Genomic DNA, 72,089 nt, shown 5'->3' on the forward strand with positions numbered 1-72,089 from the left:
TCTTTTCCCCCCCAAATGGGTGACCATGCTATCTCTGAAAATATATGTTGCACAAAGTGTACATTGTTCTTATCGGGCTTTGAGTTAAGAAGACAGGGTAGAAATTTGGAAAGAATTATATGCTCTGCATTATCCCTACACTGTCCTGCATCTAAATGGCATAGGCTTCAGGAGAAACAGTAAATTGTTTTGTGTGGCCACTGGCTGAATAACCTCAATGGTTTTCTCAGCTGAGACATAAAGATGGGTGATTTTGATTATGCAGAACCCATGTATTAATTTTGCACATTTATATTTTCTGTATACCTATGCTGTTCACTAATATTTACTCAGGAATAGGGGTGCCAACTGAATTGACCCAATGTGGTCCAACACGTCAACCACAATGCTGCAGTAATGCAGGCAAAAATACCAATAATGGATATGCTCTAATAAGATTACTATTAGCTTAGCAACTTTCGGAAGCCACACACCATAGCAAAGCATTCCAGTCTTATGTTGGGGCCATTATATAGACTACATGTCCTTGAGATCAACTTGCCCACAGGCTTGCCATATTACAATCCCTTTCATCCTTGCTTGTTGGAATGTCTAGCAATTGTAATCCAAAAATATTTGGAAACTGGGGTGGAAAGCTGGCATAAGGGATTATAGATACTCAGTTAAGATTGCAGATGTCTCAATAAATTTAGGAAAATCCAAATCAGCTGCAGAAAAGTATGTACATGAGAAGCAATGAGTTCTGAAAGCATTTCATTCATGAAATTCAGGTTTTGAAAGCAACTTCCTATATTATTCTCAATTTTCAGTTTTTTATAGCCAGTTCCCAATGTTCAACAGCAGTTGGTAGCACACTAAAATGACATTTTCTTTTTTCTTTTTTTTAAAAACTGCTTTAATTCAATGCTAGGTTGATGAATCATGCTAAGCCAGGATTTTTAAATTACAGTTGGTTGAATCTGCCACAGTGGCCTTTTTCATACATGATGTTTAGCCATAATAAGTAAATTCACACATCATACTAAGCCTCCACCCCAAACGAACCCCGGAATAAAACCAGTCGCATTATGGTATAGTGCACTGTGTGAACCTGGTCAGAGGAGAGAAGGAACAGATTGCTTTCTTAGATGATGATTAGAATACCACAGAGGAGCACAGTAATAATCTGATTAGGAAAAAAACCATCCACAGTGCAGAGAGCCTTCAATTTCATCAATTTCTTTAAAAAGGTGAAAGAGATGTTTCTGACCCAGAACAAGATACCGAGTCTTGTTTTACAGTGTGCAGATTGTAGCTTCCCTAAACATATGCATAAATCTATAGTCATAGATGATCAAAGCTGTATCTGTTTCTGCGGGGAATATTGGTGAAATTGGAATGGATGGGACAAGAGTTTGCCTTTTAATAAGATTTTAATTCCTGGCTTTTAATAAGATTTAGTTCTGCCCCTTGTCTGTTGGAGTACATTATCAGCAAGTTAGCCAAGAGGACTGTAAGGTGTTTGTATTCAGGAGGCAGTGGTGAGCAAAGGCAGCCCCTCTTTATTTCACTTTTACTGCTGCTTTGTTCATTAAGCTAATTATAGCCTCCTGCATGACTCCTTTTCATTTGCCTTGTTTCTCCAGCTTGATCCTTTCCCCAACCCTACAATCGACTGTTACTGAACAGTTGAAGCTGAACAGGAAGGAATTGCAGGTGTCAACTCACAGTTTACAAATATGACATCTCCTCTGGCATAGCTGGAAATATGAAATATTGATTTATGTGCAGTAAAAGGTCTTATAAAAATGATCACATACACATGAGAGATTAATGCGCTGGAGATCAATAGAAATTTCATTCTTGACGCTAGACTGTCACCTATGGTGAAATGCTAAAATACAGAAATCAATATTATCTATGAAATGTCAAATTTATTATAATTATGAGGATGAAAGCTGGCCAAGTGGCTCCCAAGAGAGAAAGAAGGATAGGTTACTGTGCTGAAGCATCCTTCATGTCCCTTGTTCACTTGCTGCCAATTTGAGAACAATATTGGTGCTGGGGGTTTTCAGGCATTATGTATCACCATGTAGTAACAAATTCCTCCTGGAATATTTAACTCTTGAAACTGACAATAACACCAGTGTTTTCATAGCCAAAAGGTTCAGAACTTTGGAATAGTGGGGGCAGGGTGGGGGACGGCAAAGCCAGAGAAAGAAAAAGAACAGAAAAACACATTCCTAGAACAAGTAAACACATGCACACGTTACCTTATGCTGGCTGGGAAACAGTACCATTTTGTAAGCGTTTACGTAGCACAAAATTCTATGGCTTGTGCTAAGCTTATTTTAACAATGAACCGGTAGAGTCGTCGCTGGATCTGAGAAGAAGTAAAAGAAATGACATCTTGATGCTCTGTTGTCTCCCACTGAGAAGCTTGATTCTTAAAAATGGCCCTTCGTACCCACTGCTGTACCCAGCTGTTTCTTCAGAAGCATTTGTTACCTGGTGGCCGGCTTGCTTCGTGTATCATATTTAGTGGAGTCTTCTGAAAAGCACCACAAAGCTAAAATGTTATGGGCCAGTAAGAAAACAATAAAGCTGTATCTTCCTTGTGGCTTTTAAGCTTTTTTAAAAAATGCTTTTGTTTTATGAAAAAAATATACACTCATTTTCTCACATACCTACGCATGTAAATGTTCGGCATTTGAAGCCCTTTTAGCGATATGTTAATACTGTAGCTAATTGTCAAGTGTGATTCTGTGTCATTTCAGAGTCACTACCACCCAGGTGTAATTTGTCACTCCTTTCCCTTATTTTCTAGATTCAACAAAGCGACAAACCACTGCAGGAGAATTCAGTTCCCACTGATTTAATCTTGTGACTTAAATGCCCAATCATCTAACTGAAGTGGTACTGGAGGTGTGTTTTGGTGGAGCATCTTGGGTGCACAGAAATGGTGTCTTAGCATTTCTTGCAAAGGAAGTAAAAGATAATCTTAGCATTTTGGCTACTAGCTTTCCAGCAATAATATCTCCTGCTTTCATTTATGCGGGTATGTGTGTTTATGTGTGTGTATCATCCCAACAAATTTGTAAATATTAAAGTGCAAACCTAAGCAGGTTTATTTAGAAGTGTTTCCCATTGAATGTTTCAGGGTATACTTGTCTTATAAGAGCATTTAAAACTTCAGGATAAAGCGAAGTGTCTTCAAATATTTGCAGTATCATCTTCTTTTGAACAGCTGTGATGTTCTTGAGTGTAACTCTCTCTCCTTGCTTTCTGTTCTGTGTTCTTATATATGAAATAACCTTTGGGTGATGATATGGCCAGAGTTAGATTAAGTTGCTGTAATGCAGATTTATCATATCTAATATCTAATAACTCTTTACTTAGTCTTTAACTTCACTTCCTTACCATTTCTATTAAGGTGTTTTTGACAGTGATGATCCTCAAGTTTTATTGGAGAGATTTTGCCTCCATAATTCATTTATACCGGATTCATTTGGTCTTTCTCAATTCATGTATGAGCTGCCTGGAGTCTTCGATTGGGATGGCATATAAATTTTGATAATAAATATACTATTTTTATATTACTGATAATGCTTTCAATTAGATAGGTTGTTATTTCTCTGTTCCCTTCCACTAAGCACCACACAGCTAGGTTTCAAGGTACCATATAATAAAACCACAATTACAATTAATTTAAACTTGATTAAATAAACCAATACACAAATAGTGAATTAAAAACAGCAATTGGCAGAAAGAGATATCACAAGAGAATGGAAAGTTAGTTGTGGGGTCCACTTGGTTTACACTGGTTTACCTAATTCCTACAGCAGTGCTTATCAATGCATGATGTAATGAAGGGGGTGTAATGGTTGCCTATTCTAAAACACTCTCAGACTCATGAGCAGGAATTCAAAGATATCTGATTTATTAAAGAATGGTATGCAGGATCACAAAGAAAGCTGAGAATGATAAAAGTGCGCCAAATGCAAACTAAAAACCCTCGGTGCAAATGAGATCCCTTCCCCCGTAGAATCTTCCCAAGCTCACAATCCCAGGTGCTCCTAACGGCTTCTGATGGTCTGCGGGAAAAGTCCTTGAACGGAGAACATAACCCAAACACATTCCATTGTAATGAACACAGATACAGAGCTTGGCACAAGGTTTCACAGCAGCTCCCTCCCAACAGAAACGCGCGTCAGCACCATGGCATGTGAAACGTTACGATGTACAGTGCACATTGAAACAGTGAACATGACAGGGGGTTGTTTTCCAACAGGTTTGTCACAGAGGCTGATGCTGATTTGGGCTGGGAGTGAATGACTGGCCAACATCATGTTCATGCTCTCTCTCTTTAATCACCATCAACCCAGTATGAAGGCCTCTGCACTGAAGGTTATGGACTATGCTGGTTTGATAGATAGGTATTTCTCAACTTCTCAGTCTAGGGCTGAGAGAGAGTGATTGGCCCAAAGTCATCTAGTTGGCTTCTATGCCTAAGGGAGGACTAGAACCTGGGTATCCAGCACTTAACTACACTACTACATGACATTGGTTCTCCTCTCTCCCCCCCCTCTCCCTTCCTTTTTAGAAAATATTTTGTAAAATATTACAGCAGTAAATTGTAGGGTTTGTGGTTTAATGCATGAATTTGTAAATCTGATTGGCAAGAGTCTGCCCTGGATATATATGTAGGTATTTATTTCATAAATTTATTTTCCACCATCTTATTTTTTTAAAAATAGTGGTTTTAACAACATGACATACAGTAAATACCATAATAATATAAATAAAATCAAGGAGCAGCAATTGAAAATGAACTAAGATAAACAGTCCTACTTAAAATGCCTAGGAAAAGTAATGTTTGTTCCCCTTGTGGTAAAATGCCAGTAAATTACTCTCTAGGTCATAGAGTAGAGTAAAAAATATAGCTTGCATTATAAATGTATATAGATAGTCCTGGCTCCTATTTCAGATCTGTTTCAATTGGCAATGATGGCCTACAGTGAGAATGGGAAGTCTAAGAATTGCCTTTCTTATCCTTAACAGCTTCCCATTGGGTGATGATCCTTGTAGAGAGAAGGGCTTCCAGATGCTGCTGAACTACAACTTGTAATGTTCCCAGCAAGCAAAGCCATTGATAAGGAATATTGGAAACTCCAATTCAGTATATCTTGGGGGGGGCAGGGAGTATAGGTTTCCCAAATGTGTGCAGCAGAGGTTCTCCAACTAAAGGTTGGGGAAGGTCATTTAAAAAAAAAGCCTGTTCAAGTGTGCATAAGGAAAATGGGTACACTGCCAAACATGCTTTACTCCCTCCTTGAACTGTGCAAGCTGGCTGTGGGTTTGCTCAAGCAAAATGGGAATGAGTTTGTATAGCCCTCCTACTTTGCCTGCAACAGATATATAGTTTCCTATGACACCTAGATTAAAATGTAATGAATAAAAGTAAATGGTATATTTATTTCTTGCCCAATCCTAACACCAACCAAGTCATTCATATTATTCAAGGGAGGGGGGAATGTCACACAAATTCACTTAACATTTTATTGGGTTACAGTACTGCAGAGTTTGAGAACTTCTGCTGTAACGTATCAGCAGTATTAAATAACAATATGAAAAGGATAATAATTGCCAATAAATTTAGAGATATTTACAGACTTTCAGGCTTATGATCCTTTCATTTAGATCCTTTGAATAACAAATGTTTTGCTTCAACAGTCATTAGGATGTGACAAGCTGAATGTTAAGGAAGCAAATAAACTAATGGCATACAGGTTGTATTCTGCAAAGACCCTTTTGTAGTTTGACATCTGCGTGGGATGGTTGGTTTAGCAGAAATGCCCTGTGTTTTGAGTAAAACACAAACAAGTGAAAAGGGCTGGATCATTCTGTGCTGAATATTTCTTTTTATATATATTATTTGTTTTTTGAAATAGTCCATGTTGGATAATACTAGGATAAAAAAAAAAAATAGGATAACACATAAACATAGATTAGGATGATTAGAACCAGGGATTGTGCAGGACTCTAATGGACTCTTTCCATAGGGCTGATAATGCCAATTTGCCAGCATTTTCTTCTGCTGACATAGTGAGACAGCTACCCATTACAGTCAATCAGCTTTAGCAAAGTACTAATAAGCAGCAGTGTTTTTATGTTGGCTACCTTCTAGGTTTCTGGGTATGCAGATTCCTATATAGTGTTGCCTTCTGACATTGAATTTTAGGTAACCTAGCTGGATCAGTTTGACTTCCATTTAAGAAACCCTACTGGACATTCCTTGGGGAGTCTGTCAGAAGTGAGATGGTACTGACAGCAGTAATAGCAAGTTGCAATGGTGGTGGCAGCATCATTGGTAGTTTCAGGGAAGGTCCTTTGGCAGTTTCCCAGCCTTGCTAACTCTTGAAACTAGGCCTGCTGAGAATCCATTTTGTGGTAATTCAGTCCTCTTATCAATATTGCTTTAGCCTTAGCAAGCCATCTGTGAGAGAGATTAATTTTCAATATTCTGCAGAGGAGACATGGAAACACACTACGATATGGTGGTCTGGTGTCACAGAAAGCTGAGAAAACAGGAGTCGGTATACTAGAGGAGTCATTGTCATCTCTTCCAAAGAAGAATAGCAAGTAATAGAAAACTGACTCCTTCCAGATGAAACTAAATGTAACCATGACACTATCCAAACATTTGGAATGCTATTCGCAGCTGTAGCTGTGGTAGATAGGAAGAACAAGGAAAATCAGGTGGGGGGAAGATATCTTTCAGAATCTAATGATTCCTTTCCTCCTTATTTCACTTCGCTTCTCTTACAATGGAAAGGAAAACAATCCTTTGGATTGGCCATTCTTACTCTGGTACTTTACTATCCCCCCTTGAGTTTATTTCATAAACTGAGATGATAATATTTCCATTAAATTATTATGATTTTCTTCATGTGCTGAGAAGAAGTAACTCCTCAGCCCCTGCATTCAAACTATAAAACTTCAAAGATCTTTAGTTCTGAACAGATAACGGTATCCTCTACACAAAGAAGAAAAACAACTAAGTCTGAAAAGCTTACTCTACTCCTAAAGTTAGTCTTTATTTTAATTATGGATGCATACATGCACAGTCATATAATAGAGTATTGTTTTAATATGTTGGAGTTAATCTTGGGGTTAATATTTGTTTGCTGGTTGTGCTATTATCAACTACTTTTACTGGATGGAATTTTGTAATTACTGTTTTTTTAAAAATTTGGTAAAGGCATGCAATACATTATTATTAGCAGTATTGTTAGTATTTAATGTAGCTTTGGAATAAGGTGTAATAATTATATTTTGGATGTATACGAATGTGGCTGGAAATGCTCATGTATGATAACCCGGCTTAATGATCATAATAGGCTAAATATGCTGACAAAGAGGTTTCTCTAAATATCTCCACTGAAGAAGGAGAGTTCAATTTAATTTGGTCAATAGCACTTTTGCATGATTAATTCTTAAATCTAGTCTTATCTGGTTTATCCATTTTTTCCTCTGGTTATATACTGAAAAGCATAAAAATGCACATTTGGATAATATTAAAAATGTACTTCAAAATGTATTTCTTCACAAAATGCACATTTCTGACTGTATATGATTTCAACATATGTACACATTTTGCCATTACTCTAAAGCTAAATTTGCAGAGGTGTGAAATCTAAGGATAGCAATATATCAACCTATATTTCGGCCTCAGAGTTTTGGACCTAGTCGGTTCTTCTCAGAGTTCTCAAAACTGTAAGTGGTCAACCTTCTCCAAACTCTAGGATTACTTCTCAACATGGTTATTCTTTGTTTAAAAGTATTAATACCATGGCTATGTAGTGCGAATTGCATTGATTATTCTTGCAATGACTTTCGTACTGCACTGCATGCAAAACATTAACTGTTTTTGTTCTGTGCTGGAGATATTATTGCCTAACTTCATTATAATCCCATTGTGGCTGATGATGATTTTTCCTTCCACATTTTTGTAGCACCTTAAATTTCAACATTTGATGTGCTGCCAGGGAATTATGGGATTTGAAGTCCAAAATGTTGGGTGGACATCTGGTGTGGAAACTACGAACTATGTCTTCAACAATCAGTTCATCTCCTTGCTAGTATAAGAGAGGTCAGGTCAAGTAGGAATGGTCATTTACTTATTTATTTAGTTTTTATCCGACCACTCTGTCAAAAAGAATGCTTAAAAAAAGATAACAGTAAAATGCAAATAAAATACAAACGTTTTTAAAAAAATCATTAAAACTCAGCTATTGAAAAACCACAAACAAAATCTCACAATAAATGCAATCCTTGGTGGGGGGTTGTGTGTGTGTGTGTGCACATGCGTGTGTGTGGGGGGATTAAGAGACAATTCATATATTTTAAAAACAAATTGGCAGACAAATAAATAAATATTAGCACCAATCCCCCTTGCCTACTTCTGTCCCCTCCTGTTCTGCTTTCTATAATATCAGAATAATTAATGGAATTAGGGGTCTTTTCTCTCTTTTTGCCATAAAAAATAAAACAGCTACAGAATAAATCTATTTATAAGCAGCATTCACAAAATTGTGTTTACATATGAACTAACGGACCATTGCTACAAAATAAATGAGGAATTCTCTATCACCTTTAATTGCAAAATAATTTCCTTGCTTGCGCTCTGTTGATTTCCTAATAACGCATCTCTTTTATTTTCCTAAAGTCATTGTATAGCAATTTATTGTCAGGAAGTTTTTACTCTGTTTTTAACTGTCTTTTTGGATTGCTTGTGGAAAAAAAAGAGGGACACTTTTTTATTACATTGCAGCATTTACACATTTCCTCCCTCCCTTTTCTAAATAAAGATTGAGAAAGATTTTCCACCTCTCTCCAGCAGCCTTTCTTAAGGCTTTCTGTCCCTCAAGTAGCCTTAAAGTTAATACGTAATGCAACACACTTTAAGAGATAGGCTTTTCTTGCAGTCAGGTCTCAATTAAGAGATAAAAGACAAAAAAGTGCAAAGCACTTGATAAAGCTAAGAATACAAGGACTGGCATGGAAGTGCTTGAAGCTGTCCATTGCGATAACTGGATAGTCAGCTGGAATCTTCTTGAAATAAAGTGGGCGCTCTAACTTATCAAAATCCACATATGGGAAATTATTGGTGCCTACAGGGGTGATTAACACTAACTCAGTGGGTCAGAAACAAGCTGGGATAAAGGTGAAAGCTGTATCTGACTATCAACACTATATACATCCATTTAGAGAAAGATAGCAGCATTTCCCCTCCTTTCACCTACCCCTTCTGTCTATATCTTCAGATTTGCAGGTTGTTGCACAGTAGAAGCTGCATGTCTTGTATACAGTTTATGCTATAATGTGCAAATTGCATTGCCCATTTATAATGTAATCTGTTTTTAATAAGTCACATTAAGATTACATTTTAGATAATTGTGTGCTTCTCTTTTACAATAAACATTTGCTCAGCTGTATATCTATCAGTCTGTATCTAGTCTGAGGCAGTCTTCAAAATTACAAGTACAATCAATCAACTTTGCATATCTGTTATTTATGTTAGTGCCATATTTTACCTGGAAATTTAACTTAATGGACATCTAATAGTATGTTCTTGAATCCATTACTTAGAAGTAAAGTGAAGATGATTGACCATGTATGTCCAGTGCTGTTTATTTCAATTTGGTGATATCAATGTCAGCTTCTGAGGTTCAAGGAAGTGGATGGGAGACTTGGTTGTGTGTCATACTACTTGTTCCCTCAACTCTTACCCTTCAAGGCTAACCCTTTAAGGCCAGGATATAGTCAACACATTTGCTTGGAAAGGGATGTCAGATGTCTTTAAAAAGGTGGTAAAGCTCCTGTTTCCCAAGAAACCTAATGAATCCTGTAATTCTTACTAACTGGCCACTAATGCAGAATCTCCAGAAGACAATACTGTAATTGCCAAGAGTCAGCACTGTTTTGTCAAATATAGCTCATGTGAGACAAATCTTGTGTTCTTTGACCAAGTAACTACTTTAGTGATCAAGTGGATATAATCTACTTTGATTTGTGTGTTTAGACGGCACTAAAATAAGGTGGGTCCACAACTGGTTGACTAACTGTACTCAGAGAGTATTAATGGCTCTCTTCATCAGCTGAATAACAGTAACCAGTGGGGTCCCAAGGGACAGTATTTTTCAACATTTTTATTAATTACCTTGATATTGGTATTGATGGGCTGTTAATCAGATTTGTGGATGATACAAAATTGGGAGATCTGGACAGCATTCAGGATGACAGAACAAGTCTGCAATCTGGACATTGGAAGACTGGACTGAGAGGAACAATATGTCTTTCAACAAGAAGAATGTAAAGTATTGCATGATGGTGGGGAGATGGGGGATTCATGGCTTGGAAGAGGTGCATTGGAGAAGGATTTGGGTGTGGTCATTGATAACAAGCTGCTGAACATTTGCCAGCAGTGTGAACCCGCTTCTAGAAGGGCTAATACAGTTCTGGATTGCATTAGAAGTCTTAATTACCCTCTGTACTAACGATAGCACAGCTGGAATACTGTGTGTGATTCTGGGCACCACGTTTCCAGAAGGATATCAACAAGTTCAGAGTAGGGCAGCCTTTCTCAACATTTTGACCCTGGAGGAACCCTTGAAATATTTTTAAACCTGCACATTCAGGCTCAAATATAGGCCACAAGTTACAAAATTATTATATTTGTTTCATGTGTAGGCCTGCATATATGCATTAATAGTGTTCTTAAACTAAAAATAAATAATGAAACTTACCTCTTTAATGTGAAGTTGCCTGAATTTGAAATATTTTAAAAAATAAATTGTGATCTCCCAGGGAACCCCTAGTGACCTCTCACAGAACCCTAGGGTTCCAAGGAACTCTGGTTGAGAAACCCTGGAGTAGGGCAACAAAGCTGATACAAGGACTTGATGGTATGCCCTGTGAGGATAGCCTGAAGGAATGTTTATTTATTTATGTCTCAAATTTGTACTACCGCCCATCTCCCCCCAAGGAGGGACTCTGAGTGGTTTACAATAAGTTAATCAATTAAAACATTAAAACAATAATCATAATAAAACATGAAATATGATACAATATAATATAAGCTTAAAAAATAAAATAGAAATCCAGATGGCTATAAAAGATCATAAATATGAGGGGAACACTCTAAGGTGCCAGCCATCCCCCAAATGTTCAGTCTGGAGAAAAGAAAACAGAGGAAACATGATATCAATGTTCAAGTCCATAAAAAGGAAGATAGTCAGGAACTATTTCCCACTGCCACAGAAACTAGGATCAGAAATAATGGATATAAGTTGCAGCTATCTAGATTTTGTTTAAATATAAAGAAAAACTTCCCGGCAGTAAGGTTTGTAATAACAATGGAAAAGTCTACTTAAAGAGATTATGGCTTCTCCATCTCTGGAGGTTTTTAGGAAGATGCTGGACAGCCACCTCTCAAGGATGGTTTAATTGGTTTCCCTACACATTACAGAGGGTTGCACTAGGTGATTTTTATGGTTCCTTCCAACTTCACAGTTCTATGGTTCTTAGCGAAGACAGTGGCCATTTGGCTTTAGACGTTCCTGGAAAAAAACAGATTACCTTGATTTATTTCAATCTGCATCATATCTGATTCAGGTATGATCTTAATTACAAAATCCTGTTGGAAAGGCATTATGGGTTGGGTGTTTAATGCACAGTGATACAGTACATTAGCCACTACTTGCAATGCCAACTTCAGAGGGCAGCACTGGGTGACCTCAGTACTTCAACCTCACTTTTAATTAATGGTGGGGTCTTCAGAGATCCATTCTGTGCCAATGGTGTTAACATCTGTCTCAGGGGTGCAACATTTTGGGGCCAGAGCTGCTGTGGCCATTGAATGATATATCAGTGTTCTACTAAGTCTCCAAGAACAGAGTATGGGATCAGCAGATTTAATATTAATTAAATATTATATTAATTAAAATACATGATTTCCTCTCCTCACCAATGTTTAATTGTTGATTAGGTTGATTTTAATTAAATATGAAATACACAATAATTGCACAATTAATTGTTCCATTAAATATGCTTAGCTCTTCCTTTATGTGGTGTCTTCCTCCACACATATACACTTCCACTCTTTTGCATGCTCACACACATGCACACATAGATACAGATTCTTACATTTATATCCTGCAGCTTCCCCACACAAAATTAGAAATGGTAATTTTAGGGAGGTAGGGGAGCCATTTTTTACAACCAATATTACCCAAACCTTTGCTTTTTTTCTTCTTGCAAGCTCAGGGTTCATGGGCAAGCGATGACGATTAAGGAAAGTATTAAGAGAGGTAGCTCTTTCCTGGGGAAGCTGAGGAGAATCAACTCAGGGACAATAGAAGAGAGTTTTTCAGAAACAGGGATAGAAGCTGGTTCTGTAAGTGTATTTTTCCACATACAAGAGCCATTTTCAGGCATATTTTCATGAATAATAATGTGTACTGGCAACACTTCCAAGCTGATGTGCAATTGGCTTGAGCGTGATAGAGACTGGCTTGACTGTATGTAGAATTTCTATTATGTGGATTGGAATGATGACCAGCCAGAGGAAGAAACAATCAAGCAATCAATATAATGAGTACAGAAAGGGTTCTTTCAAAGATCTCAGTTTGTTCTGCTGAAGGTTGCAAGTCCACCATTTGCCACTAGTACTAAGTTGATTCAAGTTGATGTGACAGGAGATTGACACATAAAGTAAGGGGTAAAGGAAAGCACAACAGGGAGTGTGGTCCAGGGACTGTTGTCTGGAAGCCATGAAGGATGTTCTCCTTCTAAACTTTGATAATAGATTTGGCCCAAGAAATGTTAGTTGTTGAAATAAAATTTGTAAATGGATTCTTCTTTGATAGTAAATAAATAATCATAAAATAAGGGATTGGCAGCTTGCTGAATTCTAGTAATAGCCCTAAGTTTTCCTGAAGCCTCATACCCTAAGGCTTAGGGCAAGTTGGCGCACCCTCCTATTTCATGCACACAAGCCAACTGGACTATCAGCTGAACCCTGTTTCAACACTGGCGATGTGTTAAGGCCCTCCGTTGCAGCATGAGGTAGAAAATGTGATACACAACAATGTCCCCTAAGAGAAAGAAACAATCCAGGGACTGCTGCCCCACTGCATCTGCTGCCTGTTGCCTCAGTTCTGCCTAACATTACAATTGGCCCTTCATCTTGCCCAGGCCTAGTGTAGAGCTGGCATAATGGTTTTCAGGGATCTACACATTATCCATGCAACTTCGCCGTGCCTCCACAACAAAAACAACAGAGAACAGTGACACTGATCCACTAACTTTCTATTTTTGGTAACTGATGACTAAAAATCGGGTAACCGCCTGTATTTTTCAATAAAGGTATTATTTCTATCCTTCCTTACCAATTTTTAACTAAATTGTGATTATGACCATTATTGATTTTGTAACTGAAACCTTAATCTTTAGCAATTGGAGTAAAAAAAAAGAAAGAAAGTCATGCCCGATAGAAACACCCAACAGTTCTGAGCTGCTATGGCGATTTATTGGATAATTTTCCTTTTCTAAGTGCAAGGGAAAAGCCCTAACAATGGAAGTGGTATTGCTGATGAGAGAACATGTGTTTGCATGCCAGGAATCCCAGTTTCAATTCCTAGCACTCCCAGGTAGGACTCAGGAAGAGTCTGCAAAACCCTGCAAAACTGCTGAGGGAGAGCTGGATGAAACTGGTGAAGCAATGGTCTGATTTAGTGATATGCAAATTGCACAACCTCTAAAAAAAGAAGTTACATGGATCTCCTTGTTTGGATAAGGGTCATGGTATGGGGAGTTTACTGAAAACAATTATTCATTTGAAGGAACTGTGGGAATTGTGGTTCCAACATATCTAGTGATTGGGGAAAGCAGAAGACCAATGCAACTAGCTGAAAAACAGAATCAGTGCTTTCTAAGCAGCAAATGGAGACAAGCAACCTTATGATTTCAGTCAGACAATATGGACTGACACTTTAACTTGACAGCTGATATGACAGGCATTTTTTTAAGGTATTGGGCAGAAAGGCAACATTGATTCAGGGGCCCTGTTTGATATCATGCCACCACCTAAGCAGGTGGCAGGGTGAAATATAAAAGGATTGCTAAACAAAGATTTTTTATTTCCTGGCTTCTGCCTGCAGGGGAGAAATTATGAAAGCAAAGCAAAAATCTGACAGCCAAAGAACATCCAGGATTTTTTTTAATGAAGCAGTTTAATGTTATTTTTAAAAGCTATGCAAATTTGATTACAATTTGCAAATAAAAAGCCCACTGCAAACAGATGAGTTTCTAAATATAATTAGTAACCAGTTATTTTTTAAAACATTAGTATCATTATAGGAAGTTGTACTTTGTTACATTAGAATTTAGACCTTTAAGACTGGAAGTGTCAAAACCAGGTAAAAGTGCAAGGATTGTTTTCCCCCCAGACTGGAAGTATGAAATGAATAACAATTACCTTCACAAGCCGTTGGGCAAAGATTTCCCCTTCTTTTATTTGTAGTCGTACTGAATGTGGGAAGATATTGTCTGTGTATAAGCGAAAAAGACTTGTTTTTAAACTTCTAAAGTTGCTAATGCCAAAGTCTGGGTCTCTCTCTCTCTCTCTCTCTCTCTCTCTCTCTCTCTCTCTCTCTCTCTCTCTCTCACACACACACACACACACACACACACACAATAAGCAGCTATACAGGTCTTTAACTTCACAGCAGACTCCTGTTTGGGAGGGGCACAACTTAAGCAATATGCACCCCTTGCCTTTCTGAAATTAATAAAGTTGGAGCCTCAAATGTCAACTATTTTCATACATGATTTTGCTAAGCAGAAGCCCTTGCTAATCCTGCACTCACATAGATAGAAGGTCAAAGTTGGTCAGTGAGCCAAGAAATACCCTATCAGAGGTTCTTTCCTCTCCAATTGAAAGAGGCATAAATTGTGGAATTAGTGTATTGATTGAAGGCTACAACTTCAAGCAATCAGTTTTTTCTGGCTTGACAAGATTATTTTATCCTACTTTTCTTTTATTATTATGTGTTGTATTTGAGTCATCCTTCAGGCAGATGAAGTGACAGCTTGATTTAACTCAATAAAATCCACCAGTTAGGAAACCTACTGAGCCGAACAAAAGAAGAAAACGATTGTGAGGGGAAGGTGCACATTTAGTGTAAGCAAGCATAACCCTCAGAAAAGAGAAAATATTAACTGAAATTATGGCTCTAATCAATGTATTTCTATGGAAACTTGGGAGGAATTCATAAGGCCTTCTCATGGGGCAAGGTAGAACAGAGAATGCCACTTTCTTTTCCTCCCTGTTTCTTGGAAAGCCCTGCCAAGCTCTTTAATGTTTAAAAGGAAGGGACAACACAATATTTTCCTGAATAGCTATATTTTAGTATAATTGCAAATTAGCTTGCCTTGCTTCTATGAAAGAATCGCCTTCTCAAGATTACTGTTACTCTGAATACTTAAAACAACTGATTTATGGGTCTGACTTTTCTGAACCTCTGAATGATTCCTAGATTTTTTCAAATAAACATTTTGTGGTGTGATATGGATCCTCTTATGCTCCTTGACTAGATGGGTTGACAAAAATAGTATTGCCACTTTTTAGGAGACAAGATGAGTGAAAATGTGCAACAGTGGCTGACAAGGGGGATCTTCAAGATGTCATTGCCTCATCTTTTTGTCTGCTAGCAGAGAGACCCTTTTTAGAATTCTTGCCTGTCAGCTAGGCTACTATTAATAATAAATTAATATTAATATCAAATTGTACTCCACTTTCTTATTTGTCATCTCCAAACATAGTTGTTATTGCTGTTTTGGAAGGGTTCCTCCCCATCTGTGATTTTAAATTATTGCTGTTCTACAATTCTCAAGGTTTCCCTGATTGTGCTGATATTCCACCAAGTTATCCAGTAGCCCAGTTACAGTTTCATTTCTATTACTACTTAATGACTGAATTCACAGTAATGTTATAAGACATTTTTTTCTCATTCCTTTGTCGAAAAAATGGGCCAGGTTCATATAAACTGCTAAACTGTAAACCAAGGATGGTCAGCACCAGAGTTTGTAGGCCGCATAAAGCTCCCTGATACCTGAGGGTTGTGCCAATGATATGAAATAGCTGAATTTTGACATTGCAATTTTGGGCCATTGGGGGCCTGAGGGTTTCCATTCCTATTCTTAAAACCCCTTGTCCGGCACCACAGCCAGGATATAACCTGCAATGAGAGGGTGGTGAGGCCTGAGCAGCCTCTCCTCACCCAGGGATCTTGGAGCTCCCTCTGGCTTAAAGAGTTGTTGAGGGAGATGAAGCGGGTGAAGAGCACTGCCTGGAGCAGTGCTAGAAAGTGACACGGTGCAAATCTGACTGAGCACAAGTTAGAGCTGCTAGTAGGGCCCATCTTGTGGCAGTAAGGGGGGCGAAGCATCAATATTTCTCCACCCTTATTGCATCAGTGGAGAGCCGCCCTGTGGCCTTATTTAGGATGGTAATGCTGAGGAATTTGCAAGCCATCTGACAGATAAAGTTACCAGATTTGTGCTTTGTTGGACTCTATCCTTGTAGCAGATTCTGTGGAGGTGATTGGGGCAAGGTCTGGCTTGATTTTCTGGGAGGATTTTGAGCCTGTTGGGCCTGATGAAATGAACAGGGTTCTGATGGCTGTCAGCTCAGTCACCTCTGTATTAGATCCATGTCCCTCCTGGTTGGCTAATGCCTCCCAGGACACGTGTGGTTGGGTCTCTTAAGGAGGCAGTGGTCTGCTTCCTCTTCAAGAGGTCATCGCTGGACCTGACAGTACTGGATAAGTTTTGCCCAGTTTCCAACCTTCCCTTTTTGTGGAGGTTATGGAGAATGTGGTTGTATAGCGGCTTCAAAGAACTCTGGAAGAAGTAGATTATCTGGACCCCTTTCAGTCAGAATTCAGGCCTGTGATTGGGGCTGAGATGGCATTGATTGTACTCTTGGATGATGTCTGGCAATAGTGGGACAGGGGTGGTGTGTCTGTCCTTGCTGTTCTTGACCTCTCAGCAGCTTTCAGTACCATCAGTCATGGTATCCTTCTGGACTGCCTTTGGGGGTTGGGGGGGGTACTGTATTATGCTGGTTCTCTTCCTTCCTTGATAGGGGAGGAGAGGTTCAGCCTGCGCCCCTACTATGTGGGGTGCCACAGGGCTTGGTGCTATCTCCTATCCTGTTTAAATCTACATGAACCCACTGGGTGAGGTCATGTGTCAGTTCAGGATGTGGTATCATCAGTATACAGATGATACCCAGTTGTATATCTCCACCCTGGGCTATCTGAGTGATGCCATGGAGGTCTTTTCTTGGTGTCTGGAGGCTGTAGGGGTCTGGATGGGGAACAGCAAGCTTTGGCTCAAGCCTAGGAAGACTGAGTGTCTTTGGGTTTTAGGACTCCCTGGTTCTGGGGACCTTGCATCTCTTGTTCTGGATGGGGTTGCACTGCCCCAGACAGAGCTGTGCACAATTGGGGCTTCTGCTGGACTTGTGGCTCCTGCTTGAAGAGCAGGTGTCAGCCATGGACAGATAGGCCTTTGCACAGCTTTGTGTGGTGCGCCATTTGTGTCTGTTCCTGGACCAGGGGACCCTACTCATGGTTACCCATTATCTCCTGACTGGATTACAGCAATGTGCTCTACATGGGGCTGCCCTTGAAAAGGATTGTAATGGTATGTGGGAATGATGTTGGGAGACAGTGGGAACAGCCACAGCCAAGGGAACGGTCTGATAAAAGGCAGCTTAGCCTGCAACAGGAATGTGGGCATGGCAAACATCTCAGAAAGGGCCCTCCCGTTTCTTGGGCTATAAAGGTGACAGGGGAGATATGTACTTTCAGACTTGCAAGATTCTGTTAATGTAATCTTACAATAAAGTAGAATTAGTTCATTTGGGTGTACTTCCTGTTTGGACTACCTTGCAAGGCTGACAAGTGTTCAGAAGCTTCAGCTGGTGCAAAATACAATAGTGCTGGCAGTTACAGGTGCCAGTCATTTGGCACATGTGACATCTCTCCTTTGCAAGCTCTATTGGCTACTGGTATGCTTCTGGGTAAAATTCAAGGTGCTGGTGGTCACCTTTAAAGACCTTCATAGCTTGGGACTGGGTTTCTTACAGTATAGTATCATCTCTCCCTAGTGGTGTCTACCTGTCCTGTTAGATTCAGCAGGATAGGCATGGGTCTGTTTGTGAGAGACTGCCATCTGGCAGGACTGAGAAAGAGGGACTTTTCTGCGGTGGTGTCCCCCCTTTAGAACATCATTCCCCCCCCTCCAAGAATGATCCTGATTCTTGCAAAATCCTTTTGCATTAAAAACTTGGTTTTGCTGTCAAGCTTGGGGCCCTGATAGTGTGGGTGAGCCTATTTCTTGGCTATATTGATTATGGGATGCTGTGAGTGTTCTTGGCTGCTATTTTATGTTACATATGTTTATAATTATTGGTTGTGTTTTTATTCTGTTTTAAGTGTCAGCTACCACAGTCATGTATATGAGTTGGGCGGCCATATAAATGTATTAAATAAATACAAACAAAGCTTTACCTACACTATTCCCAGTGATATCAGTGGATAGCTTTCTGCGTCTCTGTACTCATCAGAAACTGCTTGCTTTTGCTGCATGCCATGTTTTATATACCACAATGTTGGGTCAACCCAATATGCTAAGACAAATGCAAACTGATCACACAAAGTCTTAGCATAATGTGTAACACATCAAAATCTGATTTTCCTATTGGAAGGAGTGATTTCAATACGTACACATTTAAACTGAATCAAATTCCTCTTTACTGTTCCAGACAGCTTGATGTTTAGGCAAGTTGTGTTATATCAGAACTCATAAAGAATAACCATGAGTCACAAAGAGAGCATTATTTAGCATATGAAAACTACCATTTCCTCACAATTGATTAACCATAATCAAGTCCCACGGAGCAGAGGTTAAGTCAAAGACCACCCATGCATGCTCATATATACTCATAGCTGTAGCGGAAAAAATGAAAAGCAATGAAGACAGAAAGAAATGAAATACCAAATACGCAGTATACATATACATATACATATACTTACACACACACACACGCACACACACAAATACAATGTAGGATAATTAAGATTTTAATATTTGCATAGTAAGCAAATTCTTATTTGCACAATAAGCACAAGGAATAATAGTTTCTCTTTTCTTCTGATACAGTTTTTGCTTTTGATATGATCTCATACACTTTACTGACAAACTGGCTGCTAACATGGTCAGGAGTTGGGATTGGCCAGTTTAGGCTGCTGCCAGCATGCTCTCTCTTTCCCAGTTGCCCAGGAAAATTCTCTTCTATTTGAAAAAGTTTCCCAGAAGGTTGGGCCGTTGATGGGAAACATCAGGGTGGGATTTTAATGATTATTAATTTTGCTCAATAAATTCATATTTCCATTTGAAGTGCACGGTCTACAAAGCTTCATCAAGAACTCATTCTTACGGGAATAAGTGGCAAATTCTACATTGCACATACAATTTTAGGAAGGTGGTAGGCATATGGTTTCCTACCCTGATACTGAAACATCGTGGTCTGCAGCAACCTAGCTCTCAGGTTGCAGTAATGTGTAGGTTAGAGATTTTAGATTGTCACAGAAAACTCACTTGTTGGAACATTGCAAATTAATGAAAATATCTCTGATACGTTTTCAGGCATCATGCTGAAAGCTCTTGAATGTGATGAAGGGGAGTATAAGAGACCAGTCTAACGTCCCTATTATGCTCCTTCTGGCCTTTCGGCCATTATTGTTCATCTGTTTGAGTGTATTCAAATGTATATTTGAAATATATACAAGGTGACAATATAGTTTTAGCAAAATACAAAAAAAAGTTAGTGTGGCTTTATTTTTCATCCTGTTTGAAACAGATGTGTTACCATGCTTCCAGTGAGAGCCTCTAAATCTCTTCTGGCTAATACTAAACTAACAAGATTATTTTCTTCTTATTTGTCTCTCTTACCTGTTATCTTTCCATTATCAGCAAGTTGATCTGATCGCTTTCCATTGTAGGCTGACAGTGGTTACATGCTGTTCCTCTTTTGTTTCTTCCTGAAATTAGAGCTTCAGGTAATCTTGCTCAGTTATTTGCATGAGAAATGAGAGCTAACAATTGCTGCACGAGACAGTGTACAGTGTAAATATGGCTGTTTTCATATTCCTACCCACTACCAGTTAGCAAGATAAATATTCCTCAACAAATCACAACTGGAGTGTCATTTTGCACAACATGTAATTTCTTATCCAGATTTCCATGACATTGTATTTCTGTTTGATTCTTTTTTGTAAAACCCACTGGGTTCTTAACTTAGTGTAGGTAGTAGTGTCTATTCTGAAGTATCGCACTCCTTGCCAGAGGGAAAATAATACTCAGTAAGGTATTTGATCTCTCTCTCTCTCTGTCTTTCGTGCATGTACACATGCACCTACACACTTCCTTACTGAATTAGAGGAGCAGAATTAAAACAATATTGGGAATTGTTGCATCTTGTTAGACCTAATACTATAGGGATGCATCTCAGAAAATTTTATAAGTAACCATTTGGTGATGTATGCAGAGTGATTAATAGAAATGTCAGAATGGAGTTTTTATTTTTCCTTCTGTCTGAAACTGATGCTTGAAACACACATCCCAGTATTTTCTTCTAGAAAGTTAACTGTCTCACTGATATGGATTTATTATCCAGGCACAGAAGCATGGGTAATAAAGGATGAAAAAGGAATGCATTTTCTCTCTGTCTCCTCTGATTGCACTAATCTCTGGGTACAGATGCTTCTGTAATACTCAGCCCCAGCCTGATCCCCTCCAGAGGTTTTAAGACTGCCACTCCTGGAATTCCCTCACATAAGGATGACATTCTGGAAATTGCAGACATAACACATCTAGGGAGAACTAGGCTGGGGTAGGTTGCTCTATACCACTGCACAGTTTAACGTGTGTGAAGAGGAGAGAAAATAGATGTAGAGAGTAAAGGAGATGACCTTGACAGAAATATTCACGAACCATTACATAAGCAAAAAAGGCTGAAAGATTCTTGCAGTTCTGGGAAACAAGATAGTATTCGGAAGCAAGTCAGGCAGGGTGGACCTTTTACTGAAAACAGAAAAAAAAGGAACTTTGGGGGTTTGATGATTAGAAAGGGTAGAATATGGAAAGAAGGAAGCCGTGATGTAATCTTAGACAGAGAGGACAAAATATAAATGCATTTATAGCTGATGTAAAGAAGACTGGAAGCTACTTCTTTATTTCCTTTCCTTTCCTTTCCTTTCCTTTCCTTTCCTTTCCTTTCCTTTCCTTTCCTTTCCTTTTCTTTCCTTTCCTTTCCTTTCCTTTCCTTTCCTATTTATTTATCCATTTTCTTTTACTTTTCTTTCTTTTTTCTTTAAATTGGTATTGTTTTTACTTTGTAAAAAAGCTCTTTAATAAAAATTAATTTTAAAAAAAGGAAACAACTCAGGCAGGCTCCTCCCTGATTCACTGGGGTATTAGAAGGAGGGGAGGTGAAGCACAATCAAAGGAAAGATTTCTGATATTACTGCCTATCTCCATAAAGTATAGCTTTGGTTTTTCTGTGGAGTTGGTTTCCTGGTTTGGTCTGGTCTACCTAATGGGGCTGACAAGAGATCCTACCTACATCCTACCTTTCCATGTCCATACACTCATTTTATATGAGTAGATGCCAACAATGTGATCAGCAATAAAATACATAATTAACAATACATTAACACTGTATAAAACAATTAAATATTCACTGAAAAGTGGAGCAAAAACAACAACTCCCCCCCAAGTTCTTGGTCTTCCTAGACCACAAAAAGTTAAGATTTATTTATTTGATTTATATTTTGCCTTTACTTTATACAACTCAAGGCAGTGTACACAATGTACACATAATGTACTCTTATTTTTCCCACAACCACCCCCTGTGAGGTTAGTGAAATGATCCCCATGTAAGCATCATGAATTGCAGAATTATGGCTTTCTTGACCATCTTATTTAGTTTTCAGTATTTACATACTTATTTTCTATCTAATCTTTCCTTCTACCTTTTTTCTTAAAAATTATGTAAGCTAGTGTAAATCTCTTAGTTTGTACTTCAGTAAATGCCACTTTAGTCTTTAAGGAAAATGGGCTACAAATATGTTTTTCCTTCTCTGCCAAAACACCTTCACTCTGCTGTTATTTATTTTGACTAAATTATTTAAACTAGTTTAATCTTCCTCAGAAAATCCAGGAGATGTTTGTTTGGATAATGGTTTTCAGATATTCTAATCTACAAGTAGAGATTATTTTAATATATTTCAGAATTCCAAAATAAGATGAAATTAAAAAAGAAAAGCTTATATTAGCAATTTCAGATTTTACCTCAGATCTTTTCCATGTTTCCCAGTGAGTTAAAGCAGACTGTTAAACATAGGGGATAGCAAGGGTGAAGGTGCAGTGTAGGATGGGATTGTAATTTGTATGCCAGTACAATACATTAGTCTATTTTTCCTCTAGGCGTGCTTTCTTCGTAACATTATGCTCAGTGCAAAAACAGTCTTAATAGGGTACTGGATATTCTGAGGCAACATCACCTCTTTAATATACACCTGATAGCTTCGCAGGATTTGTTTAAAAAAAAAAGGAGGGGGGGGGCTTATGTTCCAGAGTAGGAATGTCTTATTCTGTCATATCTGGCCCACTTAACTCAGTACTCTCTACTTTGATTTCAGCAGCTGTCAAGGGTTTCAGGATTGTCCCGAAACCTTTGTTCTTGCCTGCTCCTAACCCGAGTGACCAGGGTCTAAATCTGGGATCTTCTTCATGCAAAGCAGAATTCTTTCACTGAGCTACAGCCCTTCCCTTTCATCTTGGAAACCCCGATGAATGCTCAGTTGGGATGGGAAGAAATGGATACATTGGATCGAGGTTAAGAGTTCACTTTAGCTTTTCATTGATAATCTGCTGCTTTTTAATAATATAGCCATCATGCTATTCCTTTTCATGATAAGCAACATTATGCAAAGTAGAAAAAAAGACTAAGAATTAGTTAAGCAAAACAATTTGGAGACAGGAGATAGGAAAAAGGAAAGAAAATCTAACTAAATCTAGTTTATACCAACACCATTCACTGTATCTCTATATGCAGTGACACAAAAGCTGGGATAAGTGCTTTTATTGTAGAAAAGCTAATGAAGCAATTACAAAAGAATTCCTGCAATTGCTATGTATTAAATACAAGCCCTATCTGTAATGCAATCAAGGTTTAAATCCTACTAGCTTTTTTCCCCACCCGTGTGGTATAATGGGCTTGAAGCCATTGTGTTGTGGACGGCAGGGACAGTTTCCACCTGACTCATATTTTGGAAACAGACTAATGTGGTGTCAGGGATTTTTGGTCCTGACCTTATGAGAATAGGCTCTTACACCTTATGAATAAATTACCTTAACATACTTCTTTCATACTGGTCACCTGCTTTTGTGCTCAGTCCACACCCATTCACCATCCATTTATGCCTCACCCTCTCTCAATGTGCTTTACCACATGGAGTTTTAAGGACCCCATTCCCTCTGAATTCAACTAACAGTAAAACCTTGATTTTACAGACCAGCTGGGAGTCTGTTAGCCAAATGTCCATTACATCTAAATCTGTGAATTACTGTATATAAATATAAGTGCATTATGTAATGTTTATGTAAATTATTTTATTTTAAAGTTATGTAATGTACATATATTTTATGTAATTTACATAACATTTATATAATTTACAGAAAATTGTATGTGCTCAGACTGTGTTCATTGCATCTGAAGCCTGCTAAATAGGGGGCCACTAGACGTATGATCAGAAATGCCAGCTTGCAAGACAGGGTGGCAGCTGGGTAGCCAGAAGGGTTCTCACGATGCATGTAGCGAACACCCTCCTACTTCAGCCAACAATGCTCCCCTGACTGAGCTGTTTGTCAGTCAGGGGATCAAGGCTGGATTTAGGCATAAGCTAAGCAAGCTACAGCTTATGGCCTCGCAATCTGAAGGGGCTCTCACAATTTCAGATGTTTTAAATCTGTTATGGTTTTACTATAATTTCATATATGACAGCCTTCCCAAATTAAGCCATCCTGTATGGCTCACATGACCCTCATTAACTGATTAAGGTATGCTTAGTTTCTGCATGTATTCACACTTCCTGTTCAAATAACGCCCTTCCCCACCCTACCCTGGGTTTGCTACAGTATGTATCTGGGTGGCATTCTTGTCAAGTTCAGTTGTTACGTAGTTTTATTCACTTGGCAAATAGAGCTTCTACAGCTTCCTGTAGCTTAGGGCCTCGCCATGTCTAAAACCAGCCTTGCAGGGCAAGAGAAGTGGTGGTGGAGAGTAGCAGCTCTTTTGCTTCCAGTTCTCTGAGCCCACAGGTCTTGATCTGCAGGGATCAAGTAAGGCTGAAGAGCTGCTTCCTCCAACCTTCTGTTGCTAAGCAATGCAGTGGTCAAGTGCAATGTCACAGGACCACATCACTTAGCATCCATAATCCTGCAATCCCACTTGCCATCGTAACCCCAGGCCCCCATGGGACATAAAGTGGGAAGAAGCAAGAGTCCCAGGCAAGGGGTGTGGGGTGTGTGTGCATGGGTACCATGGGGGAGTTGCTGTGGACAGATGCTATGGAGTGTATGCAGGTCAGCAGGGGCCACGAGTGGGTTGGCAGGGGCTGCAGGTGAGCACTATGGAATGCAGGCAGGCTGGTGGGGGCCACAAGTGGGAGGGGGGTGCTGTGGGTGGGCACATGCTACAGAGTGTGGATGGGGAGTGCTATGGAGTACAAGATGCCTGGGAAGAAGCAGGAGTTCCAGGCAAGGAATGAGATCTTGTATTTTGTAGCAGGGGTCCTCAGGAGAAAAAGCCACTCATGGGAGCAACTTGTGACCTTCCCTGCTGGCTTCCCCATTGACTTTGCTTGTGGGCAATCACATGATCTCAGATGCTACAACTGTGGTAAGTGTGAGCTGGTTGCCAAGTGCCTGAATTGTGATCATGTGACCATGGGAGTGCTGTGATGGCTGGAACTTTAAGGACCTGTTGTAAGTACCACTCGTTCAGCACCATTGTAATTTTGAACCGTCACCGAATGAGTGATCTAACCTGAGGACTACCTGCATTTTCTTACAATAATATCTAAAATAGCATAAGAACTTGTGAGAAGCTAAAAGGTTGTAATGTTAATGATTGGCTTAAACTTTTAAATTAGAAATCTATAAGAGAGGTGGTGAGGAATGGCCTGGGGTGACCACCACCCACCTCTGTGTACTTGCTTATTTGGGCTCTATTGCAATAAAGAGTTTCCTGATCCCAGCAAGAGTCTTCCTCCTCCTTACTGTAGCCCATCAGATTCAGTCAAATTTAGCAAGCACATTATTCCTTGAGTCCCAGTGCAATGCCATTAATAGTAAATCATTTCTCTTACAGGAAATTAAGCTAACGACTTTGTGAGGCATGCATTTGTTTCATCATCTTTTGTGGCAACTGACATTCAGACTCCAGGTTAATTCACACATTTCTTTTTGCATCCAGAGATTAGTGCTTGTGTGTGACAAAATTAATAGGGCCTGACTACACGTATGCATGTTGTAGCCCTACTACACATAGCTAAAACATGCTTGGACTTTCTGTTCCATGTAATATAATGAAAATATTGCTTTATAGCCTCTTCCATTCAGATCTAAGTGTACATTTTGGATCTATGGATTTAACAACCAAATCTTGCCAGAGAGACACTGAAGTATGTAGTTGAAATCAGTTCATAATTTCTTTCATTATTATTCTGAAGTCTTTTATTTCTCTTATATTTTTGTCTGAATATTCTTTTATTGCTATTAGGTTATATAAATTAGAATCAATTTTATCTCCACTTCTCATATCCACTCAGAGTGAACAGATTTTAGAGTGTTTTGTAGGGCATACAGATGCTATCCCAGTGTGGAATTTTTTTTGGCCAAGGACTATGTTTGCCGTTCTTGAACTGAGGCAGTGGATAGGGCCACATTAAAAAGTAAATGTTAATTTAATTTTTTACTTAAAGTAAAACTCAGTTCAGTTGATTAATGAAAATAGTTGACAGTAGCCTTTGCATTTAATAAATTCCCACTCTCATAATATTAAAACTAAAATTTGGCAGTAAATTGGGGAGAGTTGGAGTGACACCCAATGATTTCTAGTGGTGACAGTCCTGGGGCCACAGATTGCACATCCTTAGACTTGCTGTTAATATGTAATATCATTTGTATGCCATAATGTCATCCTGTTCATATCACAATAGAGCTACAAGTTAAATAAGGGAAGGGAAGAACACTATATAATACTGTTGTTTTTGCAGGCAGTTGAATGTCCTCTGTAATTTATGCTGTCTTCAACCACTTGGTAAGACAAGCTAAATTAATATCATAGACACACATCTAAAAAGTGTGTTTTTGGAACTATGACCTTTGCATTTACATGCTGATGGAGAAGGTAAGGAAAGGCAATCAATCATCCTAGTGCTGGGTAATATAATGAAATAATTTAATTCTTGATTCTGCATGCTGCATGCTGCATGCTATAGTGAAGTTAAATTTTAGATGTGTGGCTCTTGCTAAAGAATTGTACATAGTAAAATGACTTTTGATTCTTCCACCCAAAAGAATTATTAAAAAGTTAGGAAAATAAGTTGAAGTCTCATTTTTCATTTGACTCCTAGAAATTTCACATTGTTTAGCACAATACAGAAACTGTAAAGGCCTCATTGTATATGAAAGTGTGTTGAAGTGGAAGGACAGCTTACTTTTGCCTGTTTACTGTTGTTGTGGAAAAAAAGGCAAACTGCATATCAAATTGTTTCTTGAAGTGCTTAACAGAGAGCATGGATCGTTCGTTGGTGATCACTCGTAGCTGAGTAAGATTGTCTTCCAGGATTAAAATCTTAACGGTGGATCCATAAGTGGCTGGAAAGGTCAATTCTGGATCCACACAACCTCCCACAATGAGGGCATAAATTTTCAGGTAGAAGACAGTCATGGTGAGGATTTGCTTGACATGCCTTCCTCTTAGCTCACTTCTCCCTTTTGCCCTGTACTCATGCTTCATCGAAGTCTGTAGCGCCTTTAATAAGGGCTGATCTCCAATTTAAACACTCATGAGTTAGGGCTTCCCAGTTCTCAATGCTGATGTTAAACTTTTTAAAATTAGCTTTGAGAATGTCTTTGAATCTCTTTTGCTGTCCACCAATATTCCATTTTCCGTTCTTAAGTTGGAAGTAAAGTAGCTGCTTTGGAAGACAATGATCAGGCACTCGAACAACATGGCTGGTCCAGCGAAGTTGATGTTGGATGATCATTGTTTCAACGCAGGTGGTCTTTGCTTCTTCCAATATAACATTAGTCCACCTATCTTCTCAAGTAATTTGCAGGATTTTACAGAGGCAGCATTGATGGAATCTTTCAAGAAGTTAGAGGTGGCGTTTATAGAAAGTCCAAGTTTCACAGGTGTATAGTAGGGTTGCTAGTACAATGGCTTTGTAAACAAGTATTTTGGTCTCCCTGCAAATGTCTCAATCCTCAAACCATCTACGCTTCATTCAGGAGAAAGCTACACTCGCAGAGCTTACACGATGCTGAATTTCAGCATCAGTATCGGCTTTTATAGATAGATGGCTGCCAAGATAAGGAAAGTGGTTGACATTTTCCAGTGGCACACCTTCAAGCTGAATTGATGGCACTGCGGAGGGATTAGTTTGAACTTGCTGGTAAAGCACTTTGGTTTTTTTAATGTCAAGCAAGAGGCCGAGCTTATCATATCCTATGCTTCTGCAAAGAGATTTAGAATAGTTTGAAGATCTTCTGAGTGCGTGCAGACTACATTATCCTCAGCATATTGGAGTTCTATAACAGAGGTTGTAGTTACTTATTTTTGTCTTCAGCCTACTAAGATTAAAATGCTTTCCGTCTGTTCGATATATAATTTCCACACCGGTAGGAAGTTTCGCTTCAACAAGGTGTAGAATCATAGCGATAAAGATAGCGAATAATATTGGAGCAATAACACATCCCTGTTTAATGCTGGATCCCACTTTAAATGGATTGCTTTGAGAGCCATCATTATTCAGGATTGTTGCCATCGTATCATCATGGAGTAGCCGCAAGATTTTCACAAATTTATCAGGACATCCGATTTTCGAAAGGATGGTCCAGAGAGCAGTACGATTTATAGTAACAAAAGCCTTAGCCAGATCGATAAATGGCAATTTTGCTCCTTGCACTTTTCTTGGAGCTGTTGCGCAGTGAAAACCATATTCACTGTCCCCCGGAAGGGCGGAAGCAATTTTGAGTTTCAGGGCAGATGTCTTCTGATATAGATAGGAGACGAGAATCCTTGCGAGGATTTTACCTGCCATAGCTAGAAGGGAGATGCCTCAATAGTTTCCACAGTCTGTCCTATCACCCTTTTTAAAAAGAGTGATAATTATGGCATCCTTAAAATCTGCTGGGATCTGCTCCCTCATCCAAATTTTATCGATCTGCTTGTGAAGTTGTGTAAGTTCAGGCCCAGCTTCTTTAAAAACATCAGTAGGAATCCCATCAGGTCCACTAGCTTAGCTATTTTTCATTTGATTAGTGGCTTTTCTAACTTCCTCCAAACTAGCGGGTACTGTAAGCTCGTCTCTTATTTGTTTTTGTGGGATTTGCAAGAAGACTTCATCAGCCACAGTAGAATGATGATTTAGGAGATTGTAGTAATGCTCTTTCCAGCACAGTGCAATAGACTCTTTGTCCTTTAGAAGTTTGACACCATCTGTTGAACATAAGGGATTTGTACCATAGTTTGTTGGTCCATAGATAGCCTTTGTGGCATTAAAAAAACCCCCGTGCATCATGAACATCTACAAATTGTTGGATTTCTTGGGCTTTTTTTAATCCACCATGTGTTCTTAAGTTCTCTAGTTCTTCTTTGGACTTCTGCCTTTGCACTGGTGTAGATTTTTTGCTTAACGGCACAGTTAATATCTTTTTACCATATCTGGAAGGCTTTTCTCAAGAATGATAGAGAGATGTATTCAATCTCACTATCATTCTCATCAAACCAGTCCTGATGTCTCTTGGTTTGATATCCTATAGTTTGTTCACAGGCTAAAATAATAGAGGTCTTCAATTTAATCCAGTGTTCCTCAACATTTCCCAGAAGTTCTGAAGGCAGGTGTTCCTTAAGGATTGATTGAAAGCAAGCTCATTTAGTAGAATCATGAAGGGCCAGTATATTCATTTTACGCCTTGGTTTTCTTCCTTGGAGCCTATGATGAGGGACAATCTTTATGGCCATCGTAGATCGGATTAACTGATAGTCTGTCCAACAGTCATCAGTGCTCGTCATGACTGAATCTGTAATCCACTGCCGATGTGCTGGTCCATGACTAAGGGCTTCTGGATTTCACAGTCCTGCCCCCTTGCCACTTGCCAATTGCCATGGGGCCTTTAATTAGTTTGGGTTGGGTTTGGTGTAGTTGGAAGATGCCTGTGCATGAGTTTGTTTTATGTGTGGTTGGAAGTTGCCTGTGCATGAATTCGTTTTATGTATGGAGATTGGTGCACAATGATCAGCACACAATCTTCACAGAAAAAGGCGCTAGTCCAATGGCATGGATACCATGACGATTGGTGACCTTTTATCTACTGCAGCCTTCATCTGCCTTCGCAGCTGTTGTAACAATAAACCTTGCTATCTTCCACCTGCTCTGCCGTTGAGGACTTCCTTGGATCATTCTTTGTCTGGTTCCTCCCCCTGGACCTTACCGCCATGGGTGACCCTACCAAGAGTACATGATTCCTGATGGCTTCGCTCACAAGATTCATTGAGAACACGCAAGCCCATTCATCACAACAAGGTGACGATCCAACAAATGGGAGAGCATGGATACATTTGGACCTTGAGCAATATTGCATCTCTCTCCTTCCCTGAAGTCTGCCAAGTTTGCGTGCAGAGTGGTTCAAGCCCTGGGTCATTTGAAATTTGATCAGTTGACCTTGTATTGCATTTGTGGGCAGCCACCAGTTGCTGGCATATGTGATCAAGTTGGCAGAACCAACGGTGCATATTTTAATTTTATTAATTATTATTATTAATAATAATAATAATAAAAAATAGTTAATTGATTCATATAGCTGCTCTACTCTGCATATGATTAATATTTTAATAGGCCTCTGATTATCTGTGGAGCAAGCCACCTATTTTACAATGAGCAAGAGCCCATACCAGCACAGCTGGGAACGGCTTTGCTCATGGATGTGACTTCCTTTGTTCTCCATCCTGCCCACTTGAGTTCCTTTCATTTTGAGAGTTGCAATAACTGTTCTAAGAACCCTTTGTGGAAAAGCTGTGTTTATTTTTGTGTCTGTGTACGTATGTGAGTGGGTACTAAAATAATGCGCTTGTTAGGGATTAATAAGATTGCCATTCATAACATTCAGAAGCAGAAGTTATGGTAGAAATATGTCTCCGTTTCTGTATAACACTGCAGAGTTTTGGTTACCTCATAAGTATATTTGTAATGTGTAATTTTTGGATACGTAGAAACTAATGGAGATAGAAGCTGATTTCAGGAAGCTGATAATTTCTTGCAGAAACACTTTGATCAGTTTTAGTTGGCTGAATATTCTCCACTGACTTTCCTTTTTCAGGGTTTCACTGAAATGCCAAACTTTATTTGGTATTAAAATGGCTTCCACGTAAACCAGTGTCCATTGTTAACAGTACCGTTGCAAATGAAGTTTTCAACTTTAAGGACCTTCTTGACTTGGAAGGATGGACTTATTCCATACGTGCTATCAGGATCCTGCCACCAAATGAGATGTGATTTCTGTACAGTACATTAGGACATCAAACTTCTGTCCCTTGACATATACTGCAGATTTCAATGGACTGTACCCCTCCCTCTCTCCCTTCCTTCTGTGGATCTCCTACATTTTCACTGGATTTTAACAATCTCAGAGTAGGAATACAATTCAGTTAAAATAAAAGAGTCTACTTAATTATCAATTGCAGTTAGAATTATTAATAAATAAACTAACAGGAACATTTATTGAAAGCCATTTTTGTTGTTTATTCGTTTAGTCGCTTCCGACTCTTTGTGACTTCACGGACCAGCCCACGCCAGAGCTTCCTGTCGGTCGTCAACACCCCCAGCTCCCCCAGGGACGAGTCCGTCACCTCTAGAATATCATCCATCTATCTTGCCCTTGGTCGGCCCCTCTTCCTTTTGCCTTCCACTCTCCCTAGCATCAGCATCTTCTCCAGGGTGTCCTGTCTTCTCATTATGTGGCCAAAGTATTTCAGTTTTGCCTTTAATATCATTCCCTCAAGTGAGCAGTCTGGCTTTATTTCCTGGAGGATGGACTGGTTGGATCTTTTTGCAGTCCAAGGCACTCTCAGAATTTTCCTCCAACACCACAGTTCCAAAGCATCTATCTTCCTTTGCTCAGCCTTCCTTATGGTCCAGCTCTCGCAGCCATATGTTACTACGGGGAACACCATTGCTTTAACTATGCGGACCTTTGTTGTCAGTGTGATGTCTCTGCTCTTAACTATTTTATTGAGATTGGTCATTGCTCTTCTCCCAAGGATTAAGCGTCTTCTGATTTCCTGATTGCAGTCAGCATCTGCAGTGATCTTCGCACCTAGAAATACAAAGTCTTTCACTGCTTCTACATTTTCTCCCTCTATTTGCCAGTTATCAATCAAGCTGGTTGCCATAATCTTGGTTTTTTTGAGGTTTAGCTGCAAGCCAGCTTTTGCACTTTCTTCTTTCACCTTCATCATAAGGCTCCTCGGTTCCTCTTCGCTTTCAGCCATCAAAGTGGTATCATCTGCATATCTGAGATTGTTAATGTTTCTTCCAGCGATTTTAACTCCAGCCTTGGATTCCTCAAGCCCAGCATGTTGCATGATGTGTTCTGCATACAAGTTGAATAGGTAGGGTGAGAGTATACAGCCCTGCCGTACTCCTTTCCCAATCTTAAACCAGTCCATTGTTCCATGGTCTGTTCTTACTGTCGCTACCTGGTCGTTATACAGATTCTTCAGGAGGCATACAAGATGACTTGGTATCCCCATACCACTAAGAACTTGCCACAATTTGTTATGGTCCACACAGTCAAAGGCTTTAGAATAGCCAATAAAACAGAAATAGATGTTTTTCTGAAACTCCCTGGCTTTTTCCATTATCCAGCAGATATTGGCAATTTGGTCCCTAGTTCCTCTGCCTTTTCTAAACCCAGCTTGTACATCTGGCAATTCTCGCTCCATGAACTGCTGAAGTCTACCTTGCAGGATCTTGAGCATTACCTTACTGGCATGTGAAATGAGTGCCACTGTTCGATAGTTTGAACATTCTTTAGTGTTCCCCTTTTTTGGTATGGGGATATAAGTTGATTTTTTCCAATCTGATGGCCATTCTTGTGTTTTCCAAATTTGCTGGCATATAGCATGCATTATCTTGACAGCATCATCTTGCAAGATTTTGAACAGTTCAGCTGGGATGCCATCGTCTCCTGCTGCCTTGTTATTAGCAATGCTTCTTAAGGCCCACTCAACCCTCACTCTTCAGGATGTCTGGCTCTAGCTCACTGACCACACCATCAAAGCTATCCCCGATATTGTTATCCTTCCTATACAGGTCTTCTGTATATTCTTGCCACTTTTTCTTGATCTCTTCTTCTGTTAGGTCCTTGCCATCTTTGTTTTTGATTATACCCATTTTTGCCTGGAATTTACCTCCGATGGTTCTAATTTTCTGGAAGAGGTCTCTTGTCCTTCCTATTCTATTGTCTTCTTCCACTTCCACACATTGCTTGTTTAAAAATAATTCCTTATCTCTTCTGGCTAACCTCTGGAATTTTGCATTTAATTGGGCATATCTCCCCCTATCACTGTTGCCTTTTGCTTTCTTTCTTTCTTGGGCTACTTCTAGTGTCTCAGCAGACAGCCATTTTGCCTTCTTGGTTTTCTCTTTCTTTGGGATGTATTTTGTTGCCGCCTCCTGAACAATGTTGCGAACTTCTGTCCAGAGTTCTTCCGGGACCCTATCTACCAAGTCCAGTCCCATAAATCTATTCTTCACCTCCACTGCATATTCCTTAGGAATATTAGCAAGCTCATATCTAGCTGATCTGTGGGTTTTCCCTAATCTCTTTAGTCTGATCCTAAATTGTACAAGAAGAAGTTCGTGATCTGAACTACAGTCAGCTCCAGGTCTTGTTTTTACCAACTGTATAGATGTCCGCCACCTTTGGCTGCAAAGGATGTCGTCTATCTGATTTTGGTGTTGTCCATCTGGGGAAGTCCATGTATAAAGCCGTCTCTTAGGTTGTTGGAAGAGAGTGTTTGTTATGCAGAGTGAGTTGTCTTGGCAAAATTCTATCAGCCTATGCCCTGCTTCGTTTTGTTCTCCCAGGCCATGCTTACCTGTAATTCCAGGTGTCATCTGACTGCCCACCTTAGCATTCCAGTCTCCTGTGATGAAAATAACATCTCTTTTAGGCGTATTGTCCAGTAGGTGCTGCAGATCCTCATAGAATTGCTCTACTTCAGCTTCTTCAGCATCTGTGGTTGGGGCGTATATTTGGATCACTGTGATGTTAGATGGTTTGCCCTGAATTCGAATTGAGATCATTCTGTCGTTTTTTGGATTGTATCCAAGCACTGCTTTAGCCACTTTACTATTAATTATGAAGGCTACTCCATTTCTTCTGTGGTCCTCTTGTCCACAGTAGTAGATCTGGTGGTCATTTGATGTGAAGTGGCCCATTCCAGTCCATTTCAGTTCACTGACACCCAAAATGTCTATCTTTAATCTTGACATCTCACCAATAACCACATCCAATTTGCCCTGGCTCATAGATCTTACATTCCAGGTTCCAATGGTGTGTTGATCCTTAGAACATCGGATTCGCTGTTCACCACCAGCACCGTTGGTCACTAGCCGTCCTTTCGGCTTTGAGCTAGCTGCGTCATCACGTCTGGGGCTAGTTGAACTCATCCTCTGTTCCTCCCCAGTAGCATTTTGACCATCTTCCGACCTGGGGGTCTCATCTTCCGATGGTATACTGACATATCTCTGGTTGTACTGATCCATTTAGTTTTCACGGCAAGAATACTGGGGTGGGTTGCCTTTACCTTCCCCAGGGATCACATTTAGTCTGACCTCTCTGTCATGACCTTCCAGTCTTGGGTGGCCCTTCACGGTTTAGCTCATGGCATCACTGAGGTGCTCCAGCTCCAGCACCACAACAAGGTAACGATCCTTTGCTGAAGATTGAAAGCCATAATGATTTAAAATTCTGCGAACCCAGGGCAAATATACCACCCAGACAGACATGTGCTGCAGTTTCAGTTAGAAACAAAACAAAGCCTTGAACTGGTATGTACTTATAAGCTGAAAGCTTTCAAAGCTCAGTGCCAACTATAAAAAGATAGGAAAGTCATTCCATATCCAGGGAAGTTGATTTAAGAATTATTAGCACATGTATCACCCTTAAGAAGACATCTTCCCTAGGCCTTAAGTGATTGGCAGGTATATGACAGAAGAGAAGCTCTGCCAGTTTGATTTAAGGTAACTTCATTTGTCCCTATATTGTTTATTTCCATCTTATATCTCTAATTTTTTTTAAGCTTTTCAATTTTGCTTAAGAAAAAAAAAACAATTTGAATGAGATGGATTCCGTACATGAACTGCTAAGCCTGAATCAAACAGGCATATACTATAGGATACAGCCTTTCACTTGATCATAATCTTTTTATTTTCTGTTGAATATTCCATGTTTATTTTTTTTTTAAAAAGCGCTGTTATGTTGGATCTGTGATGTGAACATTCCCAGCTCCCAGATGGATGGGATTTTTTGTTTCAGTTTAAATATGAATTGGTCCAATCCTACTTCTGAAACTAATTTCTGAACTGGCATGCACATTTTTATTGGTTTTCACCTGTGTAGTGGTTGAGACTTTTAACTGCAGTCAGGGGACACAGATTCAAGTCCCTTTGGGAGAAGTCCATTGGATGACTCTGGGCCAGTGACAATATCTTGTAGAATTGGTATGTGGGGAAACTAAATGAGGAAATTGAACTTCATGAGCTCCTTTATTTAAGTTCTTTTGAGAAGATGAAATCTAAATTAACAAACTAGATGCATACAAAACTGTTTACACTGGGAAAAATCAAGTAATAATGACAAGCAATTACTTGAAAAAACTCATAAATTTGTTCTTGGACCTGAGATATCAGAAAGCTGATGCATATGTTCAGGTCACAATTATATATTAGCTAATCAACTGATATTATCCTTGTTCCTGTTTGAAAGAAGACATGGTGAGTGAGAACCTCAAAACATTGTACTACTTTTTAATGTTTGTTAAAGAGTAGTTTTCCTAACTTTGTATATGGTAATTGAAAACATATAAAATATATTTTACATACACCAAGCTCAGAGCAGGATGGCCAAAAATTGCAACATGTAGGAGTTGGGAGGGTTCTCTATTCCTCCCTCCCCAACAGATATGATTAAGGAGATCATGTCATTTGTGAGTTGTATTTTTCTACTTTTGTCAGTTTATGTCATAACCCTAGCATTATTAAAATGTTTTTTTTAATTCAATCTTCACACCCAGGTGTTCACACTGTAATTTCTGTTAGTAAAACTGACATTTCTTAAAGTTCATTATTTTTTCCACACTGAAATTGTAGTCTTTTTTTAAAAAATAGTCATTAAACAATAGAACTGAAGTGTCCTCGGGCTAACGGGCAGCCCAGTGCTTTGTCATTTCAATGCTTGAGAAGTTGGCATGAAGGGTTTGATAATATCTGGGTCATGTAACCCAACTGCTTAAGAATTACAACCATCAGAATCTTTGTCCTTCAGCGAATTCTTATAGAGTGTGGCACTGCTTTGGACTATACAGTACTTCTTCAACACTTTTGTAGGCATTTTACAATGGAGTCCTCTTTTATCCATGGAGGATACTAAACTGTGACTGGTCCATTTGCAAGCATACTAATAGAAACAAGACTGCACAGACTCTACTAGTATATAATCTGGCTCTGATGCTTTAAGGTTTCACCCCTGAATATTTAGAATGAAGAATTGCATCTTCTGCTGTTATGGATAATAGGCTGTACTTAGAAAAACTGTAAACTGAAAATGAGTGATTTGTCTGAGCCAAGATGACTGCTGCTCACTTTATCACTAAGACATTATAAGTTAGGGTGATATACAGATGTGGTCAAACGTATTGGTACCCCCTCCACTTTTTCCCAAAGAATCCCAACTTGTTGTGAAATAAGTTGAAACTGACACAAGTAAATGATGTCCACTTTTCTTTATTCCATGGTCAATAGACAGTGCTTTGAGGTAATCGTTTTGGGTTGATGGGCGTATTTGGAATTTGTCTGCTTTGAGTAGGTATTTGTTCATAAAATACAATGGATTGTCCCCAAATGTTCATTTATCAAAAGATAATTGATAAATTTCTATGGGCCAGAATCTAGAATAAAGCCTATACAAGTACAGATTGAAATGCATTGTCATGGTTCCTGTTCCAATTTTCCTGGCAAACATCGTAATGGGTTCCCATGCCATGGGGCTAACACGAGTTCTTGTACAGGAGGGGGCTGCTCCTGTTCCTTGTACCAGGCTGCGATGCGAGGAGTGAAGAATGAGGAGTGCATGTTTGGGTTATCTTGCCTTGTCAAGGATGTTTCCCACAGACCGGCAGGAACTGTTAGGGGCACCTGTGGGACATGGAATTGTGCTGACTTTGTGGGGCATGGAATTGTGCTGGGGGAGGGACTGGGAGTTGCTTGGGGTTTTATTGGGAGACATCCCGTGCTTTTACTATTCTCAGCTTTGCTTGTGATCCTGCATACTATTCATTATTAAATCAGATATCCATGAAAGCCTTGTGTGAGTCTGATATTGATTTTGAATTATCATTACATAAAGCTGAGAATCATAAATAAAACCATTAGCTCCTACCAAGAATCACTTTTTGTGAGGGATTATAGTTAATGATGACTGAATTGCAAAAAAGTACCGAAGGACCTGAGGAGCCTACCAGCTCAGCTCCTGAACCTACAACCGGGAGCGAAAGGCAAGACACTTCCTTGGAGCCGTCTGGTTCCCTGAACCCCCCACATGAGTTGTTGGATACAGAATCGGACTTGGGGGAGTCAGAGAGTAGTGGGGTGTCGAGATGAGGACCAGCACCCATGGAGTCCACTTGTGAGCTAATCATCTTGGATGAGGTGGATGACCTGCAGCCGGGGACATCAGGGACATCCTGGAAATACCGAGTCCTGCTGACACTGGAGAAGGAATCCACCATGATGTCGATGGATGGGACACCAGGAGGGCAGGTGAGAGGGGATTCCCCAACCCCCCAGAGGCTGCGAGTGCTGGAAGCAAAAATGGAATCCCTGGAGAGTTTGTTAAAGTACCTGTCCATGTTGATGGAGAACCAGGGGAGACAAGGGGAGGACACCCATCAGCAGCCTTCTCACATACTCCTAGCCAGGCTGGCAGCTGATCGGGGATGGAAGCCTACCACGGGCGGGTCCCTGCTGTGCAGAGCCTGGCCTTCTGTATCCCCACCATGCAGGGCCAGGTCTTCTGTCACTTGGAGTGAGAGTCCCCAGGCAGCTGCAGGAAAAGGTCCATCCAGGGGGGGAGTGAGAGACTTTTCAGTAAAATTTGATGGAGACCCGACAAAGCTGTCATTCTTTATAACCAATGCCAACAGCATATGAGAGAATTTGGTGCATGCTTCCCCACAGAGGAATCCAAAATTAACGCATTTGCCACCAAGCTCAAGGGTAGAGCAGCAGACTGGTACGTCCAACTACATGATGCTGATTCCCCTGCTCTAGATAGATTCGATGATTTCATGTGGGCATTGAAACTGCACTTTGAAGACCTACTGGCAAAGACGCGGGCCAAGAAGGCCTTAAAGGAGCTCTCTCAGGGCCCGATGTCGGTGGCTGACTATGTCATGTTCACTGTTTCAATGTACAGTATACATCATAATGTTTCACATGCCATGGCGCTGACACGCATTTCTGTTTGGGAGGGAGCTGCTGTGAAACCTTGTACCAAGCTCTGTATCTGTGTTCATTACAATGGAATGTGTTTGGGTTATGTTCTCTGTTCAAGGACTTTTCCCGCAGACCATCAGAAACCGTTAGGAGCACCTGGGATTGTGGACTTGGGAAGATTCTACGGGAGGGGAGGGATTTCATTTGCACCGAGGGTTTTTAGTTTGCATTTGGCGCACTTTTATCATTCTCAGCTTTCTCTGTGATCCTGCATACTATTCTTTAATAAATCAGATATCTTTGCATTCCTGCTCATGAGTCTGAGAGTGTTTTAGAATAGGCAACCATTACATAAAGCTGAGAATCACCAAAATTGTACCATTAGCTCCTACCAAGATTAGTTTCTTGTGAGGGAAAATAGTTAACGATGGCCGAGTCCAAGTTTACGAACAGGGGACTTGAGATGCTGGCTAGCTTGATGCCCGAGTCAATGGTCAAGAGTGGAGAACTGAGCCTCACCCCAGAACCTTCAGATTTCCGGGCAGAATCGAGTTCCAGTCCTGAGGTGGAGGAATCTGATGATGGGGGAGAACCAGAGCAACCGGCACCCAGTGAATTGCCTGCAGAGTTAATCACCTGGGATGAAGTGGGAGAACCCCAGCCAGGGATGTCCCAGGTGTCCTGTTCCCACTGACCCCAGACGTAGAATCTACCACAGTACCAACAGAGAGACAGCCTAACACGCGAGGGAGGGAGGAATCTCAACCCCCTGAAAGGCTAAGAGTGGTGGAGGCCAAAATAGAATTGATGGAGTACATGCTAAGAAACCTGTCTCTGTCATTGGGGGGGCAGGGGAGGCCCGGAGAAGATCCCAGCTTCACACAACCATCCCCCATCCTCCCATCCAGACTGCCGGCGGAGCAGGGCCAGAGACGGCTCTGGGATGAATCTCCACCCCGCAGGGCTCGATCACCACTGTCCCCCCCCCCCCCGAAGAAGGAAAGCTACTGTAACCTGGGTCCCAACCACTGAAGCAGCTGCCGATTCCACTCCAACCGGAGTGGGGGTGAGAGACATCTCTGTCAAGTTTGATGGGGATCCAACCAAGTTATCTTTCTTTCTAACTAATGCTAAAAGTTACATGAGGCAGTTTGGAGCATACTTCCCTTCCGAAGAGGCTAAGATAACTGCCATTGCCACCAAGTTGAAGGGTTGAGCAGCTGACTGGTATGTTCAATTAAGTGAGGCTGACTCCCCTGCACTTGATTATTTCGAGGAATTCATGTGGGCATTAAAGCTGCATTTTGAGGATCCTCTGGCCAAGGCAAGAGCTAAGAAGGCGCTGAAGGATCTTACCCAGGGCTAAATGTCTGTAGCTGATTATGCCCTAGAGTTTAAGGCTCTAGCTGGGAAAATCCCCAACTGGTCTCAGTCAACCTTAATAGAACGGTTTAAAGAGGGACTCAACCGGGACATCCTACGATGGGCGCTGTGTAGAGATGACCCAGAGTCATTGTATGAATGAATCTGTCTGGCAGGCAAGGCTGAGCATGCTCAGCATACCTTCATGCAAGCTAGAAGATCTGAAAGACCACCTGCCACCATGAAGGCACCCCGTAGTGCTGCAACTGCTCCCTGGCCAAGCTATAGAGCCTGGGATGAGGAGAGAGATCGGCGCTATGTGAGGGGTCAGTGTCTCCGATGCGGAAAGGAAGGGCATCGAGCAGCTGATTGCCCAAAAGCCAAGGCTGGAGATTGAGCAGGCAATCAGCCGGCCAAATCACCCTGCCCCTCGCAGCGGATGACAGTGGCCAAGGGCGCAGCCAACTCTGAGGAAGTATTCTACTTCTCAGGAGAGGCTGAAGACGACTCTAAGGAGCCGACGTGAAACACCAGCCACCTGCCATGAAGAGCCCCTGTGGGCTGGTGGAGGAGGATGGGCGCGAGGATGCTATGGTGAGTGCTGACTGTCCCACTTTAGCAGTAAAAGTGAAATTGGGCTCCCACACAAAAACTACAGAGGTCTGGGCTTTGGTTGACTCTGGGTGTTCCAGGTGTCTAATTCACCCTGATCTGGTTGCTGCTTTGGACCTGCCTAGCTTCCCCCTCCAGCAGCCTTTGATCTTCACACAGTTGGATGGTTCAATGGCGGGGGGGGGGGGGCGGCGGCGGCAACCCATTTCACTGGAACTGTGGCAATGCAAATGGGCAGCCATCATGAGACTTTAAAATTCATTGTAGCACCTGTTGGCAATCCCTTGGTAATTCTGGGGATTCCCTGGTTGACCTATCAAAGCCCATATATAAACTGGGAACACAGAACTGTGACTTTTTAGGATGGGTTTTACCAAGCTCCTACAGTGGAGAGAGCTGCACGTGCGGGGGTTGGAAGGGCTGTGACCACCATGCCGCGCCCTAGCTTGGCACATTTAGAAGGCTTGCCCAATCGATACCAAGCCTTTGCAGACGTCTTTGGGGAAATGGAAGCAGATCAGCTACCCCCCCATCGGAAAACTGACTGTGCAATAGAGTTGGTTCCCAATGCTCAATTGCCCAAGCCAAAAATTTATACAATGACTCAGAAGGAGCTTGAGGCATTACGAGACTTTATCGACAAAAATCTGTCAAGGGGGTTTATTGAACCTGCAAATTCCCCAGTTGGGGCCCCTGTGCTATTCCGGGAAAAGAAAGATGGCATGCTTCGACTCTGTACGGACTATCGGGGGTTAAATTCCCTCTCAATTTGCAACAAGTACCCTCTTCTGCTCATGAAGGACATGTTAGCTCACTTGTCTAAGGGCAAGATTTTCTCCAAGCTCGATCTTCGTGAAGCCTATTTCCGCATCTGCATACGAGCTGGAGATGAGTGGAAAACCGCTTTTAATTGTCCACTGGGTTCATTTCAGTACAAAGTCCTCCCTTTTGGGTTGGCAGGGGCACCCGGAGTCTTCATGCAATTGATTAATGAAGTATTACATGATCATTTGTTTAAAGGGGTCCTGGTTTAGTTAGATGATGTTCTCATTTATACTGAAACCGAGGAGGAAGATGAACGCCTCCTCAAACAGGTGTTAAGCAAGCTTAGAGATGCCAAACTTTATGCCAAGCTTTCCAAATGTGAGTTTCACAAGACCCAACTTGACTATCTGGGCTATAGGGTGTCTGACAAGGGCATTGAAATGGACCCTGCAAACATTCAGGCGATTTTAAGTTGGGAACGTCCCCGCACCCGGAGGCAATTGCAAAGTTTCCTCGGGTTCAGTAATTACTATAGCCAATTTATCCAGGGGTTCACTGAGATTGCCTTGCCCCTCACTGATTTACTCCATACCAAGGGCTTGGGGGAGACATGCAAGGTAAAATATCCTGGAGCAGTGCTGAATTGGACGCCTGAATGTCAGGCAGCATTCGAAAAACTGAAATCCCTTTTCACTGCTGAGCCTATTCTACAGCACCTTATCTGTCCAGGAAATTTTCTGAAACCGAACGCCGGTGGCATGTTTGGGAAAAGGAGGTGTTTGCTGTAAAAGCCACTTTGGAAGCCTGGCGTCACCTCCTTGAAGGTGCTAAATGCCCTTTCGAGGTTTGGACCGATCACAGGAATTTGGAAGCCCTCCGCACCCCCCGGCGTCTCAGTCCTAAACAAATTCGCTGGGCTCAATTTTTCAGTCTTTTTAACTTCCAGTTAAAATTTATCCCAGGAAAGAAAAACTTTCTAGCCGATGCTTTGTCACGTTTACCTCATGACCTTGACCACATGGCAGATGTGGTTGGGACTGTTCTCACTGAACCACAACTGGGTTTAGTTGCTGTCACTCGGAGCCAGACCTGAGTGTGGGGAACCCCAGCCCAGTCTGGGAAGCGGAAAGTGCAAGTTCCTTGTCAGTTACAGAAGGACTTTCTCCAGGCACTGAAATCTGACACTTGGTTGGTAGCTAATAAAGACACTGTTTCTTTTGAAAACAGTCTGGCGTGGGTGGTACACTGCCTTTATGTGCCCAAAACTTTAAGAGCTGAGATTTTACAGCGTTCCCATGATGATAAACTTGCTGGACACTTTGGTTTTGTCAAAACATTGCATTTGGTTCGTCGTCAATTCTGGTGGCCTACCTTGAGACGTGATGTAAAAGACTATGTTGCTTCCTGTCCTGTTTGTGCCATGTCAAAACGTAAGGGGGGAAAACCACAGGGGCTTCTACAGCCAGTGGCCAGCTGTCCCATCCCTGGGATGAGATTTCTATGAATTTTATTGTGAATCTTCCTCCCATTCAGAAGAAAACTGTCATTTGGGTTGTAAAAGATTTTTTTTCCAAACAAGCACATTTCATTCCATGTGCATCCATCCCATCAGCCCCACAATTGGTGTGCCTATTTCTCATCCACATCTACCACCTCCACAGTAGCCCCTCCCATTTGGTCAGTGAATGCGGGACACAGTTTACTTCCCAGTTTTGGAAATAATTTTTAAAATTGATTGGCACCAAACAAGCGCTGTCTACATCTTCCCATCCTGAGACTGACGTATCTACTGAGATTTTAAACTCCACTCTTGAACAATTTCTTAGAGCATACATTAACTACCATCAGGACAATTGGGTGGAGTTACTACCTTTTGCTGAAGTGGCTTACAACAATGCTGTACATCACAGTACCAGGCAAACCCCTTTTCGTGTGGTTTCTGATCACGACTTTGTTCCCATCCCTGAACTGCCACAACCCCCTTCCCAAACATGTTCTGCATCAGACTGGGCTGTTAAGCTGTCTGATTCCTGGCCGGTGATTCAACAAGCTTTGGCTGATGCCCAGGCTGCTTACAAGTTTCAAGCTGATAAGCATCGTTCCTTGCAACACGACTTCAAGATTGGGGATCAGGTGTATCTATCTACCAAATTTATCAAGTCCCCACAACCCTCTAAAAAACTTGCTCCCAAGTTCATTGGTCCTTTCCCTATTGTTGGTCTTATCAATCCAGTTACTGTTAAATTGGACCTGCCTCACAATTTGAAATGCTTGCACCCTGTTTTCCATTGCAGCTTGCTCAAGCCTGTCCACCACTCCTCCCGCTGGCATCCTCAACCTCCTCCTCCTGCTCCGATCATGTTTGACGGCCAACAGCACTTTGAGGTCAAGGAGGTCGTTGATTCTCACAAGCTTCGAGGCACCCTCCAGTATCTGGTCCGATGGAAACGCTTTCCTCATCCTGAATGGGTGTCTGCCCACCATGTTAATGCTCCTGATTTAGTTCGCCATTTCCACCTTGCTTACCCTTTAAAGCCTGCTGCTTAGTGTTTTCTTTCTTTTGGTGGGGCAGTATGTCATATTCACTGTTTCAATGTGCACTGTACATCATAACGTTTCACATGCCATGGCGCTGATGCGCGTTTCTGTTTGGGAGGGAGCTCTGTGAAACCTTGGACCAAGCTCTGTATCTGTGTTCATTACAATGGAATGTGTTTGGGTTATGTTCTCTGTTCAAGGACTTTTCCTGCAGACCATCAGAAACCATTAGGAGCACCTGGGATTGTGAACTTGGGAAGATTCTACAGGGGGCGGGGAGGGATTTCATTTGTACCCAGGGTTTTTAGTTTGCATTTGGTGCGCTTTTATCATTCTCAGCTTTCTCTGTGATCCTGCATACTATTCTTTAATAAATCAGATATCTTTGAATTCCTGCTCATGAGTCTGATAGTGTTTCAGAATAGGCAACCATTACAGACTATGCATTAGAATTTAAGGCACTAGCTGGGAAAATCACCGATTGGTCAGAATCAACTCTGATTGAATATTTTAAAGACGGCCTTCACAGAGACATTCTGAGTTTGGCGTTGGGTAGAGATGACCCCACCTTGCTGTACGATTGGATTTGCTTGGCTGGGAAGGCTGAGAATGCCAGGTATACTTTTTTACAAACCTGTAAACCCGAGAGAGCTCACCCAATTGCCAGAGGCCCCAGGAGTGAGGCTACAGCTGTTAAATGGAGCCCCAAGCCCTGGGACAAAGAGAGAGAGAGCCGCTATGCCAGAGGCTAGTGTCTTCGTTGTGGGAAGGAGGGGCACCATGCAGTTGCATGCCCAAGGGGAAGAGCTGAGTCTAAGCAGGGAAAACCACCGGCTAAGTCACCACCGGCCACGCATAAAATGACAGCAGCGAAGGGAGAAATAGAGGCTGAAGATTTGGTGTATTTCTCTGGGGAGTCAGAGGGCAAAAGAAAGGAGCTGGCGGGAAACGCCAGCCGCCTACTGTGAAAGCCACCAGCAAGCAGGCGGAGGAGGATGGGCATGAGGATCCCATGGTGAGTGATGATTGCCCCACTTTGATGTTGAAAGTGAAACTAACAGCCCAAACAAAATTTACCGAAGTTTGGGCTTTTGTTGACTCTGGATGCTCCTGGTGTTTGATTTGCCCCAATCTAGTCACAGCATTGGACCTTCCAAGCTTCCGTCTAAAGCACCCACTAATATTGACCCAGCTGGATGGCTCAGAAGCTGGGGGGGTCCAACTACTCATTTTACTAGGGCTGTGGCAATGCAAGTGGGCAGCCACCTTGAGACTTTAAAGTTTGTGGTAGCCCCAGTGGGAAGTCCTTCGGTCATATTGGGGATGCCCTGGCTGAAACATCAAAACCCCTATATTAATTAGGAGCACAGGACTCTGACTTTCAAAGATGGATTTTACAATGGCCCCACTGAAATGTACCCACCCACGCCAGACTTTGTAAGGTGGGGATCACCCAGGCATTTTCCATACTGCCGGGGCTGGAGGAACTGCCTCCCCAATATTGTGAGTTTGCAGACATATTTGGGGAGGTGGAGGCAGATCAGTTACCCCCTCACTGGAAGATGGACTGTGCCATTGAATTGGTCCCAAACACACAGTTGCCCAAGTCAAAAATTTACCCCATGACCCAAAAGGAGTTGGATGCTTTGAGAGACTTTATTGATAAGAATTTGGTGCGTGGCTTCATTGAGCCTGCCAACTCCCCTTTTTTATTCAGGGGAAAAAAAGATGGCATGTTGAGACTTTGCACAGACTACTGAGGGTTAAATGGCATTTCCATCGTGAACAAGTACCCCCTCCCTCTCATGTAGGACATGTTGGCCCACCTATCCAAGGGGAATTTTTTTTCCAAATTGGATTTACAAGAGGCGTACTTTTGTATTCGCATAAAGGCAGGGGATGAGTGGAAAACTGCTTTTAATTGTCCATTGGGGTTGTTTCCAATACAAGGTCCTCCCCTTTGGCCTATCGGGGGCACCTGGAATGTTCATGCAATTAATCAATGAAGTACTACATGACCATCTCTTTAAAGGGGTGTTAGTCTACTTGGATGATGTCCTTATTTACACCGAAACAGAGGAAGACTCCATTTGGCCAGATCTTTGAGAAAGATCTGAGAAATTTGAGGTGGACACAATGTCAGTATTCCCATATATGTCCTCTGAGTATGCCATACTAGGTGAGCAAGGCTGTTGAGAAAAAAAGTACCACTTCTGTTGAAGATACAAATATTTGACCATTTTGATTTCTCCCACATCTTATAATACAGGCATGCACATATTAAATATACATTGCAATGGCATATAAATATAAAGCTGTGTTTTTGTTGTTGTTGTTAGTTGCTGTTGAGTTGTTTACGACTTATGGTGACCCTATGTATAATGTGTTGCAGAGTGCTAGAAAGCCTTTGGCCCAGGAGAGATCAGAAAAGTCACACACCAGGCATTTCTATAAAAATAATTTTATTTACAGAAAGCAAACATATTTAAAGGCTGTTTGCTGAGAGATTTCTCTCAGCTGCATATTCTCTGCAAGCCTACACAGAAGGGAAACTGAAACTAAAACAAGTCCAGGCAAGTTCTTCCCCTTAGGCAATGCAACCATTAACATGTGAAAAGGGGACAATTAAATTCAATCTCTTCACCAGGCCAAAATGATTAGTTACCATAGTAACCTTAATCTGTAGTAGAAAACATATTAACACTCCCCTTTTTATACTACAGAATAAGATGCAAACCAATTTGCTTTGTTAACTCTTTGTGTCTTGGTACAGCAAGAGGTTTGGTTAAAATATCAGCAATCATGTCTTTTGATTCACAATATTTTAACATTATTTCTCCTTTGCTTATCATATCTTTGATATATTGATATCTAATATCGATATGTTTTGTCCTATTTTTGCAGGCTTCAGATTTTGCCATAGCAATGCAAGCTTGATTATCTTCATAAACAGTTATAGGCTGGTTCACTTCCATGCCTATGTCTTTTAACAAATGTTTAAACCATATAACCTCATTACAGGTTTGTGTTAGAGAATAAAACTCTGCTTCTGCAGTGGAAAGAGCAACAAGTGTTTGCTTTCTAGAATGCCAGCCCAAGCTAGACCCAGCAAATTGAATTAAAATCCCAGAAGTGGATTTCCTGTCACTGACATCGCTCCCCAGTCAGAATCGGCAAAAGCCCGCAATTTCTCGGTTCCAGAGGCATTTAGCTTCAGGCAATAATTCTTTCTTCCTTGTAAATACCTCATTAACCTCTTCAATGCTGCTTTTCCAGTAGATGTAGGCTTCTCTACCTGTCTACTTAAAATGGCCACAGAATTTGAGATATCTGGGCGAGAGTGATTTGCAATGTACAGTAAACTTCCAATTGCAGATCTATATTTCTCTGCCTCAGTTAATTGAGTTTCTCCTATATTTTTCTGAAAATCTGTTATCATCGGAGTAGATACTGGTTTACAGTCTTGCATATTAAAATCCTCTAGGAGCTTTTGAATTTTACTACATTGGTTTAACAGAAAGCTACCAACCTTCTCCCTGTGTATTTCCAAACCTAGGTAGTTTGTTACAGTTCCAAGGCTTTTTAATGTGAAATGGCTTTTCATGCAGGCTTCAAAATCAAGCCTTTGTTTTTCTGTTGATGTGAACAGTAGCAAATCATCAACATAAATGCACAGATACATACAGCCTTGTTTGTCTTTCTTCAGATATACACACAGATCTGCTTTTCCTTTTTCAAAACCAAAATTCTGCAGTTTTTCATCTACTTTTTGGTTCCAGGATCTAGCAGCTTGTTTTAACCCATAGATTGACTTCTGCAGTTCACAGACTAGATTCTCCCCTTTTTCATAGCCAGGGAGTTGCTGCATGTATAATTTGTGGTCTAAATCACCATCGAGAAATGCAGTTTGAATGTCATAGTGGTGAACTGACATTCCTTTGAGTGCAGCAATTTTTAACAGTAATCTAATTGATTCACCTTTAGTAACTGGTGCAAAAGTCTTGTCAAAGTCTAAATCTTTCCTTTGAGTGAACCCTTTTGCAACTAACCTTGCTTTATATTTTTGGATTTTGCCATCAGCATCCCTTTTCAATTTGAAACCCACCTGCAACCTAGACAGTGTCCACTAGGAGGTAGATTTACCAGTTTCCATGTTTTATTTTCTTTCAAGGATGCTAACTCCTGTTACATGGTAGAATGCCAGTTTTGTGCAATCTCAGGTGGTAAAGCATTCACTTGTTCTAAAGACTCAGATTCTGTGAATATGTGAAATGCCTTTACTGTTTCAGCCTGAAAATGTGATGGAGGAACCCCTTTATTACTCCTCTGAGATCTGTGAGGTAATACAGGGCTTAAATTTTGACTCCTATCACTTTCCTGAGAAGCATCTATCTCATCAGACAGATCTTCAGTTTGCTTTTCTGGTTTAATGTCCTCATCAGGAAAAAAATCACCATCAGCAAGTCCTTGCTGTTCTCTTGTGGTGGTCAGATCAACTGGAGAGCTAGAGTTTAATCTCCCTCAGTTTTGTTCAGCAAAAGAAGCGCTTTTGCTAATTATTAATTTCTCTCCCACTATGAACCTGTAGCTCCTTTGGCTTTGTTCATAGCCAACAAAGATGGCTTTCTTTGTTGTGGGGCCTCCTTTCCTTCTCTGTTGTTTTGGAATATGAACCCATGCGGTGCTACCAAACACTCTAAGATGGTTTACCTTTGGTTTCACACCATAAAACAAATGGAATGGAGTGTCCTGAATCACAGAGTTATACAATCTGTTTTGTACATAACAGGCAGTAGATATGGCCTCTCCCCAATACTTAAAAGATAAATACAAATCTTTTAGCATGCATTCCATTGCATTTTGCAAGGTTCTGCCCTTTCTTTCAGCAACACCATTTTGCTGAGGGGTGTAAGGGTTAGAAAGAATTTGTTCCATCCCCTTTTCCACTAGGAACCTTTTGAATTTGTGAGAAGGGTACTCTCCTCCTCTATCACATTGGAGTGCAGATACAGGCCTAGGGAATTTTCCATTTGCCCATGTCACAAAACCTTTACATTTCTCAAATGCCTCATCTTTATGTTTTAAGATGTAGATAAATGTGTATCTTGAGAAATCATCAATGATGGTCATTGCATACCTTGCTTGTCCAAGACTTGGAGCAAAAGGACCAATAATGTCAGAGTGTACAATTTCCAAAGGTCTAGTTGTAACTCTGTCACTGTGCTTACTCACAGGAGCTTTTAGTGTTTTGCATTCTTTGCAAACTACACAATCTAAGTATTTGTCACAGGGTTTTATCTTTAGGTCAGCACACAGCTGTGGCATTTGTGCTATATACCTGAAATTAGCATGACCAAATCTCCTGTGCATCAGGTGTACACATTGGTCATGATATGGTGTGTTGCCAACTGCAGCCTTGCAGCTTGGCTTCCTTGCACCGACAGGAAGCTCTGGCGTGGGCTGGTCCATGAAGTCACGAAGAGTCGGAAGCGACTAAACGAATAAACAACAAAAAGCACACAATTTTCCATTTTTACTTTTCTCACAACCATTTTTCTTAAATGTTATGACATACCCTGTTGCAGCCAATTGTGCCACAGATAAAAGGTTTGATTGTAAATTTGGCACATACAACACACCTTTGACAGTTTCTCCCAAGCAGGATAAATACAAGTCACCTTGTCCCGTAATTTTGGTCACAGACCCATCAGCCAAAGATACACTTTGACTTTCAGTTTTAGACAGTGACACAAAAGAGCTTTTACAATTACATAAATGACAACTGGCCCCAGAATCTAACACCCATACATCAGAATTACCCTTCTCAGCAACCTGTGCAATTTGGGTTGTCTGAAGAGCCTTCTTCTGTGTTGCCCTTGTGTTCTTCTTCTCTGTCTTTCTACTCTTGGGTCTCAAGGCACAGTCTTTCTGCAAATGTCCAGCTGAACCACAAGTGAAGCATCGCTGGCTGGCTAGTGCTGTGGCCTCAGCTTCCTTTCCCTTCTTTTCCCTTGTTTTCTGGTACTGCAGCTTTCCAGAAGTGATGGGGGGATCTTTCCTCTCTCTTCTTCCATTCAGCGAGTAAGCACTGTGTAACATATGATGGGGTGAGGTCTGCTTCAGGCATAGCCTCCAGGGTATAAATCAGTGTGTCCCATGTTTCATTCAGTGAGGACAGGAGGATATAGGATTTTGTGAGAGGTGTAAATGCCATTCCTCTCTCCTGCAACTCAACAAACAGCTGCTGAATATAACGCAGGTGCTCAGGAAGGCTATCTCCTTCTGCAAGGTAGGCTTTGTACAGCTTTTTTGTCAGGGTAACTTTACTCCCTGCTGTTGCCTTTACATACAAGTCTCTCAAAGCATCCCAAAGTTGCTTTGCAGACTGCATACCTCGCACATGGACTAGCTGATTGTCCTCAACTCCCAGGATAATGGTGGCTCTAGCCCGCTCATCCTGTCTCAGCCATTCAGCACTGGGATTGTGGGGGGTTTGCTCACCAATTGGCAGCCAAAGATTCTCTCTACGAAGATACATCTCCATCTTCAGGGCCCAATTCAAATAGCTGGTCTCTGATAGGCGCTCCAGAGGCATTGCTGAGGGCTGGGAGGTAGCCATGGCTTCTTCCTTCTTTTGCAAGTCACCTCAGCTGGCTTCTTTGTCCTGTAGACCAGCAGTTGCTGGAAAATCTCCAGGTGGCTCCAAAGAAAATCTTCACAGGTCTTTGCTACTTGCCTTTAAATTGTGCATGAGGTGTGGAGCTGATCTCTCTATTCTCTCTGGGGTTTTACTGGGCTTACTGGGTTTACTGGGCTGCTTACTGGGCCCATAACCTGTTGCAGAGTGCTAGAAAGCCTTTGGCCTAGGAGAGATCAGAAAAGTCACACACCAGGCATTTCTATAAAAATAATTTTATTTACAGAAAGCAAACATATTTAAAGGCTGTTTGCTGAGAGGAGAGATTTCTCTCAGCTGCATATTCTCTGCAAGCCTACACAGAAGGGAAACTGAAACTAAAACAAGTCCAGGCAAGTTCTTCCCCTTAGGCAATGCAACCATTAACACGTGAAAAGGGGACAATTAAATTCAATCTCTTCACCCGGCCAAAATGATTAGTTACCATAGTAACCTTAATCTGTAGTAGAAAACATATTAACATAATGGAATGAAATGCTGTTCGGTTTTGCACCATATGTCTGACTGTTCCAATGTTTGCACACATTGTTGTGGTAATTGTATCAATCCATCGCGTTGAAGGTCTTCCTCTTTTCCACTGTCCCTCGACTTTACCAATCATGATGTCCTTTCCTGGACAATGTGCCCAAAGTATGAGAGTCTAAGCCTAGTTATCTTCGCCTCTAGGGAACATTCTGGTTGTATTTCTTCTAAAACTGATTTGTTTGTTCTTCTGGCAGTCCATGGTATTTTCAATAACCTTCACCAAAACCACAATTTGAATGCATCAATTCTTCTTCTATCTTCCTTTTTTAACGTCCAACTTTCACAGGCACATGTGGCAATTGAGAAGACCATGGCATGAGTCAGACACACCTTTGTTTTTAAACTGACATCTTTACTTCTGAAAACTTTAGATAGTTCTTTGATGGCAGATTTTCCCAGTGTGATACATTGGTTGATTTCTTGATTACTACTTCCCCTGGAATTGATTGTTGATCCAAGTAGACTGAAATCATTGACAAGTTCAATTTCTTCTCCATTTATTGTGACATTGTTTATTGGTCCATTTGTGAGAATCTTCGTCTTATTCACATTCAGGTGTAGTCCATATTGCTGACTACAATATTTGATCTTCATGAGCAAGTACTTCAAGTCTTCTTCACTTCCAGCAAGCCAAGTTGTACCATCTGCATATTGCAGGTTGTTAATGAGTCTTCCACCAATTCTGATACCCCGTTCTTCTTCATACATTCCTGCTTCTCAAATTATTTGTTCAGCATACACATTGAATAGGTGGGGTGAAAGTATACAACCTTGCTGCACACCCTTTCCAATTTGAACCACTCAGTGTCACCATTTTCTGTTCTAATGACTGCCTCCTGATTTGTGTACAGGCTCCACATGATTACAATTAAGTGCTCTGGAATTCCCATTCTTCGTAACATTAACCATAACCTGTTATGGTCCACATAGTCAAACGCCTTTGCGTAATCAATGAAACAGAGGTGAACATCTTTCTGGTATTCTTTACATTCAGCCAAGATCCATCTGACAACAGCAATGATATCTCTTGTACTGCATCCTCTTCTAAATCCAGCCTGGACTTCTGGTAGTTCTCTATTGATGTAAGGCTGCAAATGTTGTTGAATTATTTTCAGCAAAATTTTGCTAGCATGTGAAATTAATGAAATTGTTCGATAATTTCCACATACTGTTTGATCTCCTTTCTTTGGAATGGGTATGAATATGGATCTCTTCCAGTCAGTTGGCCAAGTCACTGTCTTCCAGACTTCTTGACATAGAAGAGTAAGTGCTTCCACTGCTGCATCTGATTGTTGAAATATCACAATTGGTAATCCATCAATTCCTGGATCCTTGTTTTTCGCCAATGCCTTCAGTGCAGCTTGAACTTCTTCCTTCAGTACTGATGGTTCTTGATCATATTCTACTTCCTTAAATAGCTGAATGTCGACTAATTCTTTTTTATACAGTGATTCTGTATATTCCTTCCATCTTCTCTTAATACTGCTCATATCATTTAATGTATTGCCCATAGAATCTTTAAGGATAGCAACTCGGGGCTTGAATTTTCTCTTCAGCTCTTTCAGCTTGAGAAATGCTGATCATGTTCTTCCTCTTTGATTTTCTAACTCTAGGTCTTTGCATAATTCATCATAATATTTTTCCTTAGCTTTTCGAGCTGCCCTTTGAAATTTTCTATTTAGCTCTCTTACTTCATTCTTTTTTCCATTAGCTTTAGCTACTCGGCATTTAAAAGCAAGTTCCAGAGTCTCATCTGACATCTATTTGGATCTTTTCTTTCTTTCCTGTCTTTTTAATGATCTTTCACTTTCTTCACATATTATGTTCTTAATGTCTTCCCACAACTCTTCTGATCTTCGATCATCAGTGTTCAGTGCATCAAATCTATTTTTGAGATGATCTCTAAATTCAGGTGGGAAGTTTTCTAGATCATACTTTGGCACTCTTGGGCTTGCTTTAATTTTCTTCAGCTTCAGCTTGAACTTGCACATGAGCAACTGACGATCTGTCCCATAGTCAGCTCCTGGCTTTGTCTTAACTGATACTATTGGGCTTCTCCATTGTCTCCTTCCACAAACGTAATCAATTTGATTTCTGTGTAATCCATCTGGCAAGGTCCATGTATATGGTCGTTGACTGTGTTGTTGGAAAAAAGTGTTATAAATAAATAATTGGTCTTATAGAATTCTATCAAGCGATCTCCAGTGTCACTTTTGTTACCAAGGCCATATTTTCCAACTATTGCTACTTCTTCTTTATTTCCAACTTTTGTGTTCCAGTCACCAATAATTAACAGAGCATCTTGATTGCATGTTCAATCAATTTCAGATAGCAGCATTTTGTAGAAGTTTTCACTTTCTTCATCTTCAGCATTCATGGTTGGTGCATAAATTTGAATAATAGTAGTATTAACTGGTCTTCCTTGTAGGTGTACACACATTAGTCTATCACTGGCGGTGTTGTACTTTAGAACTGATCTTGAAATATTCTTCTTAATGATGGATGCCATGCCATTCCTCTTCAATTTTTCATTCCCAGCATAGTATACCATATGAATCAAAGTGACCAGTGCCGGTCCACTTCAGCTCATTAATGCCTAAGATGTCGATCTTTAGGTGTTCCATTTCATTCTTGACAACTTCCAATTTTCCTTAATTCATACTTTATACATTCCATATTCCAATTATTAATGGATGTTTGTAGCTGTTACTTCTCATTTTGAGTCATGCCACATCAACAAATGAAGGTCCTTGAGGTTTTACTCCGTCTGCGTCACAAAGGTCGGCTCTACTTTGAGAAGGCAGCTCTTCCCCAGTAGCATACGGCGTGCCTTCTGACCTGAGGGGCTCACCTCCCAGCACTATATTGCAAAACGTTCTGCTGTAATCCATAGGGTTTTCATTGGCACATTTTCGGGAGTAGATTGCCAGGCCTTGCTCCCTAGTCTGTTCTTTGTCTGGAAGCTCTGCTGAAACTATGGGTGTCCACCATGGGTGACCTTTTTGGTAGTAGAACTACTGGTGGCAGAGCTTCCAGCATCATAGCGGCATGGAAGCCACCACAGTACGACAAACTGACAGATGGGTGGTGGATATTTTATGTGTTATATACTTAGCTGCAGGGACGCGGTGGCATTGCGGGTTAAACTGCTGCGCTGCTGAGCTTGCTGATCGGAAGGTCGGCGGTTCAAATCCATGTGGCGGGGTGAGCTCCCGTTGCTAGTCCCAGCTCCTGCTCACCTAGCAGTTCAAAAGCATGCAAATGTGAGTAGATTAATAGGTACCGCTTCGGCGGGAAGGTAACGGCGTTCCGTGTCGTCATGCCGGCCACATGACCACGGACGGGTCCTTACGGACAATGCCGGCTCCAAGGCTTAGAAACGGAGATGAGCACCGCCCCCTAGAGTCGGACACGACTGGACTTTACGTCGAGGGAAACCTTTACCTTTACCTTATACTTAGCTGCATATATAACATATTTTAAATAACTACAGGCTTCCCTCACTCTATGATAGCATTGTAGTACCTGAAAACTTCACATAAAGCAAGACACTGAACCAGTGGGAAAAAAGGGGTTGCTGGGTATGGTGTCAAAATTTGTAACCCAAATGCACTGACAAATGTGCTCATACATTTTTAGAGCCTCACTCTTAAGCATTATATTATTCAAACATATTTTTTCATGTTCTATGTATTTTCTCCTGTTCTACAGCTGGAGTTCTAATGCATGTGGTTATCATGGCAGACAAGAAGGTAACATGCATCATGGCACTATGAATTTTGTTAGCACTCTTTCTAACTTCGATACAATGTAATATGTTTAATTTTGTTTCTAGTATTAGAAAGGACCTTTCCCTTTTCATTATGGGGAAGGGGGTTGAACAAGATGTTGATGTCTGTTTTGACCCCATTGTAACAGTAGTAGGTATGGAAGTAAGTGAGAGAGAATGAACAAGAAGCACTGTACAACACAATGTAAATGCATGAATGACAGCAGAAAAGGGTTATAGTGGGAAAATATTCAAGTGGTTTTGGCAGGAGGTCTTGGCATGTTTCCAGACCTTTGGTGCAAATTGACTATGCCAGCACAAATTGCATAATAACTATTCCTGTGTGTGTGTGTGTGTGCACGTGCGTGCATAAAGTGGATTCTTGGATAAAAATGATCGATTGCATAATAATACATTTGCATAAATTGATGAAAACCTGTATATCTAATATGCAGATTACAATTACAACAGTAAAAACTAATACAAACTAAAAAAAAGAAGAAAAAGAAAAAAGAAGAAAAAAAGATAAAAAAGAATATAGTAAAGAAAAAGAAAAGAAATATATAAAGAAGTGACTTCCCCCTTCATCACAAGTATAAGCAATTTTAGTAACTTATCACCTTCTCTTAAAATACAACAAATGATCTCTTCTTCCCATATCCCATCTCTAATTTATAAACAAATCCATAAAGCCTTGTCATTTCAGTCCTGATGTCAGCAAAAGTCTATTAAGGGTTACCAGAGATAACAACGTATCTATTTTAACCTTGATCAAATAAACCAACTTTATATTCCTTCCTTTTACTTCTAACAATCTTGATCTTTAGTCCCTTCAAATAGTGTCCTAGAATCTGATTTCTCTTCATTTTTTCCTTTATCCCTTCTCACAAAATTCTTCAAAGCTTTAACAAGTCTCTTCTGTAAATCAAATAGGGGAAAATTATCCAGGTCACTGTCTTGGTTTGTTATCTGTATATTCTTTTTAATTATTAAGACATCAGCCGATTTCTTTAATATGTCTAGTGTAGCATCTTTTTCAATATCATTCTTGTGGTCTGTCATTTTTAAGTCCACTTTCAGACCACTCTTGATCTTTTCAGGTAAAACTTGTTCCTCTTTCATAACATCTTTTAGATACAGTCTATCTATAGAGGCAGATATGCTTAAAATTAACTTCTGGGTCCATTGTTCAAAAATATCCTTCAATATGTCCCATGTTAAAGTATGTTGCTTCATTTTGTAATTGTAAGTCAAGTTTAAGTGTTCTTCTCCTTTAATTATAATCTTTAGTTCCCTCTACTCTCTAGTGTCCAATTTTTAAAGTCTTATCTTTACTTTCAGCTGCTGCTCTGTAATGCCAAGTCAGTTAACAACAAGGCCCCCCGATATGTGATTTGATCACAGAGGAGGGGGCAGACCTGGTGTGTATTACTGGAACTTGGCTGGGCATGGAAGGAGGGATTCCTCTTTCAGAGATCTGCCCAGCTGGGTTCCGAGTTTGGCACCAGCCGAGACCTGAGGGCAGGGGAGGAGGGGTGGCTGTTGTCATCCAGGAATCCCTAGAAGCCATCAGGGGCCCTGCTGCACAAGTGGCCAGATGTGGGACCCTGTTTTTCAAGTTGGGTTCCTGAGAGCAGTTGGGAGTATTGCTATTGTACCAGCCTCCCTGCTGCATAGCAACCTCCCTGCCCAAACTGCTAGAGGCCGTCTCGGGGTTGGCGATGGAGTTCCCAGGCATATGGTCTTGGGGGATTTCAATCTGCCTTCCCTGGGGCATGCCTCAGAAGTGGCTTGGGAGTTCATGGCCACCATGGAGGCCATGGGCCTATCTCAAATTATTTCGGGCCTGACCCAAGATGGCCTCACTCTGGATCTAGTTTTCTTGTCAGAGCAGTGGCAATGTGATCTGAGGGGAGAGTTACATCTTTCTCGTTTGTCATGGTCAGATCACACCCTGGTGACTTTGAGATTCTCTTATGCCTCCCCCCTCCTCAGGGAGGCAGGACCCATTCAATTGGTTCGCCCCTGGCGACTGATGGACCTGGTAGGGTTTCAGAGGGAGCTGGGGGTTGTACCTGAGGGCCTGCTGCATGGTCCAGTGGTGGCCCTGGCTGCCACCTGAAACAAGGAGATGGCCGGAGCCTTGGACAGGATTGCGCCTGTGTGGCCTCTCTTGTCCATTCAAACCCAACACTCCCCATGGTTTACGGAAGCTGAGGGTTCTGAAAAGGGTTAAGAGATGCCTAGAGCACCACTGGAGGAAGACAAAGACCGAATCTGACTGAACACAAGCTAGAGCCGCTATTAAGGCCTACCTTGTGGCAGTAAGAGCGGCAAAATGTCAATATTTCTCCGCTCTTATTGCATCCGCGGAATGCCACCCAGTGGCCCTGTTTAAGATTACCCAATCCCTCTGGGGGAAAGGGGACTTAGAAATCCATCTACAGGGCCGAGCTGAGGAATTTATCTGGCCATCTGCAGGATAAAATCGCTTGGATCTGTTCCAAGTTGGACTCCAAGCATGAGACAGAGTCTGAGGACATACCCAGGGAATGTACTTACCATGTTATCTGGGGACAGTTTGATCCTGTTGGACCTGAGGAAGTGGACAGGATCCTTCGGTCTGTAAATGCCACTTGCCAATTATACCCATGTCCCTCTTGGCTGGTGAAAGCTGCCCAGGAGGTGACATGTGGCTGGGTCCAGGCAATGGTTAATACATCCTTGAGAGACGGGGTATCATCAATATGTGGATGATTCTCAATTATACATCTCCATCCTGGTGAAGGAAGTGATGCCATGACCACCCTCTCTGAGTGTCTGGGGGCTGTGGGGGCCTGGATGGGGAACAACAAGCTTCAATTGAACCCTGGTAAGACAGAGTGGCTGTGGATTAATGGCCCCTTGGTTTCTAGGAATTTGTCTTCTTTAGATCTGGATGGGGTTGCACTGCCCCAGACAGATCTGGTGCGTAACTTGGGGGTCCTCCTGGACTCACAACTCCTGCTTGAAGAGCAGGTGGCAGTCATGGCCAGGAGGGCCTTTGCACAGCTTTGTGTTGTGTGCCAGTTATGCCCCTTCCTGGAACAAGAGGCCTTTTGAACAGTCACTCATGCCCTGGTTATCTCCCAGATAGATTACTGTAATGCGCTTTACATGGGGCTACCCTTGAAGAGTATCTGGAAGCTACAGCTGGTCCAGAATGCAGCTGCGCAGGTAATTTTAGGTGCCCCTAGGGCAGCACGTGTAATACCTTTACTGCGTGAGCTGCACTGGGCACCAGTTTCCTTCTGGGTCCAATTCAGGGTGTTGGTTATGACCTTTAAAGCCCTACATGGCATGGGGCCAGGCTACCTGAGGGACTGTCTTGTCCCCATTACATCAACCTGTCCCATCCGGGCATGCAGAGAGGGCATGCTATGGGTCCCATCTGTTAAAATCTGGCAGGATCGCGGAAGCATGCCTTCACTGCAATAGCGCCTGCCCTTTGGAATGTTCTCCACCTGGAGTTGAGGCAGGTGTCCTCGTTCCTGGACTTCTGAAAAAAATTAAAAACCTGGCTTTGTCAACATGCCTGGGGTGGGAAAGAGAATAGTTCCTCTTGGGGATGGTTAGCTCCATAGAATTACCCTGTTTTGCTTACTGACAGAGAGACTATCTTAGCCATCTGGATTTTATTATATTTTAACATAAAATATTTTTATGTTATTGATATTATTGTATATTATTTATATTATATTGTGTTTTTACTGTGAACCGCCCAGCATCCCTCCTTGTGGGGGAGATGGGTGGTGATAAATTTGATAAGTAAGTAAATAAATAATTTAAAAAAATCAAAACAAAAGCATTTTCCAACGGGAAGGATTCTTTATAATTAATTCCAAACTCTTATTTCAAATTTATCTGGACCCTTAATCCGTTTGTAACTTTCTAAAATCAAAATTTTAATCACCGCTTTGCTCTTTATTCCCAAATATATTTTTAAGTTCTTAAGCCTGTAGTTAAAGCTTCTTTCATTAAGGATTGAAGGAAACTCAGCTGATGCTGTAAAATGTGTCAATCCAAGGGCTCCTAATAGCTGAAAAGCAGTTAACAAGCAATTTCCAAAAGCGATTAGAAAAGGAAGTATGCAAACTCAGTGTCCTTTCAAAGGCACTGACTGCAGTTTGAGCAAGATGGCTATTCCCTCGTCTCCCAGAGCTCTGAACCCACCACAGCCTGCTGTCTTGCAATCTCCTTGTGAGGAGCAGCTGTCTGGAGCACTTGTGGGCGATCTCAAGTCCTCTCCTTGTCCAGAGAGGAGTTATTGAAGGGCTGGCTTACCTGCCGGCTCTTCATTCTGCTGCATTTGTCAGAGCTGTCTTCACTTCACCATTTCTTCCCCAGAAGTTTTGCAAATGCGCAGTTCTAAAGTTCTGGAACTTACCACATGTCAGTACCTAAGGGGAAGGTGGAAGGAGGGAAACATTTCCATCCCATATTACTAACTTTATAGTTCAGAAAATGAAAGAGGGTTCTTTTATTGTGAACTTCTCAGATAACTTTAAATAAATTATGGATTGAATCCATACAAGTTCTAATGAATGAAAGGAGTTCAAACTACTGGAGGAAGTTGTTACAGATTAATTTTCACTGTTTCTGCTGGGCCAACTCTCATTGTTTCCTTGAGAGTCCTCCAATCCTCAGCGGCAACTTTTCAGAGGATTATGATAGAAACATAGGCAATAATCTAGAAATGGATTTGTGTGTACATGACTTTAAAAATATAGATAGTATTAATATTAAGGGGGGGTGTTAAATGGTTGTTGGAAATTACTCTGGGTTGGGCTTTGTAAAAATTGAGATAATAAATACAAGAAATTGTTGTCACATACCCTAATAATCCTCCGTGCTGAATAAATAAGTATTTAAGATCATATGTATGTATGCTAAGGATTAGCAACTTTCTATAATGGGACATTAAAAAAGGGCATTATTTATATTGTGAAAATCTTTGGCAAGCATGTTATATGTTCTGGTCTTATTTTGCCCTCTTTTTTATAATGGCTTATTCACAACTTGTTAGTTTTCCCAAAAAGATGTTTTACTCTGTTGTGAGTTTCCTGATAATTATTAAAACTTTACTTAACTCTTAAAGATAAGAATTCACATTTGCTTCTGAACTTACTCAATACTGTGAATGAATGGGACCCAAATATCCAATTACTACTGTGTCCATTTTCTAAAGTCTAATATTGGCAAATATATATTGGGATGTCATTCGGACTGGAGAATTGTGGCCAGATGGTAGTAAAGAGAGGGAAGGTAGTTAAGACTGATGGGGTGGAACTACCAGCAGGCCACATAGCAGACATACAGACCAGCTACAAGTACCTTGGTATCCCACAGAGACATGGGAACCACGATGAGGAGGCAAGCAAGACAGCAACAACCAAGTACCACCAAAGGATAAGACAGGTCCTGAAGAGCCAGCTCAGTGGGAAGAACAAGATCCACGTCATCAACATGTATGCCCTGCCAGTCATCAGAAACCCTGTTGGTATAGTGAGCTGGCCAAAGGAGGACGTGGAGACTGCTGATGTGACAACCCAGAAGGTCCTCACAATGTGCAGAGGTTTCCACCCCAGGTCCAACACTTAGAGACTACACCAGCCGGAAAGAGGGCAGGCAAGGTCTGGTCAGTGTCAAAGCCACTGTCCTGAACAAAACCCAGGGCATTCAGGTGTATATCAGTAAGATGGCACCCAAAGATGAGCTGTTGAGAGAATGCCTGAGGCAGCAGCAGACCTGGGAGGAAGATCAAACAGAGGAAGTGCCATGGCAAGACAAGACCCTGCATGGGATGTAGCATTGACAGATAGCTGAGGTGGCTGACATTGGGAAATCCTACCAGTTGCTGCAGAGGGCTGGACTAAAAGATAGCTCTAAGGCACTGATCAGAGCAGCACAAGAACAGGCACTAAGCACCAGAACCATAGAGGCAGAGCAGCACCAGATCCACCACACTAGACAGGACCCAAGGTGCAGACTGTGCAGAGAGGCCTCAGAGACTGTCCAACACCTAGTGGCAGGGTGTAAGATGCAGGTAGGAACAGCATACACTGAACAGCACAACCAAGTGGCTAGCATTCTGTACAGGAACATCTGCACAGTGTATGGGCTAGACCTTCCCAAGTCCAGGTGGGAGATTCCACAGAATGTTGTGGAGAATGACAGGGCTAAGATCCTGTGGGACTTCCAGATCCAGACAGACAGGCAGGTACTGGCCAATCAACCAGACATCGTGGTAATAGACAAGGGCCAGAAGACGGTGGTGGTGATAGATGTAGTGGTGCCAATTGACAGGAACATCAGGAAGGAGGAGTATGAGAAGCTGAAGAAGTACCAGGGCCTGAAGGAGGAATTAGAGAGGATGTGGAAAGTGAAGGCCAAAGTGGTCCCAGTGGTGGAGGAGCACTTGGGGCTGTGACTCCTAAACTGGGAGAGTGGCTCCAACAGATCCCAGGAACAACATCAGAAGACATCATATTCTCTGTCCAGAAGATGCTAGGAACATCTAAGATACTGCACTGAACTCTCAAACTCCCAGGCCTCTGGTAGAGGACCCTAGGTTGAATTCCACCCATTGGGTGAGAAGGGAATTTTTATAAGAAATGGGTGAGTTCTGCCAAATTTCCCCTTCTAGTCAGGTGAAAATCTGTAAAACTATTGTAATTTTTTAACAAAACACCAGTCCTGAAAAGCTAAGCCCACAGGAAAAAAAAAGCATTTGGCACTTGTTTTCCTGGCATGGGTGGGAGAATCCACTAATTGGGCCACATGAACTGCAATTCAGACAGAATACCTGGGCCCCTCTGTGGTGGAAGGAGTTGAAATCTGGAAATGGATTTCTTAAACTGGCTTCATTTTTAGCCTGTTTACTCACAGGAGACAAGTAGGTGAAGGCTGCAATGTGGAAAAGCACCTGATCATGTAACAGCAAACCACAGAGAACCAGCTTAATAGTCATTGGAGTGTCAATGAGGAATATCAAATCTCCCAGATTTAAATCTGCACTTCAGCATAAAATAATTTGGTGATCCTATCAGCATAACCCAATATATAGGTTGCCATGGATATAAAATGCCAGTGGCGGAGTGAGGAGAACCCTGTACTTGGAAATTCTTAGAGGAATGGCATGATAGAACTTCAATAAAATACAGAATTTAACATTCTACTTGTACTGTGTTCGGATATAAGCATATACAAAATAAAAATACTGCTACTAAATTATAATTCAAGGCATAGCAAGTAGTCCAAGGTGGACTTGCTTTTCTCTATCAGATAATTTGATTTTTTTTAAAAAAATATATTAGTTTCTTAGCAACCTGAAAAATAAAAGTGTGTCATTCATAGAATGGTTTGTAGGCCAGTTATGTATATTTTCTAACCTGATGAGCCATAAATTACAAAAAAATAAAATAAAATTATAAGACCACACTTTTATCTTCTGAACATTTATTGGCTTGTTTTCCCTTATTTAGGCTAAAGGAATATAATTGCCACTGAACCAATAACATCTGCAGGTAAGATCAAAACCTCTCAATAAAGATACAGTGGGAATACAGTAAACCCAAGTACAGAATTAATTTTTGGACAACATGCTTTTTCACTAAATGATTCCAAGGGTAGACTTTAATTCATGAAGTGATATGGTTTCTAACATGAAAAACTGCATTACGAGGTACTAGCAATGAAGCAGAAAGTAGTGTTCTCATGTTCCAAGATTTTTTTTTTTAAAGAAAAACACTCTTTGCTTTTTACCTCCTCCATAGCTTACTTATTGGATAATTCAACACAGGAGTCAGAGATTTAACTCAATTTTGTGTGGCAGTCATCCTTAAACTGGTGCTGTTTTAACCAGTGTTGCAGAGACAGAACTGAAGACCAGGAGGAGATAACTATATAATTATATTCTTTTAGAAAGTGTATATAATGGCAAACAGGTTTTACATTTACTTCTTTAGACTTTTTCATCTTTTGCACACAATGGTATTTTTTTTATTTGCCACTTTCACCACAGGACTCCATTAAAGCCTTGTGAACAGCTGTATCAAAACATCTTCAGTGCCTTTAATATAAATACAAGAACTCTGTTCCAATTATCCAAATAATATAACAGTTTTACCTCCCTTTCATTTCGACATTGACTACTCTGAAGTGGTAGGTTTTCCTGCACTTAGATAAACAGTGAAACTAATTGGAATGCCTAAAAAGATTATTGTATAAGAGGCTCAGGGAACATTGCCAGTTTACTGAGATGAAAAGAAAGCTGTCTGGAAAATAAAATCTCCTACACATGCAAACACGGACACATTTGTACAAGGAGAGGTCTATTTTATAATAGCTCTACATTGTAATACATTGGCAAGACAAGTTTGGATGTTTTGTGGTCTGAGCTATTTTATTTAATCTGCTAGTAGCATTTACAATCTGCTGATAGAACATGATTAAGAAATCTGTATCTTAAATATAGCAAAATGTACAAATTTTAGTTTAATATGACTACACATTCAGTCTGTAGTCGGTATAAACTACTTTCTTGAAAGACTGGATCCCACCTGTAGTTACATTGTAGTAAAATACTTCAAAAACATTCAAATAATCTATGTTCCTTGTTTCAGAAGTATAATGCACAGAAAGTGCTTGTCTGTAGAAGAAAAACATTCTGAAATTAGACCTCCCTATATTGGACACAGCCATAATCTAGGAAGTAATTCTGTTGTTACTTGTCTCTGATTCATCAAATTAAGAACACCATGGTAGAATCACATATTATAAATTTAGACAAAAGCTCTCTACTACAAATTTTCAGGGTATTTTTTGTGAGAACATCTTGGAAGGACATCATGTGAACATGATGTGCAAAACACATTCTTTTCTACAGTGCACTTCTAGGCATAATAAATCATGATGTAATTCCCTCTGAGTGGCTGTTATCTGATGTTCTCTGCCCACAAGAAGAGGCTAGTAAATCAACATGGAAGCAGACATAAGCAAAAGCTGTTTTATTGGCACATGTGCCTATTTAGTATTTCAAGAAGAGTTAGTACAGGGATGATAATAACATACCACTGTCTTAGCACAGAAGCTCTAAACCTGAGACCTCCAAGGTCCTTTCCAAGTCTATGATTTATTATTCCAAGCTGTTCTGGGTTCTAGAAGCAGGGTCTCCAAGTTCTCCAAGCAGAATTTCTCTATCAACTTTACAATTCATTTTTAAAAAATCAGATGCCAACCTTCAACCAGTGGGCCTTCCTCTTCTTTGCAGTTCAAATAAATTTTAAAAAAATGTTGTGATCAGTTACAGCGTTTACTTCTATTATTAAGAAACAGTATAATAACATATAGACAATAACACACTGCCGTGTAAGAACAACTTCAAACTGCGTAAGAACACTACAACTTATGTGGATGAGCAGTCTTCTTACTGGAACAGTAAACATTAAACCAAACTTTTCCCCCCTTTTACATACAAGCCCATATCAAGAAAACAGGTTCTTGTATTTGCTTTGCTTAAGTTCCAGCCTCAAATATAGCCCAGAAGTTAAAAAATTATATTCATTTCATGTGTAGGCCTGTATATATGCCTTAATCTTAATCTAATTAATTAATTAATTAATCTTAAATGAAAAATAAAGAAACTTACCTCTTTAATGTGAAGTTGCCTGAAATTGAAATAATTTTTTAAATAAATCATGATCTCCCAGGGAACCCCTAGTGACCTCTTGCAGAAATCTGGGGTTCTACAGAACCCTGCTTGAGAAACCCTGGTCTAGATCCTCTGTTACTGCAGCTTTCACCTGATCCCAATCTTTTCCTTCCTTCTTTGCCTACATAGTCAGGCGCTGGGGTTGCCTTTTCTCTGCTGTGGCGAGAGGAATCTCCATCAGGCTGGACTGTTCCACTCCTGCTTACTCATCAGTCGTCTTTGTGTTGTTCCAAGATGCAGTTTTATTTCTCCCTCCCCCCTCTCCCTCTGCCTGGCATGCCGTACTTGGCTCCCTGGGTTTTATACCTTTTTGGCATTGCTTCCATGATTAGCCTTTTTCTTCCCATCATTCTACCCCCATTCCTACTATCTGACCTCTAGGGGTTCATTTAAACTTTATGTCTGGATGCCAAGTTGTCTAACACAAAGGACAATCTAGTTCTGATTCTAACTTATTTTCTACAATCTGCACAGAACTTCACAACAGCTTTTTTAAACTTAACATCCTGACTTTCATTGGGTTTCCTAAAGTGGGGGTAGGGATGGGGGGGCCCTTTACCAACATTGTTAAGGAGAAAACTTCTGCCACAGAATATCTAAAGGGCTGAAGTACAACTGTTTTGGGTGTATGTGCAATATGAAAATAGGGATGTTTTTCCATTTCCCAATCTAGCCTACAGCCATGAAAATCCCTGGAATCATTCAAGAAATAGCCAGATCCAGTCCTGCTTTGAGGTCAGTCAAGGCTGGCTAGGTACTGCAACTTAGCAGGACATCAAGGCATCATGGTCCCCACCTAAAATCTGCCCTAAATTTCATCAAATACTCTGTGCATTAATGTGTAGGTATTAACAGAAAGGCCGACATTCTTGCCAACCTTTTCAGTGATAAATTCCTTGTTGTTTACTTAATTAGCAGTCTAGAAATAAGGCTGCTCATTTGTAAGCACTGAAACTATTCTTGCACTATGTTTTTACGTATTGTAAACAAATCAAAACAAGAGTGTAAGCATATTAATATCCTTGGATTTCCTAAAAATAATACTGTGGAATGGACAAATTAAATCCTTCTAAACATCTTATTATTTTGACTATCTACATACATTGGCAGGTTAATCAATAAAATTTTTACTTGATTTGTCACTTCTTTATTGCCCCAAAGTGCAGAATAATGATCTTAAGTGATAGGAAGGCAGATTCTAACTGAATGTTAATATATACTTTCTAATAGAACAGTTTAATAATGGAGCTACTGATTAAGTGAGTTGGGTAGTTCCTTTTCATTGGATGCATTCAAGAAGAGACTAGATGGCCATCTTTTGCAGATGCTTTTATTCTGAATTCTGTACACAATGAAAAAATGAGACTAAAATTAAATATAAAGAAGACCAAACTATTGACAGCCAAACTAATGACAAAGGTAGAACAACCAGCCTTACAACTGACAATGAAGATATCAAAGTGGTGGATCGCTGCTATATTTTAGGATCAACCATCAACAGTAAAAGAACAAGCAGTCAAGAACTATGCCACAGACTAGCACTTGGTAGGGCAGCTGTAAAGGCCTTGGAAAAGATATTCAAATGCTGTGATATGACTATACTTACAAGGATCAGAACAGTGCAAACCATGGTACTCCTTGTGACTTTCTATGAAAGTAAAAGTTGGACTTTGAAGAAGCCAGATAGGAAAAAGATTGATGCTTTTGAACTTTGGTGGTTGGAGATTACCATGGACAGCTAAGAAAACAAACAAAAAGTTCATCAAACCAATCAACCCAGAGTACTCACTAGTGGCACAAATGATGAGGCTCAAATTATCCTACTTTGGACACATTATGTGAAGACCTAGCTTTCTGGAGAAGGTTCTAATGCTGAGAAAGGTAGAAGGAAAGAGAAGAGGGTGACCAGCAGTAAGGTGGATGGACTCAGTTACAATGGCAATGAATGCACAATTGGAAGATCTGAAAGACAAAGTTTGGGACAGATCATTATGGAGATTATCTATGTGCTCAACAGTGACTTGATGGCACATAAGCAATCAATCAATCAATCGAGTAGGGATTTGGACTTGATAGCCTAAATGGCCCTTCCAACTTTATTGCTTGTATGATTTTATGAATGGAAAGAGGAGGTAGTTATGTTGGAAGGAAGCTCCATAGCTTAAGAGATGTGACTCCTCTGGTCTGCCTTTGTTCATATCTGCCATGGCTTCTGTAATGACTCACTCATACTGAATCCAATGCATCCTACATGAGCAGCCTATACATATGATGAGCTGATATTTCTCAGTAGTTAAAAAGTACTGGTAGCAGCCCTAAACCATAGTGAGCTTTACATAAAAATTCCAGAGATTATATAACCTATCTAGTGGTTGTTTTGCCCAATGATTTCTCAGAGGTCTCTGATTCCCATTGGAATAAAAGGGTGAACACTTTTGAGAACTTCAGTAAAACATCTACCAGATATGTAAGAGGTGATACAAACTATCATAATCTGCAATATGAATACTTGGTGACAGGTCCAGTAGAATTGACAAAGAGGTACTCCTTTATTGATATTCAGCCAAAATTAACCTGCAGGATTACCAAAACAGTTTCCGATTCCATATACAAATGACAACCAGCCTGGAAAAGGACAAGCAAAGTAATCTTGAAATTGCTTAGCCAAGAATAGAAGTTGGCCAATAATGGAAGAATATGTATGTATGTAAGTTAGTTGACCAAGCTTCCTTGTACAATGATAGCATTTCCAGAAGAAAAATACATTCTTGTAAAGAGGCATTTGAAAATTCTGGTCAAAGGCCTAATTAGCAAACAACTGACTTTATTCTGCCAAGGTGAACAAAGGTCCAACATATATGTCATAATTTCAGAAACAAAAGAATTATCTGAACACAGAATAAGCTGGTGATGCAAGTTATTTGTTACAAGCAGTTGGGTCATATTCTGCCTTGACGGCCATGTCTAAGGCAAATGCAATATATATGACTAGCAAAGGATACATAAGGAACAGGTGTGGCTGCATCTTTCAGAGTTTCACCCTAAATTGTAATAATCCTGTTACCTCCTGGAAGAACACAGCTGTATGTGATTCCACTGATTCAGTGATGGAACCGAAAAATCTAATTTTTGCTTCTCACAGGTGCTTAGCCAGATTCAGTGTGAATTTTCCATACTGGTACTCAGGTCAAGGATTTGGACCCTAAAAGACTGGGTTGTTATTCACTCTGCTAATCACCAATATCTTCTATATATCAAATGTTGCATTAAAATAGGGAATGGAATGATGTAATAGTAGTAGTAGTAGTGTTGGGATCTTTCTCACTACCAGGCCTGCTCCGCCCAACCAAGCAGCCCTTGCCTGTTACAAATTGTTGTTGGTGTTACACCTCAGCTTTGCAGATGGGCACCTATCTTATTTTTGGAAACAAGAATATTTTTTTAAAAACTTGATCAGTTTAATTCATAGATCAACTGGTTAAAAGGCAGATGTTTAAGAAACTATTTTTTTTAATCAGCTAACATCTCTTTTTGTCACAATTACTGGTGTTCCCACTGGATAATTGGAACTATTCAGTCAGCCTTTATTTATAAAACACTTTATTACTCAGTGCTTCTCTGCAGGAACTAACCTTAGAACTTTGTATAAAAAGGATTTATTCTGCCTCTGTTCTTTCTTCCTCTGATGTGATGTATCTTATTTGCATTCACTCTAAGCCTCTAAGATTTAAATATATTTTATAACAAAAAATTTGAAGCAGTTGGTTACTGCTCCCGTAGGTTTTTTGGTCTAAGCATAGTGCGTTATGTAATACCTGTTGCTGCAGTCCTTTATCCGTCAGAAGTCACTTTCTGTTGTGATTCTGGACTTCAGTAATTGTGCTTAGGCACACAGACACACACACAAGTACATTCCCACCCCCACCTAATGTCACTGTGTTAGGTACATCCGGTCTGCTCACAAGGGCTGCAAATGAAAGAATATGCATTTATGTATGTATGTATGTATGTATTTATTTATTAATCAAATTTATCACTGCCCATCTCCCAAAAGGGACTCTGGGCGGTTTACAATAAAACATAAATAAAACATAAAACTATAAAACACTATAATACATAATACAATAAATATAATAAAAACCACGATGGCTGAAAGTATTCATGTCTGATGTTCATGTCTGCATTCATGTCTGATGTTGATATTCCCCCTACCTTCTCCCTTTAAGGGAGCTTTGAAGGCACTGGTACTTTGGTTGGCTTGGCACCAGAGAGAAACTTCCATGAGACTGGGAGCACCAATGAAGAGTGTTTCCCAATTACAGCACACAGATTTCTACTTGTATTGAAGTGAATGTGACAGCAACTAAGCAAACCAACTGACAGGGCTCTCTTAACCTTCCAGCCCAAATACCTGTGGGAACATCCAGTGTTTAATGCCTTTTAAAAGGCCAACAGAGTTGGGGCCATCTTGATTTTTGGGAGGATGCTGTTCCACAGGGCAGGTGCAGTGACAGAGAAGGCACAAATCCTAGTTCCTACCAGATGACACTATCTAATAAATGGGACATGGTGCATTCCAACTCTGCCAGTTCTGGTAGGGCCAGTTTTGGTGGGGCAAGCAGTTCTGGTCTGAGACCGACAGTCTCACAAATAACCTGGTATCACACCATGTAGAGCCATCCATAATCCATCAACGATTATTGCATAATACCCCAGCCATGCTGATTGGGGGATTAAACAAATTGAATTACAGTACATCTAGAGGGCACCAGGTTAGAGGAAGTCTAACTAGTGCTTGCATGCTACCGAGAGGTGGAATTCAACCAAAAATTGCCATGTTCTTAGTCCCACATCTGATATGATATACATTATACTTTGGCCTTCATAAAAAGCTATTGAAATATAATAACAAATGGAAACTAAAAAGCAAACAACAATAATGCCTATCCAACTGTTTGCTACTGATGGGTTATAGGAATAAAGCATCTGACTGGCATGCACAAATTGAATACTTTATAAATTGGACAACATTGTCAGTGCTAAATATTTCTCGTTTGTGTACTGCAATGTAATATGGGAGTATGGTGTCTGACAGCATCAGAGGTACTGTTGGTTTCTTAGCTTTATCCAGATGTTTAGCTAGGGGTAATGTTACTATATAGATTAACCCAGCTGTCTAGGAGTTACCATGCTAAATATGGAGAGCATCTGTGATTTGTCTAGGGAGGTAGAATTTCAATTAATTAAATGTGAAGCTAGCTTGCTAAGATCTTTTCCACTGCTAGTAGGAACCTGATGGTTTTAAAAGACTTTGGAGCAATGGAAGCAAACATCATTTTTCAGTTTATTCATTTTGGACAAGTCCTTGGAAAGGTATGTAGACTAGATATTAAAGCATTTGATTATATTTCCCAGTATAACTGATTCTTAAAATTAAAAGTTGCTTCCAATAAATTCAGTTGCAAACTGATCCCTTGAGTAGATAAAGTCTGTGAGGATAGAGGAATAGAGGGGACTGTGAAAGTTGAAATGCATAAGTTTCTATTGCCCTGGGACATAGCATGAATATTGAATAATTGGATTAGAAGTCTTGCTGTCCTAAATTCCTTTTGTCTCTTCAAATATAAATATTGTGGTTCATGAATCAAGGGTGGTAGATGTAGCTCAACAATCACAATCAAACCTATCTAGCATTACTTTAAGATAGTGAGTGACCATATAAAGTTTATTTCTTTCTGTTTGTGAGCAGTTTCATTGCTTTGACTTGACCTTCCTTCCTTCCTTCCTTCCTTCCTTCCTTCCTTCCTTCCTTGTCAGATTTAGAATTGCAGATTTTCATTCTTCCTCAACTTGATATAAGCTGAACTGAATATAAGCTGAACTGAAAAATAGTGTCCTGTGGTTTTAACTCTTATTCTAGGAATAAATGATCCTATCATGTCCTCAAATATTTTTTTCAAGGTTTATTTGGAATTCATCCTTCCTAAATAGAAGAATTGGTCCATATCTGTAAAGCTTCCATTGTCTTAGGGTGAAACTAAATATTCATTTGAATTCATATTTTAAACTGATCCCTGCAATGGTTTTTAAAACATGATTTCTAAAATAGAATGCATTTGGTAATCACACTTCCTCCCTTTCTTATGGTATGTCCACTCACACTTTTCAAATTAAGCTTCCAAAACCATAGATGGATTCTCATAAGCCTCTGAGCCTAATTGAATGTTATTCTACTGACACCAAGGTCTACTGGGAAATGAAGTTCTTTGGGATTGCAGCCATTATAGAACCCAGATAGAATTTCATTTCCTTGAGACATTGGCTTTAGCTTGCCAATTTCTTTTGAATCAATATGTTAAAAATAAAATAAAAAAACCCTTCAATTTTATCTCATGCCTGACTGCTTTTTTCAAAAATGTCCTTCAAATTGCTGTTCATATGAAGATATTAGATCCTAATCATTCCTACAGTAGCTTCCACCTTTGTAAAATATACTTTAAAAAGGATAGCCACTATGCTTCAATTGATGAGAAAGCCAAACCGTTTAACAAGCTCCTCTTAACCACAACCAAAGTTGAATCAAGGATTGTTAACTTGATTTAACTATCTTGCTAAAGTCAGAACCCATTCAATTTTCTGGATTCATACAACATAGACAACTACAATCTAACAAATCATGTTGTGGCTTAGTGTAATGTGGGAACCTATTTTGTGTTTTCCCCTGCCCCCTATTCTCTCACTGTTTAGCTATGATCAAGCATCTAAATTCCATAATTTGAATGAAAACACCTTTGTTGTTAAAGGACACAGAGCATTGTTTAAGCTTTGATAAAGCAATGTTTCTGTAGCTAAGCAGTGGATCTGTGCAATGCCTCGAAGGGAGATGGCTTGGGTAAGGGTTTTTAAGTAAATTGATTTAAATTCCATGCTGAAACGAAGTAAGATGAGAAGTAAATAACGTAACAGATGTTCAAGTTTAAGCTTTTTAACAAGGTCAACATCTTCGAAGGACACAGAATTTTGGGAAATACTACTTTTATATTCTTAAAGCATAGATTGGGAAACAAAAGGGCTATCTCTGCCCTTAGAGATAAATGACTGAAGGCATGTTAAAATTAGGGTGAACTCTCATTAATGAAAACAATGTGTAGGATGTATGTCATGTTATGATTTGCTTCCTGGAAGTCTCAGTAGGAAAATGAGAAATACTGGCATGGAAATATACTTAAAGTGGCCATATAATTTTTCTATAATTCTAATTTATACATGGATGAATACAGCAAATAAAAGTATTTGTTTAACCAGTGTCCAGTTAAAAATGATTGCCCTTAAGACATTTCTCTTAATTATCCCTTCCAAATACATGCACATACTCTCTCACACACACCGACAACACACATGCAAAGCTTTCAGAAGGAAAAAAAATGCATTTTAATGTAGCTACATGCATATAGCCTTTCCCCTCATATATATTTGAGTGTCAACAGTAATCGTACCAACAACATTATACCAAGCCCATATTAATCAGACTTGCAGCTACAGCTTGCTGTACTTATGATTACATTTGTGATGTTTAGATGAATTCCCTGCCTTAATATTCTGCTAGAAGGTCTTTTGTCATTATTCAGACATTTGGAAAATGGATTTTTTATGAAAAAAACCCACCATAACACTAAATGTTTAGAAAATCTTCCATAGAACACCTGCAACAAATTAAAAATCTCAGATTAATGCATTTAATGTCATACGTTGTATACCAATGAAAAAGTTTCAGAAGTCAACAATGTTTAAGTTAACTTTCTTTAATAAAGTTTGGCTATCTCATTATAACAGAATTCCAGTACCAAAGGTATTAATTTGCTAAAACACGCTTAAACCTTACAAATT

The sequence above is a fragment of the Candoia aspera genome, chromosome 1 (genome assembly GCF_035149785.1).
Source record: "Candoia aspera isolate rCanAsp1 chromosome 1, rCanAsp1.hap2, whole genome shotgun sequence".
NCBI lineage: Eukaryota > Metazoa > Chordata > Lepidosauria > Squamata > Boidae > Candoia > Candoia aspera.